Source organism: Apium graveolens, chromosome 11 (genome assembly GCF_009905375.1).
Source record: "Apium graveolens cultivar Ventura chromosome 11, ASM990537v1, whole genome shotgun sequence".
NCBI lineage: Eukaryota > Viridiplantae > Streptophyta > Magnoliopsida > Apiales > Apiaceae > Apium > Apium graveolens.
Genome location: NC_133657.1, coordinates 53,784,174 through 53,856,262, shown reverse-complemented (window position 1 = coordinate 53,856,262; position 72,089 = coordinate 53,784,174). Strand labels below are relative to the sequence as shown.

Genomic DNA, 72,089 nt, shown 5'->3' with positions numbered 1-72,089 from the left:
ATGAATAGCCTAGATAGACTACAGAAGTTCGAGAAATCTCCGGTGCAAGAGGTTGAAGAAGTTAGAAGAATAGTAATATGAGCAATAGTTCGAAGGTATTTACATTTATATTTTTAGTTGTTGTAAATAGTGGAAGGTTAGATTCTTGTTTCATACCATAACCTGTAAACGATCCGGATTCAAGGGGTTATTTATTTATTTCTTTACTTTATGTAATAAATGTTTAGTGACACCAAATCTTGACCCCGGATTTGGGGTGTTACAGATAGAAGCTGAATAGACACCAATTATATTGAGACCCTATATGTCTATAGAATTTGACAACATAAAGGTTTAAAGCACAAGTTATCTATCATGATTACATAGGGCAAATAAGATGGTTAAAATTACCTACGAATCATGCATAACAATAACACATGAACCTATGCTAGCATGGTAAGTTCTAAATCCTTAAATTCACTGTCACTTTATTAATGATTAACACGTTATCTAATAATTTCATGACTCACATAAGATGAATAAGCACAACCAATACTAGATTATCATACAATCACCACACATTAAGGCATCGAAACAATTTAACTAAAGAAATCCATAAGTAAATCCGCTAGAACCCCACGATAACGATTAGCCCATAATCGGATTCATCATCAACGTGGGTTCCGATGAAAGCATGGTATAATATATATAGTCTTTATACTGAATAAATAAAAAAACCAAGTACGAAACAAGAGTAAGGTTCACAAATAAGAAAACTAGCATCCAAGTTACAACTTAGAACAAAGATTCACAAGTAAAAACAAGATCTTCTTCGTCTTCGTTGAATCGTGCTAACACGGTCTTCATACGGCTCTCCTTGTGCTATGGTGCATCTCTCTCTTGAAAACGTCCTTTATTTGAGTATATATAGCAGCCCATGCAGGATAGAAGTCCTCCAGTTGTAAGTCGATTAGAATCAGGATTTTGTGATCCCGACCCGGCGCGGCCGCGCGCTTCATCAGCGCGGGCGAGCTGGCTTTCTGACAAATTGGTGCAGCCGTGCGCTAGACCAGCGCGGGCGCGCCGTGCTTCTGGAAAAACTTCTGATTTTCTTTAATTCCTGCTGCAATTGAGTTGGCTTCCCGAGCTTTATTCTTTAGACACCATCCTAACATCATATTAGCACCAAAATAATGCTAATTCACCTGATTCTTAGAATAATGCCTGAAATGTAAAAACACTGGAAAACACAATAAAACACCAACAACTTGAGTACAAATGCATCATTTCAAAGCTTAATAGAGTTTTATAAAGTGTCATAAATGCCACTCAACAGTGATGCAGTCTGGAAAAAGAACAAGGAGAAGCTAGATTCTAATCTGGTTGAAGGACTCTCGACAGATGTGGACTCGACGGATGATGAAAATTATCCGTCGAATAATCAAAAGGATTATCCGTCAAAAGACAATGGGCAACATCCGTTGAGTGTGAGCAAACCCGTTAGCAAACTAAGCTAGCTAAGTTGAATGAAAAATATGGATCAGTTTCTAAGAACTTTGTTCCAGGAGAAAAAAGTCAAGTGAATCAAAATAAAAGAATCAATGTAGGTCATCTGTCTATCAAGCAATTGAATGACATACTGGAGAAAATTGAAGTGAAGGCATAGTCAAAAAGGAAAAACAATAGAAATGGGAAAATAGGAATTAACAAACATAACAACTACACACCTGATAAATATGCACCTAGAAAAATCTGTGTTAAGTGTGGTAGTATTAATCATTTATCTGTTAATGGCAAACTTGCTATGCCTACTCAAATGCCTGCACCTCTATCATTTCCCAGCATGCCTACAATGCCTGTCAATGTTATGCCTGCACACAATTTGAATGCACAGTATGCTAACATGCCATTTGCACAAAATCTATATTATGCTGCATTTAGTATGCCACAAATGCCATTTAGCATGCCTTACTGGAATAACATGATTGCACAAAGTATTCCCTTTCATGTTAACCAATATGTGCATGATAATTCTGCAATGATGAATGGTTTCAAAGGTCCAACTCAAATGAAAAAGGATGAATCTGAAATACCCAAGTCAAATGAGGTCAAACCTAAGAAACCAAAGAAAAAGGCTAACAAGGTAGGACCCAAGAAAACTTGGGTACCAAAATTAACTTGATTTTGATGTGTGCAGGGAAACAGAAAGAATCTTTGGTATCTGGATAGTGGTTGCTCAAGGCACATGACTGGAGATTCCACCCTGCTCACTGAGTTCAAGGAAAGAGTTGACCCAAGTATTACTTTTGGAGATGACAACAAGGGTTATACTGTGGGATATGGCTTGATTTCAAAGGATAATATCCTCATTGAGGAAGTTGCCCTAGTGGATGATCTCAAGCACAATCTATTGAGTATCAGCCAACTTTGTGATAGGGGCAACTCAGTTACTTTTAATGCAGAAACCTGTGTTGTGACTAACAAGAAAAGAAACAAAGTGGTTCTCACTGGAGTGAAAAAAGGCAATGTGTATCTAGCTGACTTCAACTCAACAAATGCAGAATCTGTAACTTGTTTTCTCAGTAAAGCAAGTCAAGGTGAAAGTTGGCTATAGCACAAGAAGTTGTCCCATCTAACCTTCAAGACCATGAATGAGCTAGTCAAGAAAGAATTGGTTAGGGGTATTCCTCAAGTGGAGTTTTCAAAGGATGGATTGTGTGATGCCTTCCAGAAAGGAAAGAAGATTAAAGCATCATTCAAAAGGAAGCTTGAATCAAAAATTGAAGAACCTTTGTAATTGTTGCACATGGATTTGTTTGGACCAGTCAATATATTGTCCATCTCTAGAAAAAGATATTGCCTAGTAATTGTAGATGATTTCTCAAAGTTCTCTTGGATATATTTTCTAAAATCCAAAGATGAATCTAGTGAAATCATCATCAATCACATAAGGCAAGTCAACAATCATCCTGATTTCAAAATTAGAAGAATCAGGAGTGACAATGGAACTGAGTTCAAGAATTCTGTGATGAGATCATTTTGTGAAGAGAATGGTATCATGCATGAGTTTTCTGCAGCTAGACCTCCACAACAAATGGAGTGGTGGAAAGGAAAAACAGATCTCTTATTGAAGCTGCTAGGAGAATGCTAGAAGAATCAAAGTTACCAACATATTTTTGGGCTGAAGCTGTGAATACTGCATGCTACACTCAGAATATTTCCTTGGTCAATCAAGCAAGATGCATGACACCCTACCAATTGTTCAAGAATAGGAAGCCAACTCTAAATTTTCTTCATGTCTTTGGATGCAAATGCTATATTCTAAGGAATCAAACTGAACAACATGGAAAGTTTGATGCTAAAGCAGATGAAGGAATTTTTGTTGGATATGCTATTGGAAAAGCATTCAGAGTCTACAATCTTAGAACAAACAATGTCATGGAATATGTACATGTTGTGTTTGATGACAGTGATGATGATAGTGATCAAGAAATAGTGTCTAAGGATAATGCAGAAAAAGTTATCTCCAATGATGCACAAAATTCAGCATCAGTCAAGATACAGAATGCATCATCCGTCAGAAGACAATCAACTTCATCCGTTAGGATACAAAGTGCATCATCCGTCGAGAAACTGAGAGTCAAAACAAATCACTTAAAGAAAGAACTCCCTCTTCAAATCAAAGATCCTCAAACTCAGGGGGAGTTTCTTCTAATCAAAACTCAGTCACACATCAAGACAACAATGAGGCCTCTTCATCTAGAGCTAATCTACCCCAACAAAGAAAATGGACTAGGGATCACCCATTTGAACTGATCATTGGTGATGTATCCTCAAGAGTGCAAACATGGAAAGCAACTCAAGAGGAATGTCTGTATAGCAGCTTTCCATCTAAGGAAGAGCCTAAAAAGGTAGAAGAAGCTATGTTGGATCCTGATTGGGTTTTTGCTATGCAAGAGGAGCTAAACCAATTTGAGAGAAATAAGGTATGGAAGCTAGTACCCAAGCCTAAAGGAAAGAATCCAATTGACACCAAGTGGGTATTCAGAAACAAGATGGATGAAAATGGCATAGTTGTCAGGAACAAAGTGTTGTGTATATGTTGTGTACTTCATGATTTCATTAACAAAACACCTTGGTAGATTTTACTTAGTAAAATATGGTAGCACTCGATGGATAAGGATTATAGTCCCGACGGATAACTCATTATAGTCCCGACGGATGATGTTTTATTATCCATCGAGTGAGTAGCTTATGTAACAATAAGTTTGTAGCACATTTCTACATACACATTGTTTAGATTCTGTAGTAGTCCTCAAGTCATGTTGACTTTAACTAGATATGCAGAATAGGCTGATTAATTGTACATAGATGATGTCTTGTAATTCGGCATAAATGAAATAAAGTCAAGTGCCAAATTGCTACCCGACGGATAAACAACAATGCCATTCGACGGATGATCAACAAGACAAACCGACGGATGATCATGAACTCGACGGATGATCATGAACCCGAAGGATAAAGAATTCAAACATCTGTTGACAGTGACAACACAGTCACATGCGTCGAGTGTATGCAAATGGAATGTGGAAGCCTATTCAACTGGGTTTTAGAGAACAAAGAAGCATTGCCATTTCCATGCTATTATGAAGATATTCAAAGATGCTGGAATAGAGTAATGAAGTAGCATAGTATTAGACTTGATAGTTTTGTTTTATATTCTTGTCTTATTGCTTTATAATCTTGGTGATATATAACCAAGAAGTAGTAAATAGAATAACTAACTAAGCAACCAAGAGAGAAACATTTGTAAGCTGTATTCCTAGCATTTCTCTACAATCTTAGTTGTTGTCAATTTATAAGCAGTTATGAGCTAATTGCTACACAGAGTTCTCTTGATATATTATATATCTCTGGTGGATACATTCAAATCCACCAGAAAGTTTTTAAAGACTTGTGTTTTTAATTACTTGTGTTTTGATTCATTTCAAGTTATTATTCCGCACTCTGCAAATTAATTCACACTGATATATATATTTAAGTTAGAACAATTTTATTTGTGAAAAAGTTTCAAGAATTCTATTCAACCCCCCTTCTGTAATTCTTGTTGCGTTGTTAAGGGACTAACAATTGGTATCAGAGCAACCTCTTGATAAATAAAGAGTTTAAAGATCACAACAAAACAGCAAGATGAACAAGAAGGATGTTGGAGTCAAGATTCCTTTTCTGGATAAAGATAATTACCATCACTAGAAGGTAAAGATGCATCTTCATTTACTTTCTCAAGATGAGGCCTATGTAGATTGCATAGAAAGAGGCCCTCATGTACCAATGAGAGCTACAACTGGAAATGAGCCATCTGTCCCCAAGCCAGGGCATGAACGGTTTGATCTTGATATTGAACAAGTCAGGAAAGATAAGAAGGCCATGAATATCCTGTTTAATGGAGTTGATGGTGATATGTTTGACAACATCATCAATTGCAAAACTGCCAATGATGTTTGGGATACAATACAGATTATCTGTGGTGGCACTGAGCAAGTTAGATAAAATAAGATGCAGCTACTGATTCAGCAATATGAGCATTTTCATAGTGAAGAAAGTGAGTCTCTCACTAACATCTTTAGTAGGTTTTAAAAACTACTAAATGATCTGAAGCTGCATGGAAGGGTCTATCAGACAAAAGACTCCAATTTAAAGTTCTTTAGATCTCTTCCAAAGGAATGGAAACCTATGACAGTGTCATTGAGAAACTCTCAAGATTACAAGGAGTCTACTTTGGAGAGACTATATGGCATCCTGAAAACCTATGAGCTTGAAATAGAGCAAGATGAGAGGATGGAGAGAGGAAAGAAGAAAGGAGGATCCATTGCACTAGTTGCTGAGTTAGAAAAAGAGAGGGAGATGAAGATGGAAGCTATTGAATCAACTTCAAAGGTCTGTGAAAACAAGGGCAAGGGGCTGGCAGCAGAAAATGAAGATTCTTTGAGCCAAGATGACATGGAAGATATTGATGTATATCTAGCATTTCTTTCCAGAAGATTTTCCAAGCTCAAGTTCAAGATGAACTTCGGAGCAGCTAAGCCAAATAGAAACATGGTGGATAAAACAAAATTCAAGTGATTCAAATGTGGCTTGGTAGGGCACTTTGCCAGTGAGTGTAGAAAGTCAGATTCCAACAAAAAGAAGTTAGAGCCTGTGGATTATAAACAAAAATACTTTGAGCTGCTCAAACAAAAGGAAAGGGCTTTCATTACACAAGAAAATGACTGGGCTGCAGATGGTCTGGATGAGGATAAGGATGTCAGCTATGTCAATCTAGCCCTAATGGCCAAGTCTGATGAAATAGAGACAAGTTCTTCAAGTAATCAGGTAATCACCACTAACCTTGCACATTTATCTAAAGCTGAGTGTAATGATGCTATAAATGACATGTCTACAGAATTATATCATTTGCGTGTTACACTTAAGTCTCTCACTAACGAAAATGCTAAAATCAAAGAAAACCATTTGTTTTTGAGTGAGAGGAATAATGTGATAGAGTCTCAATTCATTGAATTTGAAAAATTAAGAATTGAGTGCAAAATTGATAAGGATGAATTAACTGAGTCCTGGAAGAAAGAAGAGATCTTGAAGAAGCAGCTTAAACGTGAACAGGAGGTGATTAAGGCATGGAAAACATCTAGAGATGTTAATGCTCAAATCACCAAAGTTCAAGGGATTGAGTCCTTTTGTGATGCAGCCTGGAAGAAGAACAAGGAGAAGCTGGAATCCATTTTGGTGGAAGGATTGCTAACAGATGTAGACTCGACGGATGATGAGGGTCATCCGTCGGATAACAAAAAGGGTTATCCATCGAGTGGCATAAATCCTCATCTGTCGACTATGAGCAAGCCTGTGAGTAAAGCTGTAATAACCCCAATTTTTTTTGGACTTTTTGTAACCCTTATAAATAGTGATTTTGCTGATTATGCTGAATAAGAAATGTTAGATATATTTGATAATGTCATGGCTAATATGATTTATGTTTAGTTTTCAGATCTTACTTAACAGGACAAATCAGTACTTAACTGGGAATCAGTACTTATACTGGAAGTCAGGACTTAAGGATATCAGTACTTATATTATCAGGAGATAATCATCAGAAGTTGGATATCAGAACTTAAGTGATGAAGGACGATTAGTTAGGGAAAGTAGCTGATTAAAGGAAAGAAGATCGAGATAAACATAAGAAGAGATATGCATGAAGAAGGAGTTCCGTGAAGAATGGAATACTTGGAAGAAAAGATATCTGATTGATATATTTTAGGAAGCAGAATTATATTCCATATCAATTAGCGATTATCTTGTAACTGTGTAGTATATAAACACAGACATAGGGTTTACACTATAAGTGTTATCATATTTGAGAAGATTATTCATTGTAACCCTAGCAGCTCTCGTGATATTTGTTCATCACTGAGAGGTAACAGTTCCATACTGTAACAGAGTTTATTGTTTCAATAAAGTTTGTTTTATGTTACTTAAGATATTAAAGTTCGATTTGATTGTATTATACACTGTATTCACCCCCTCTATAGTGTGTGTGACCTAACAAGTGGTATCAGAGCTTATCTGTTAACACACATACAGTTAAAGATCCAAACACAATCATGTCTGACACAGAAACTCCAACTAAGCCTACCAAAACTAAAGAACCTCCAAAGACACAAATTCAAAGTCGGTATGAAACCATCAGAGTTCCCATACTGAGACCATCTGAATATGCCATATGGAAGGTGAGGATGACCATGTTTCTGGAAGCTACAGATCCAGAATATCTTGAGACCATCTGAGGATTTCAAAGATTGTGAAAAGTATATATATATACTGAATATTTTGCGACTTGATCGCGTTAAGATAACAAACTTGGTTCATTTCTTTTTGACCAAGACTTTCATGAGTACTATGAGAATGCTCATATATTGTTAATTATTATGCATATTATTTCGGTGGGCTTGTTGCTCACCCTTGCTTTCTTCTTTCATCACACAACAACAGATAGAAAAGATGAACAGGACCAAGCTCCCAATTCGCAAGCGGTTAGGAAACGTTCCGCAATTTTCTGGAGGCGATGTCGCAGTAGCTGAGGTAGGAATTACCAATAGGCTAGACTTTCAACTATTGATGAATCAGACTTATGTATATTATGAATTGTAATAATGGCAAAGAAAATGTAAATTATTCAGAAACCTTTCTAGGTGTAATGGCATATAATTGTGGAATAAAATGACTCGTGTTATTTTTGGATATTCATCTCTGAGACTATAACTTGTGGTGTGTGTGTTTATTGTGGGGTCACAGTATGGAGTAGTTGATTGTTTATTAAGATTGGGTGTTATTAAGGGAAATGGAACTCGTGACAACCCGGATCCCCGACCCCGAATTTGGGGGTGTTACAAAAGCCAAGCTTGTCAAGTTAAATGAGAGATATGGATCAGTTTCCAAGAATTTTGTTCCAAGAGAATCTAGTCAAGTGAAGAAGGAGAAGAAGGCTAATGTTGGTCATATGACTGTCAAGCAATTGAGTGACAGACTTGAACAGATTGAGGTTAAAACAGAGGCTAAAAGGAAAAATAATAGAAATGGTAAAGTAGGGATTAACAAACACAATAACTACACACCTGGTAAATATGCTCCTAGAAAAATCTGTGTCAAGTGTGGTAGTGTAAATCATTTGTCTGTTAATTGCAAATCTACCATGCCTACTTCCATATTTGTGCCACCTCACTTTCCCAACATGAATGTCATGCCTCCTATACCTATGAATGCTATGTCTACACAGAATATGAATGCACAGTTTACTAATATGCCATTTGCACCTAATATTTATTATGCTACATTTAGTATGTCACAAATGCCATGTAGCATTCCTTACTGGAATAACATGTTCACTAATAGCATGCCATTCCCTGTTAATCATAATATGCATGATAATTCTACTATAATGAATGGTTTCAAAGGTTCAACTCAAATGATTAAGGATGAATCTGATATCCCCAAGTCAAATGAGATCAAACCTAAGAAACAGAAGAAGAAAGCTAACAAGGCAGGACCCAAGGAAACTTGGGTACCAAAATTAAATTGATTTGATTTTGATGTGTGCAGGGAAACAAAAAGAATCTATGGTACTTGGATAGTGGTTGTTCAAGACACATGACTGGTGATTCTACCCTGCTCACAGAGTTCAAAGAGAGAGTTGGCCCTAGTATTACTTTTGGAGATGACAGCAAGGGTTATACTGTGGAATATGGCTTGATTTCAAAAGACAATGTCATCATTGAGGAAGTTGCCTTAGTGGATGGTCTCAAGCATAATTTGCTGAGTATCATCCAGCTTTGTGATAAAGGCAACTCAGTAACCTTCAATTCAGAAGCCTGTGTTGTGACTAACAAGAGAAGCAACAAAGTGGTTCTCACTGGTGTGAGAAAAGGAAATGTGTACCTAGCTGACTTCAACTCATCAAATGCAGAATCTATTACTTATCTTTTCAGCAAAGCAAGTCATGATGAAAGTTCGTTATGGCACAAGAAGCTATCCCATTTAAATTTCAAGACCATGAATGAACTAGTAAAGAAAAAACTGGTTAGAGGTATACCTCAAGTGGAGTTTTCTAATGATGGATTGTGTGATGCCTGTCAAAAAGAAAAGCAGATCAAAGCATCATTCAGGAAGAAGCTTGATTCAACAATTGAAGAACCTTTGCAACTGCTACACATAGATTTGTTTGGACCAGTCAATGTGTTGTCCATTTCAAGGAAAAGATTTTGCATAGTAATTGTAGATGATTTCTCAAAGTTCTCTTGGACATATTTCCTAAAGTCTAAAGATGAGGCTAGTGAAATCATCATTAATCACATAAGGCAATTCAATAATCATCCTGATTTCAAAGTAAGTAGAATCAGGAGTGACAATAGAACTGAGTTCAAGAATTCTACCATGAGAGCATTTTGTGAAGAAAATGGATTTTTGCATGAGTTTTCAGCAGCAAGAACTCCACAACGGAATGGAGTAATGGAAAAGGAAGAACAGATCATTTATTGAAGCTGCCAGGACAATGCTTGAAGAATCTAAATTACCAACATATTTCTGGGCTGAAGCTGTAAATACTGCATGCTACACTCAGAATATTTCTCTGATTAATCAAGCAAAATGCATGACTCCCTATCAATTGTTCAAGAACAAGAAGCCAACTCTAAATTTTCTTCATGTCTTTGGCTGCAAATGTTATATCTTGAGAAATTAAACTGATCAGAATGGGAAGTTTAATGCTAAAGCAGATGAAGGAATTTTTGTTGGATATGCTGTTGGTAAAGCATATAGAGTCTACAATCTAAGAACCAACATTATTGTGGAATCAATACATGTAGTGTTTGATGATAAAAAGATTGAAGGACTGCAAGATGGAGACTACCATGAGAGCCTCAAATTTGACAATGTGGAGATGGTTAGTGATGACAGTGATGATAAAAGTGATCAAGAAACAGTATCAAAGGATAATGCAGAAAATTCTACTACCAATGAAGCACAAAATTCAACATCTGTCGAGTTGAATAATGCTTCATCCTTCGGGAGACAATCTGCCTTATCCGTCGGAAGGCAACCTGTTTCATCCGTCGGTACTCAAAATTCACTATCCGTCGGGTTATCAAAAGGAGCTGGGAGTCAGGATATATCACTTACAGAAAGCACCCCTTTCTCAAATCAAAGATCCATTAACTCAAGGGGGTTTCTAACAATCAAAACTCAATCACACATCAAGACAATAATGAGGCCTCTTCATCTAGAGCTAATCTACCTCAACAAAGAAAATGGATAAAAGATCACCCCTTTGAGCTCATCATTGGTGATGTATCTTCTAGAGTTCAAACAAGGAGAGCAACTCAAGAAGAATGTCTATACAACAGCTTTCTTTCAAAGGAAGAACCAAAGAAGGTAGAAGAAGTAACTCAAGAGGAATAAGATATGGAAGCTGGTGCCCAAGCCTAAAGGAAAGAATCCAATTGACACCAAATGGGTATTCAGAAACAAGATGGATGAAAATGGCATAGTAGTCAGGAACAAAGCTAGATTGGTTGCTAAGGGCTATTGTCAACAAGAAGGAATAGTTTTGATGAAACATTTGCTCCTGTTGCAAGACTTGAAGCCATTAGAATCTTCTTACCCTATGCAGCCCATGCCAATTTTAAAGTCTATCAAATGGATGTCAAAAGTGCCTTTCTGAATGGAGACTTGGAGGAGGAAGTCTATGTTAATCAGCCTCCTGGTTTTGAAGATCCAAATTTTCCAGAATATGTCTACTATCTTTTGAAAGCACTTTATGGACTAAAGCAAGCACCTAGAGCCTGGTATGACACTTTATCAAGGTTCCTTTTGGAAAATCACATCACAAGAGGTACTCTAGATAAAACTTTATTCTTTAGAAATGTTAATGGCTCTAGTATACTTGTTCAAATTTATGTAGATGACATTATTTTTGGCTCTACAGATGAAAAACTTTATAAAAAGTTTGCCAAATTGATGCATAGTAAGTATGAAATGAGTATGATGGGAGAACTAACTTACTTTCTTGGTTTGCAAGTTAAGCAAGTTAGTGATGGAATGTTCATTAGTCAAACTAAATACATTTATGATCTTTTAAAGAAGTTTGATCTAATGGATTGCACATCTGCAAAAACTCCTATGGCCACTGCAACTAAGCTTGAATTAAACACTACTGAAAAGTCTGTGGATATTTCAAGTTATAGGGGCATGGTTGGCTCACTTCTGTACTTAACAGCTAGTAGGCCAGATATAATGTTTGCTACATGTTTGCGTTCTAGATTTCAGGCTGATCCTAGAGAATCTCACTTAGTAGCTATTAAGAGAATTTTCAGATATCTCAAGGGAACACCAAAACTTTGCATTTGGTACCCTAGAGATTCTGGTTTTGATCTAACTGGTTATTCATATGCAGATTATGCAGGTTGTAGAATTGATAGAAAAAGTACAATAGGAACCTGTCAATTTCTAGGAAATAAGCTTGTGTCCTGGTTCAGTAAAAAGTAAAATTCAGTTTCTACCTCTACAGCTGAAGCTAAATATATTGTTGCTGGCAGTTGTTGTGCACAGATTATGTGGATGAAAACTAAATTGCAAGACTATGGTCTGCAAGTTGAGAGGATTCCTATTTTCTGTGATAACACAAGTGCAATTGCCATCACTGAAAATCCAGTACAACATTCAAGGACAAAGCACATAGACATCAAGTACCACTTCATAAGGGAACATGTAATGAATGGTACTGTGGAACTACATTTTGTTCCAAGTGAAAAGCAGCTTGCAGATATTTTTACCAAGCCACTGGATGAATCCACCTTCTCAAGGTTGGTAAGTGAGTTAGGTATGCTTAATTATTCTTAAATCTTTTCAGATAATTTGCAGGTTGTTATGCAGCCAGAAATTTAATTGATTTTTCAGTCTTAGATGGAATTTTGGCTAAGTCAAGATTTACATCTCGACGGATGATCTTTATCCATCGAGTTTGATCATCCGTCGGTATAATGCTTGTAAATAAAAATCAATTATTTTTTTGGAATATTTTATAACTCGACGGATAACAGTTTATCCTCATCCGTCGAATTATCTTAATCTTAGCCGTTAATTTCCTGAACATTATCCATCGAGTATACTTACACTTTCTAAGCATAACACGGCGGATAATTGATGGAATTTTTACAGTTTACTTTTAAACGGCTATTTTAGGCAATTTTCATTGGTTACTTTATTTTACTTTATTATTTTTTACAGTTATTTTTGAGATAGTATAAAAGCTTATTTCATTTCCATTGCTTTTCTTTTATCATTCTCAAACTATCTACTCTAAATTAGCTCTTTCTCAAAAGCATCTCTATCTCTGTAATTTCCACTCTCTAACAATGGCACCAGTAGTCAAGATCATGTCACAAACTGGATACATCTATGAGAAGAACAACTTCACGGCTCTAGTGACCAAGGGGATTCAACATTCAAGTGACTACCACAAAATGATGGATTTTGTGAAGAACTGCAAACTCAGCTATGCAATGCTAGAATCACCCACCATCTTCTGTAAGGTTGTTGAAGAGATGTGGACTACTGCTTCATACAACTCGACAGATAAGACCATCACTCTCACCATTAAAGATAAGGAATTCTGTATTAATAGTGATGTTATCAAAGAATATTTCAAGATTCCTGATAATACTGTGACCTCACCACACACAGACACTGATATAATTAATATGCTTAATTCCATGAACTATGCTCTCTCTACTTCTAAGTTAAGTGACATTAGGAGATTGGGTCTTAGAAAGGAATGGAGTTTCATGTGTGATGTAGTGACCAAGGTCTTTTCCAGGTAAAATTAGTAATTTTGATTCTGTCAATATTTCCATGCTTTACATGCTAGTTACAAATAAGTTCTTTAATTTCAGTGATCTTGTTTTGTTTGAGTTGGGTTTTAAATTAGGAGAGTTAAATAAGAGGGGCAAAAATGTTTATTATGCTAGATTTTTCATGATGTTAGCTAACCACCTCTCTGAGGAAATTGTACTTGAGAACCCAAATAACAAATTAGATTGTTGGGTTCAAGAGAAAAGAATTATTGTAGATTTGAACAGGGCAAATCATCATAGAGAAGTGCCACTCTTCTATTTCCCTGTAATGGAAGCACCTCAGGTAAGTGAGGTAAGTTCATTTGTCCCTACTATTCCAACCTCACAATTTACTTTGAATTCTAGTGTAGCAATGGCAACTGTGTCAATGACCCAACAGTTGCCTACCCAAGCTACTAAATCATTAAAAAATTTAAAATCCAAATCAAAGAAAGCCCCATCTGGCATCTCTCAAAAGATGTCAGTTGCAAAATCTACCAAAACCAAATAGGGGAGTGTGAAGGTGGGTAAGCTAGGTGAGGGACAGGGTGAACATAAAAGAAACCCTAAGAATAAGAATGGAGAGTTGAGTGGTTCCCAGCCTAGCCACACTGCAGTTTCCTAACAAACTGCAGTGATTAATAATGATAAAAGCTCATTTCTAGTTGCATCCTCCCAAAAGGATGTGGCTATTGAACAAAGCTCTCAGCCAAGAGCACAGGCCAAGAGGGTAAGGGACACTAGCTCACCCCAAACTTATGCCAGAAAGAAGAAATCTAAAACCTTTGGGGATGCACAGGGTTCACACACTGTGCAAACTGGTGCTAAAGACACAGTCACTGCACCTTCACAAATTCAGCTTGATGTGGCTCCAATAAATGTGGAGTCACAGCCAAAATCATTAGTTATAGAAGCACCTCAAACACCAAATTCTCCTACAAACTCTCTGGATGTGAACATGATCAACACATCAATTCCTGATTCCCCTTCTTTGACTTTGTTGGGGAAGCCAAAATTTATGGCAACTGAGCATCATCTTTTGGATGATTTGTTGGCTCACTTGCCAATTCTTTCAGGAACTGTTGAAACATCTGTGCCCAAAATCTCATCAATCAGCACAGAGTCCATAATAGTTTCAATTCCAAGTTCTTTCATTTCTACTCTCTCGATGGATATTGCTCATCCGTCGAGTAGTGATTGTATCCCGACGGATAAGCTTAACAGCATTTATCCGTCGGATAGTCAAAGTACTAACCCAATGGATATTCCTCATCCGTCGGGTGTCTCTGCACAACTTCAAATTTCATCTATTATCTCTAGTGCAGAAGACTTAGTGGTTTTACAGTCACTCTTAGGATTGAGGGACGAGAGTGTTATGAGTGAGAGTCTGGGTTGCTCTCAGGAAAAAGGAGAGAAAAAGAGTGAAAATATGTAATCCATTTCTTCAGGATTGGCAAAAGAGAGTGAGAGGAGTCCCACCTTAGATGGTGAAGGTGAGGGTATGAGGGTGGGAAGCCAGGGTGAGACCCTGATGCAACAAAAGAGAGAACAAGAGAGAAATGCAGGTACATGAGCTATAAGGATGGATGTCATTGCTAGTGAGTTAATGAATGTCCAGGATGCAGATAGGCAGGGACTATCTCAGCAATCTCAAGCTGTTATAGATTCCACCTCCCTTGATGCTGAGGCATTTACTCACCCTGTTCCATCTTATAAACTTCTAGCTAAACAGGGCAATGACAATGCAGAAAGGATGCTAAATTTGGTGCATACCACTCAGTCAATGCTAAGAGCTAAGGATGCCATCACAGCTTTACCCTCTACAGCTGGTGATGTTGATTATGAGACTGGTGGTTCAGCAGATTTCTTTGGATATGAAGGTAGAGATAGTGAAGAAGAGCCATTGGACATAGGGGAGAAGTAGGTTCCAGTTCAAGATCAGGCATGCCATCATGGGCATTTTCAAAACTTTGTGATGAACACTACTTCAAGACAACCCTAATCCAACTCATAAATCAGACAAATTCTGCTCTTCAAACCACTACAAATGCCAACACCAAGAAGCTCCTTCAAGCACATCTTTCTTCTCTGCAACTATAACAGATTCAAGGCTTCCAACATGCTAGAGATGTGAACACCATCAAGGGTGATATTGATGAGATGAAAAAGGCTATTTCTGACAAGATGGACTCTAAGCTTCCAGAAGCTACAATGCTTGACATCAAGAGACAACTCAGGAAAAATTCTGATCTTGCCACAAAGATAGATGCCTTAGATACAAGAATGTCAGCTATGGAAGCATCTCTAACAGCCATTCATCTTCTTCAAGCTCAACAAACAGACTTGCTTCAGAAACCGGTGGCTGCACAAACCTCCTCTACTCAACTTGATGATAACAAAAAGGGGGAGAAAGGACCAAGTGAGGGGGAGAAGCTTCAAATTCAAATCCGTTAAGTAATTGTGCCTGCAATTGCTTTTACCAAGCCACCAGTAACAGACAGTATTGATCGGATCAATGCAACATCAGCCAATTTAAGAGAAGCTGAAAAGGAGCAGTTGAAGCTAATCAACTGGGAGAAAATTGATGAGGACATACAAAAGAAGTTTGGGCTGGTCAAGGAACCAGTAAAGTCAGCCATTCATCACTCTTAAGTCAAGCAGATCTCTGTGAATGAAATGAGCATGAACTATCTGGAAAGAGGACAGCCATCCTGCATCAAATCTCCAAAGGCTGAAATTATTCTGAAGCCAAGGGTGAACTATCTAAAATCATCATTCAAGAACCCTTTGGATATAGTATATGAGACACCTAAGCCTGATGAGAAAAATCTTCTGTCAAGATCAATTGCCTTCTACAAGGATCCAGCTGATTCAGCTTTAAAAAGGAGAATTGCTAAAATTTTCAGGAATGGGAAAGAAATTTGTGTGGTGGCTGGACATCCTCAATTTGCTCAAGCAAAGAGAGAAGAAAAGGCAAGATTGAAGCAGGAAAAGAAGCAAGCTATTCTAAATGCCAAAAAGGCTAAGCAAAAGAAAGAGCAAGCTGCTATCTTGGCCAAGCTACAAGCTGGGAAACCAACACAACGGATTCCTGCTCAGCCATCTAAAATCACTGAATCTCAAGATCCAAGAAGCAAGCTGAATCACAACAGAAGAAATCTCAGAGATACAAGGAATTGGTCAAAAGAAGCAAAAGGAAATGAACTTTGTTGGTAAGGAATTGGAGGATCAGTTTCTCAAGGAATCCACTCCAACTACAACTCAAGCATCAAAACCCTCTGTGGTATTTGAAGACATCAAGGTGGTGGATCCTTACAGAAACATTCATGGTGAACCTATTGTGCCTAAGGATGAAACAATAGATTGGGAGAGCCTACCAATTCCTGACTTCAATCTGCCAATCGTTAACAAGCTAAAGAGAACAAAGTCAAGAGCAGTCAAGAAAGTGAAGTTGTCACCTCTCAAATCCAAATTTCTAGTCAAAGCTCAATCTAAAGTTAACAAGGGAGATTACATGTACTTGTGTGACATCAAGGAATTCTCTGATCTAAATCTCTATCTAGATGAACTAGAAGAAGTGAGAGGAATTGATGCATATATAAATCTACCTGAAAGGTTAGTTTTCAAGTACAAGGGAGGAAAGGAGATTCAATGGCCACTTCACAGGATCCTTCAAGAAAGCTAAGCTGTACTGATAAAGGTTTATTCATCTTTCAAGAAGAACTTTGGGTTCAATGTAACTGCAAGAAGACTGGTTCTAAAGAAGATTGAAGAAATGAGGAGTATTAGAGCTAAAGATGCACTCCCAAAGACTTTAATTATTCCTTACACGGGGAGAAGAGTGCATCTAAGGCCCTACTGGATGATGGAGTTCATGGATGACAAAGGAGTTAGAAGATTTTTCAGATTAGAAGACCAATTGAGCATCTCTAGCAATGACACTCTCTTGGAGATGCAAGAAAAGCTAAATCTCTCAGAATCTGATGAACTGGAATTCCACAGACAACTCCAAAATCAGATAGAAGAAAACTACAGAAAGCTTGGAAAGAGATCTAGACCTTCAAGGAACTAGATAAATCTGCTCAGGCTAGAGGAGCACCTTGAAAATGACTGGGAGCTAACTTTGTACATTTTGTTAAATGATGCACTTTACAGTTTTATCTACTTACTTTCAAAGTTGTATTTTTAGGGTGTTTTGTTATCATCAAGTTTCTCTTAATTTATGGCTACAATTCCAGTAGACATAAATTGGGGGAGATTGTTGTGTATATGTTGTGTACTTGATGATTTCATTAACAAAACACCTTGGTAGATTTTACTTAGTGAAAAATGTAGCACTCGACGGATAAGGATTATAGTCCCGACGGATAACTCAATATAGTCCCGACGGATAATGATTTATTATCCATCGAGTGAGTAGCTTATGTCACAATAAGTCTGTAGCACATTTCTGCATACACATTGTTTAGATTCTGTAGTAGTACTCAAGTCATGTTGACTTTAACTAGATATACAGAATAGGTTGATTAATTGTACATAGATGATATCTTGTAATTCTGCATAAATGAAATGAAGTCAAGTGCCAGATTGCTACCCGACGGATAAACAACAATGCCATTCGACGGATGATCAACAAGACAATACGACGGATGATCATGAACTCGACGGATGATCATGAACCCGACGGATAAAGAATTCAAATATCTGTTGATAGTGACAACACATTCATATGCGTCAAGTGTATGCAAATGGAATGTGGAAGCATATTCAACTGGGTTTTAGAGAACAAGGAAGCATTGCCATTTCCATGCTATTATGAAGATATTCAAAGATGCTGGAATAGAGTAATAAAGTAGCATAGTATTAGACTTGATAGTTTTGTTTTATTATCTTATCTTATTGCTTTGTAATCTTGGTGATATATAAACCAATAAGTAGCAAATAGAATAACTAACTAAGCAACCAAGAGAGAAACATTTGTAAGTTGTATTCTTAGCATTTTTCTACAATCTTAGTTGTTGTCAATTTGTAAGCAGCTGTGAGCTAATTTCTACACAGAGTTCTCTTGATATATTATATATCTCTGGTGGATACATTCAAATCCACCAGAAAGTTTTTAAAGACTTGTGTTTTTAATTACTTGTGTTTTGATTCATTTCAAGTTATTATTCCGCACTCTGCAAATCAATTCACACTGATATATATATATATATATATATATATATATATATATATTTAAGTTAGAACAATTTTATTTGTGAAAAAGTTTCAAGAATTCCATTCAACCCCCCTTCTGTAATTCTTGTTGCATTGTTAAGGGACTAACATCTAACCCCTTCAGCAATATCATCTCTCCATTCCAATATTTTAGAGAACTTGCTGAATAACAGGCCTATAGCCCGAGCCATACCCACACTCGGCGGCCTGGAAGCATATTCATAGAGAGGTTTTTGGCTAGATTTGACTAAACAAGAAGCCTGGTGCCATAGCTTAAAAGTGGGCTGAACTTCGAATCGGTTGTAGCAAACCAGGAACCAAGACATCCACTTAATCCCGTTAGGTGTTATTTGCATGAGGGACAATCTATAAACATATTTACATAAGTGCTTTATAAAAAGGTGGCAACGAGGATTCCACCCGGACCTCAAATGCTCAAGCAAGATAGGTACAAAGCCATATGTCAGTCTATGATAAATCCTCTCCCCGGAAAGGGGCCACCTCCACTCTACCCGAGAATCTAACTGATATACTGGCTAAACCGCCTGATCTGATGCATCATGATCCGGAACCGCATATTCGTCCTTTAAGGTGTATGGCTCCTTAAAAATGATCTTCCCGGCAAACGTCTGGTCGAACTCCGCCTCATCATATCGCCAAGGATGACTATCAGGCTCCTTATCATAACTTGAGCTAATACTCCTATAGTACCAGTCATTATCAACTCCTTCGCTCCTTGTTATAAAGTAGTTCGGGACATCTATCCAATAACCCTCCAGGGTGCAAGGAATCTTCCTTGGAGATAACTGATCAATCTGCAGTTTTCTCACAACATTGGACCTCGAAGTCGAAGCCTGTTTCCCCATCTCTACCCGGGTTGTATCAGAAGCAGATTTAGCCGAACAACTCTCAGAATCAGAAAGCCTCGGATAGTAAGAGAAATAGACTTTGGCGTGTACCTTAATCCGGACCCTAAATCTAAAAATCAAGAAGTCAGGTTAGACTTTATCCCTACCAAAGATTTATATTATAACTATCATGATTCGGACTAGGTTACTTTCAATTTTAGTTTTCACCTATTACTAGTCCGAGTCAGGGGACAATCCTATTCCTACAAGCCAAACAAAACAAACCTACTCAAAAAATACATTGATCCTAGTATAGGTTCGGACCCTGGTACAAAACCCTAATCACAGGAACACCTTACACACGAAAATCAAACACCAAACCATGATAAAATCACCTATATATACACATATTCTAATCAAGAATACAAAAAAAAATAAACAAAAATCCAAAATATCTAAACATCACTCAACCCTAAACGTAGCGATTAGTAGTAAAATCAAGAGAAAACCAATTCAAACATTATCAAAACAAGAATCATCAACAACTTACATATAGAAGATGAACAATTACAATGAATCACAAAGAAAATAAGAAATATCAGGCTCATTCAAAGATGAAGAAAGAGAGAGAGACAACAAACATAGGGGTATGAGAAAAACGGAGAAGGGGACTAGGAGCGAAACCGGCGAGAAACGATCGGAAAACCCTCTTCGACGTTCTGAAAATTGAAGAGGCGGAGAAAGGAGTAAAATATTCATAAAATTAAAAGTAAAGGAATAAGGGAGAGGAGGTTTTTATAAAGGAAGGCAGAACCCAAACGCCACATCTACGTGGCTAAATCTGGGCCATCAATTTTTTACTTTTTTACAAAAAGCATATACATGTAAATACATGTATAGACAGTAATTAGTAACTGTCATAATTACGGGGCGAGTTCCAAGAATAGACAACTGTCAAAATTCAAATAAAAGGAGGATCAAAATGGCAAGAATCGATTCAACTTCCGAGTCCCGATTCCGGACTGGGGGAAAATAAGCTCTATTTCTTCCTTGAAAGCAACCTAAGGTTCATTCTAGAGTCTGGATTGTTATATTTCAACACAACCCGGTATGGGGCAAGAAAGCTCAATCTCACATTTTTCTATAAGCCAACTACGATGAACCCAACAGTTCGGCTTTATCTACTTCAACACAACCCGGACTGGGGGAGGCAAGAAAGCTCAATTTCTTCTACAAAATCCATTCACAGGACATCCCATGAGTCCGGATTGGTCCACTACAACACAACCTGGACTGGGGGGGAAGAGAGATCTATTTTTTCTATGCAATCCATCCACAAGACATCCCATGGGTCCGGATTGGCCCAAAACAACATAACCCGGACTCGGGGGCAAGAAAAGATCGTTTTTTTCCCAAAAGCCAACTACAATATATCCCAACAGTCTGACTTTATTTACTTTAACACAACTTGTACTGCAGGGCAAAAAAATAAGATTTCTTCGTGAAAAATATTTTACTCTACTCCCCCATCTAGAAAATATGCATAAAAAAGTGATGGGCAAATGATAGGATATTAAATTCTTGACGGGCCCGGGTCTATGCCACCCAGTCTAGGTGTGGATTGGTCCAGTACCACCTAGGTTCAAATCCATCACAGCTCGGGATCAAGATTCCCCTGCGAACCGGGTCTTAAGAAGCACAGCACGTAGCATGTGAGGCACGAGCCCAAACGCGTGACAATGAGAGCTATTGATTACCAATCACAGGATCAACCAGGACATGTGTCAGAGGATCCTTGAAACATTTTAAGGCAGTACTTACCTAGCCACGTGTAAGGAATCCATACAAATCAGGCGTCCTCCGCCCCCATCAAGGAACATCCCTGATTGAAACGTATCAACCCATAAATTCCATCCTTGGTTATAAATAGTCCAACGGAGGAATATTTAGGGCTTAATGATTCTTCTACACACACTAATACACACGACCACCTTTCATTTCTATCTTCTTCCCCAAGCAAGTTCTTATTTTCACACAAGAGGCACCGCGGGACCCAAACCCTCCTCCGGTATTATTTTGCAGAAACTCAACCGCAACTACACCGCTAGAAGAATACAGAAGCAGCATTGGAAGGATCAGACCGTGAAACGGAATTATCAACGGCTTAGAAAGGAACACTACATTCATTTTTTATTAACTTGTGATATATTTATCATACTAATATTATGAATATCAATTAGAGCATATTCGAAATATCTATTTTTTAAAAATTACAGTGGTCGGCTGCAACCACTGCCAATACATTGATTACGCCCCTTGTGGTAGCTCTTCATTCTTTTTACGAGTTCTCTGTTTCGTCCTTCTGCCCATCAAGTTATCGGGATTTTTGTGAGGTAGCTCGGGTATTTCATTGACATCGACTACTCCCCACATCTTGTGCTTCCTGCTTAAGGAGAAGGTGAAATTCAAGAAGCTTTAGCATTTCAAAATGACCCACTGCCACCATGAACAGCCCCCGTACTATTCCCTGATATAACATTCTACTAGGTTCTTTCCATGGATTTTTTGCTTGGAAAAGCTCTACCAGATTTAAGGTTAGCTTTTCTTTCAAGTATAACCGATATACTTTGAAAAGATACTCCCAGCTCCCTTCGTCATCAAAATTAAGGTGATCCCGAAAGGTATCCAAATAAGACAATAGGCGTAATATCAAACTCTCGGTCCAAAAATACAGCTCATTGATAGATAAACCTATTGACCTTTAATATGTACCATCGATTATATCACCGATTTCAATTATTTAGGGCCGATGCAAATAATAATATATATTTTAAGTGTCAAAAGGTTATTAACCAAATATTATTTAGTAATAAATTTTTTAATATTTAGGATTTTAAATAGAAAACATATACTTAATACTACAATTGACCATGAAACTTATCAATAATTTTATGTTTTCAACAATGCATAATTTTGTGCCATACAAGAAACAGCTCTGATTTGGCAATCAGTACTTCAAATTAATAGTGAAGAAGTCGGAGCATAATACAAGAATGAGACCCCATTACAACCAGAACTCTTACAGTATCTACAGCCGAATTTGTTGCTAATTATGAATCATGCTTCATTAACTTCCTCAAAGATCCGTCTACTTGTATTGTAGCAATTTAAAAAGCAACATTATGTTACAGAGTTTCTCCTCAAATATAAACCCAACAGATAACCGAGTCCGCCATCAACTGAAGACAGTGCAACAATAAGCAGTGCTACAATAACAAGTGTTAAAGTAGCAGTCTTCAGCTGTACACAGATAGATTTGATAAATAATAACTTATCCGTAAACAAAAGCAATAAGAAATACAAGTGCGGAACTGATACGTTTCGAATTTGAAGATTAAAAGGTTAGCATAAAACCATTAGTGTCACAGGGAAGATAAAAAAAGCTTGTATATTGACTTTATCAAGCATGTTTAGCAGTAGGTCATTTGCCAAGACTGTTTGGGGGCTTGAGGCGTAGCTGTTTATCAGCTTGTGTTTGTTCTACTTTTCTTCACCACTTCAAGCATTTAAAATCTCACTTTATAGTTTATACAGTCAATTGAACAATTCATGCGGTCATGCCTAGGGCTGTAGATGAGATCAGGCGCTCGTAATATGACTCGGTGTTCGGTTCGATATAAGTTTGGGTTAAATTCAGCCATTTGTATAGGAGTGAACTTGGGCATATAATTTTAGGCTCAGTTCTGAACAAGTCGAGCTTAAGCACATCAAACCTAAGCAAAGTGGATTAGTATGCTCGTATATAAATATTCCGCAATGAATACATGTATCAAACATTCAAGTATTCCTTGCACTTGAATACATGTTTACAAACTTCAAATGTTTAAACTTGTTTATGTACGAGGTATTTTAATCTTATTATATCCTTTTCTATATGTTAACTTCAAGAATAGCATATGAGCTACCGGCAGAAACCTCGTCTATAAAATAGCTCATTAGATGAGCTAAGTTTGAGGCTTTGAGCACAATTTTATGCTCGGGCTGGGGCTGGGGCTGGTACTTGACTATTTTCTTATTAACCGAGCTTGAGAAGAGAAAAACTCGGCAGCTCGGCTCGGTTCAGTCACAACCCCAGTTACAACATGGCATGCCGCATGAGATCAACTTAAAGGCCAAAAACGAATAGCCAGGCAGGAGCCTGTGTTATTTTCTCGTAGACTACTTCTGAGTATTTTAAATATTCCCTTTTCCTGTGACAAACTATTCCATTGCTTTTAAACTTGTAATAACACCTCTTATCAATAATCAATATGATCTTTATCTTACCCTAAGCTTCCACTAATTAAATTATTAAGTTGTATGCATATTTAAAAAGTACGACATAACTTTGAACTCTAATGAAGGGTCCTGTTCCCCGGCAATCGTGTGTTGGTTAAACTTTAGTTAACATACTACTCCAGGGGCGTCGGATCTATATTTCAAGGGCCCAGATTTAAGAAATTTTTTTTAGGCTTCCGCGGATATTTTCCGCGGAAGGGCATTTCTCCTTTCTGCGGATATTATTAGCGGAAAGAAGAAATGCCCTTCCCAGAAAATATCCACGGAAGGCTAAAAAAAATTTCTTAGATCTGGGCCCCTGAAATAAGGGTTCCTGAAGCAGTGTGTTAGATATTGCTTATATAACACACGATTGTTAGAGATTAACACCCCTCTAATGAATAATCAAATACAATGACAAAATTCAACTGGTGTATAAACTATGAAATTCGGGTACGGAGTGCTGTACAGACAAATGCGAGTGTTAGACTTGGATTTTTGAAAATTGGGAACATGGGGACCTTGTCCTATTTTTGGACATCGGTAAGGCAACACGGCATAATTGTTTTTAAAAAAAATGAGTATATGGAAAAAGTTAGAAATAAAACTCAGATTATGTTATATATCCTGACAAAAAAAACAGATTATATACAATTAGTAAAGGACTTGGCAAATAGGTGTTTTCTTCCTTTTTCCCTTATTTTTCCTCTATTATAATTTTTTTCTTCTGGCATTCTAAGTATCTCAGGTGGCCTTTACGTTGGTCAGTGTCCACATTTAAATCAAACGAATCCTCTTGGGAATAATTATGTGTCAGACCCAGGTACGACGGTTGAAACTAAATAATTGGACTAACACTGTGTATGCAACATTTAAAAGTCCCACAAGCCAAAGCAGCACAGGTCAAACACTGACATGTGATCATGCACATTATAATCACATGGTTTAATCAGAAGCAATCAATATATTACCGTGCTCTGGAAACTTGGCCACTCTATGTATTTCAATTGACCAGGCTGCTCAGCCAGAAACGCAAGTAAAAACCGCAAACCTCTGAAAAATCATAATACCAAAGTCAATTAATAAAGTAATAGTGTTAATGTTTTACTTTAAACTAATTACATTTACATTTCCTAGTATTATATTTACAGTACCTTAAAAATTCCTTCAAGTTGGTTGACCAATAGGACTCTTTTCTGACACCATGGTCATAAGTAAATTCACGATGGTTACTTCTAACTGATTGCACATACCCGGTGCTACCACCCCCTCGAAAAGAATGATGCAACTTTACTCTCTGATAGATAGACAGTCAATCAACATCACTAGATATAATCACAAATCCTAATTATCAAATTCAAGGGGGTAAAAATTAAGAAAATTACTCTTTCTAAATTTTGTGGGAAATTAACAATTTTATGCCTGCTCCAAAAAGTAGGCTGAATCGGGTGTGCCCCTTGAATTTTGCAAATCAGCATCGGGTGCACTATACAATTAAGCATTCTAATAAGTATATACACATAAAAACTGAATATGTACATAAACCTTAACAGAGTACCTGCAAAACTGGTTAATAAACCAGAACTAACTGCCATCCTGCAGAATAAAAAACACAGAGGAAATAAATATAATTTTCAAATATATGAGATAAATAAGAGAGAATAGACAAACAAAATGAACATTTAATTCAAAATAAGTAAATTTGCATCATAAACTAATCGTTTTACAAGATGTTGCCAACCCAAATGGGTAAACATCTTAAACTGCAGAAATCTTATGGGGCAAATCATCAAACATGTGAGCTACATTAGTGAAATATATGTATATAAGCATATGTATCAACAGACACTCTTACGTATTAGTGATAAATTGGTACGAAGTAAAATAGTAGACATTAGCTGAACTAGGCTTAACAGCAGAACTCACTTGATTTTAACTTTTGGAGGCGAATTGGCTTGTCTCGGTACAGATAGCTCGTGCCTTGTACAAACAAGCACCGGCTATTTTAATCAGTAATATTATTTATACTTTTTTTAATTGACAGTATTATTTAAAATGATAAATCAATCGCATTTTAACCCTGCTATATATCGATTCAAAACAGACCCACAATTATTAATTGTTTTTGCAATAATATAATATTGAAAGATAATGATTTAGATGTTAGTTTCAGGATATTTTTCATAGAATTACGAGAACAACATGTAAAAAACTTAATTTTGAAAGTTATTTATCATCTTTTTTTTATATTGTTTCTAAATCAAGAAATCGAATATCTAGATATTTAATAAAATAAACAGACAAATCATAACTAACTTAGAAAACTTTTCTTAAATTTTACATCTAGATCTTTAAACTCATATTAATAGAAAAAAAATATGGTTAATATTTGAAAATTTATAAAAAATACTAAAAATATGGTGTCTTCTTTTTTTTTGTTATTATACTTTCTCTACAAAAATTTCAACAACACGACTCGCTTTTTCGCTCATTCTTCATTTACCATCACTCTCTATCATCTTTCACAATCATCATCATCTTGCATCATATATTTGATTTAACTCTCGTATATTTATCAAAGAAGTATATATTTATCAAATAAGCTATAAAAATTAATGCATGTTGTTATTTTGGTTACTTTTATAGCTTTTTTTTTATCAAAGGAAATTTTCATTAACTTGAAAATTCAGAAGATAACATCTCCAACAACAAAACTGGAGGAGATACAAAATGATTTTAGCCATTTAACAAACATGGGACTCTTGCCATCAAATGGGCAGCCTTATTTGCTTGCTTTTTAACATGAAGAACCGATAGGACAGCTCGATCCTTAAGTTTCTCCTTACACTCATCAATGATATGTCCAACTTCTAACTGTTATGCATCCGCAGCACCTCAGGCATGCACCACCAGTTGCGAATCTGTTTCGATGACAACATGCTGAACTCCAGTACTATTAATCCATTTAATTGCCTCGCAGACCCCTGTGGCCTCAGCTTCCATAACTGACACTTCACCTGGTAATTTCATATTCTTCCCACGAACAAACTGCCCTCTGTGATCTCGCATTACCATACCCACCGTGAACATACATTCACCAGCCTTCAAAGATGCATCCACGTCCAGTTTGTAAGCTCCTATATCAGGTGGTTGCCACCGTATTTGATCTTGGTCTTCTGTCTCAGGATGCTTAATGCTCGATCTTTCCTTACTTTTGTTCGCATCTCCCCACTCCTGCATCGTCTTAGCACTCACCTCCATGGTTACTGCAGGTGTTATGATTCTGCCTTCTCACACCCTTTTGTTTCTCGAGAACCAAATACCTGAAAGCACAGTAGCCACATTTAGGATAGTCTCTTCTTTCTCCTTGCTAATCAAATTCAACAACCAATTCGAAGTCAACTCAATCTCCTGCATATTGATATTAAATCCTGATATACTCCAGCACTCTACAGCAAACGAACACTCACAAAATAAATGCCTAAGATGTTCGATGTCGGTACCACACATTGGACATAATAATGTAGTCTCCACTCCTTTGCTTCTCAGTATCCATCTGACAGGAATAATGTTTCGATAGAAACGCCAAAGAAAAACTCTGGTTTTATGAGGCAACTGCAACTTCCACAATCTTTTCCAACCCTGCGATTCAATCATATTGTCTCTACTAGCATATCTTGTTTCCCAATACCTATACCCTGATTTCACTGAATAAACCCCTTTTATGCGAACCAGTCCAAGCCAACTTATCTTTAACTTCAATCTGCGGAATTCTCGTTTGAATAATCAACTTACTGTCATCAGAATGAAAATCTCGTTCCACCTTATGCACATCCCAGACTCTGCTATTAGGATGGAAGTAAGAACACACCTTTTCATTTCTCACAATATTCCGATGATCATCCTCAACTCGAAAGTCCACCTTACCTTTCAACCATGGGTCTTGATAAATGTAAATGTCCTTTCCATCACCTAGCACCCACCTAAACCCATCTTTCAACCTCTCTTTAGCCTCCCATATACCCTTCCAGATAAAGCTAAGATCGACACCTCTGCTAGCCTGCAGGATGTGCTTATCTGGGTAATATCGTTCCTTAAACATGCGAGCAACCAGCGTATCAGAATTGCGACTGAAATTCCAGACATGTTTTCGTAGGAGAGCCAGATTAAATCCATGAAGGTCCCTAAAACCCAACCCACATTTGCTCTTAGCCACTGCCAACCTGTTCCAAGCTATCAACCTCATTCCTCGACTGTTATTGCCACTAGAACCCCACCAGTATCCGTTCATCAGCCTTTCAATTTCAGTACATAAAGATTTTGGAAGTAAAAAGCAAGACATGCTATAAGAAGGAATTGTCTGAGACACATTCTTCACCATGACCAGTTTCCCTACTTTAGATAACATTTGATTACTCCAGTCTTGCGTTTTCCTCCAAACTCTATCTTTGACGAAGCCAAACACTGCTTTCTTTGATCTGCCAATAAGAGATGGGAGACCGAGATACTTACTATCCCCCAGTTCATTGTGAACCCCCAGAATGTCTCTAACCTCTTGTTGCTTATCCCTTCTGACATTGGCACTAAAAAACACACCTGATTTTTGATAGTTCACCACCTGACCTGATTCATTCCCATACTCATTCAGGAGGTTCTTAATCACTTCTGCTTCTTCTCTATTAGCTTTGAAAAACAAAAAACTGTCATCCGCGAAAAGCAAGTGGGTAACCTGAGGAGCATTCAAGCAAATCTTGCACCCACTGATAAGACCATTGTTGGCAGCTCTTGACAGTGCTTGAGAGAGACCATCCACATAAAATAAGAAAAGGTAGGGAGATAGAGGATCTCCTTGCCTCAATCCACGCTTCGGAATGATTGGCCCAATCAAACTCCCGTTAAAAGCTATCGAATAGCTTATTGTCGAAACACACAGCATCATACATCTTATCCAAGTACTATTAAATCCCATCATCTGCATTCTTCTCTTCAGATAACTCCAGTCAACTCGGTCATATGCTTTTGAAATATCCAATTTCAGAGCCACCTCCCCTTCTGCACCTCTATTTTTCCTTTTCATAAAATGTAGAATTTCGAAGGCAGCTAAAACATTATCAGATATGTTCCTTCCGGGAATAAATGCTGATTGATTTTTAGATATCACGCCAGGTAGAATGACTTTAAGTCTATTAGCAAGGACTTTCGCTAATAACTTATATAGAACATTACATAACGCTATGGGACGAAGCTCCGACATACGTTCTATGTTCTTTTTTTTTGGAATAAGGACCACTATTGTATCATTCAAATTTGCTGGGAATGCACATTCAGATAACCACTCCTTGCAGCAATCAAATACTTCCTTACCCAACAAATCCCAAAAATGTTGGAAAAACGCTGGACTTAAACCATCAGGCCCAGCACTTTTGTCCGGATGCATTTGCTTCAACGCTACTGTAAACTCCGTGAAATTAATATCAGCCGTAAGCCTGGCACTTTGCTCATCAGAAATAACACTAACTTCTGCATTGTCAGGTTGCGCAGTACCACTATTCCCTCCATCAAACACATTTCTGAAATACTCAAGCACCACCCTGCCCATGTCTTCATGACTGTCCACTATTTCATTTTCACTAGTTACCAGATGTGTGATGTGATTTAATTTTTTTCTTTTTGAGGCTGCTGCATGGAAAAACTTGGAATTAGTGTTCCCTTCAGTCAACCAAAACGCCTTGGCTCTTTATTTCCAGTAAAGTTCCTCATGCATCAAGATATCTTCTAGCTTTTGTCTTTCCTTGAAATACAGCTTCACTCCCTCCTCATCACTTCTATCGACAAGACTGCATAGAATTACTTTCTGTTTTTTTACTTTGTCTCAAAATTTGTGGAAGAAAGTTCTACCTCATCTCACCATAAAAGAAGAAACAGATAATAACTTCGGCAGTAAATGAATTTTTGGAATATCTTCCCAATAATGAACCACTTCTTCTTTAAAGCTAGGCTCATGAAGCCACGTATTCTCGAATTTAAATCTGAATTGCTTCCTAGAGAACTCAGTATTGACAAGTTCTAACAAGATGGGATCATGATCAGACTTGATAGTATGAATAACAGAGAGCTTACATAGGGGAAACTTCCTCCACCAATTAGCATCTGCAAAAGCTCTGTCAAGTCTCTCCCGAACCCAGTTCAGTTTACCCTTGCTTTTCTCCCAGCTGTAATCTCCTCCTTTCAAGTCTACCTCTAAGAGCCCACATTCATCTATTATAGCTTTAAACCCGTCTAGCAACAACTGGGGATGGGGGTGAGGTCCCATTTTATCCGAAGCACATAGCATATCATTGAAATCCCCAACAATGCACCATGGGATATTATCACTCCTCACCAGCCATCTCAGAAAACACCAAGCATCATGTCTTTTTTCTCTTTCTGGGTACCCGTAGTAGCAAGTTAACCTCCAAGATACCCTCGACCCCTCCATAATGTGAACATCAATATGGTTATTCGAAGAATCAACCACATTGCACCCTACCGACCGTTTCCACATAATAGCTAAACCTCCTCATCTCCCTACTTTATCTACTGCAAAATAATCAAAGAAACCAAACTTATAAGCTAACTCCTTAATAACTTCCTTATCACTCAAGGTCTCTAACAAGAACACAAAATCAGGGTTAGAAGATTTTAATAAATCTCCAAAAATACGAACTGCACAGAGGCTCCCCATACCTCTGCAGTTCCAGCTTAAGTAATTCATAATGGGCGGCTAGCTTGCACCACAAGCGTAGCCAAATCAGATTTGCTAGAAATTGTATAATCAGTCTCAGAAAATACAGTTTCTGTGAGGTGTCCCCTTATGTTGCCCTGCTCATTGCTTATTAAATTATCATCCGTGTCCATTGTAGTCTTAGACACTAGCCCTGTACGTTTCCTTTTCCTCTCCTCACCATCCAGCCCAATATCCTCCTCTTTATAAAGCCCATTTGTTATAGCCACAAATGTTTGAGGCCCAATAACATTTGAATTCCCTCATTGCGTTATCATGAGTGACTCTTTTGAATTCTCCCCCCCCCCTTTGCTCCTAACTTCACGCCTCAATCCTCCATCACTATCCTGATATCCTGATTCTCCGCTCGGAAAAATATGGCAGTTATTTCCCCTACCAACTCTCTCTGCCCAACCCGCATCATCCTCCTCCCTCAACCACTTACTGCCGCCTTGCCCCGCTCCTCACCATGGAAGTGCACGGAGCCACGAGCCCCATTCTTGATCATGACTTTCACACCTATTATCTAGAGATTTACGACAGAATCTCTCATTATGTGTCACTAAGCCACACGCAAAACAGAAGTCCCCCGGTCTTTCATATTTGCATGTTACTACAAACTCCGATCCATTTTTCCTTTTGATCTTCTTCTTTCTTTTGAGTGGTTATCTGACATCCAATCTTATTCTTATTCGCATACATTCTCTCCATATACTGCTGTTATTCTTAAGATCGTAAGAAATAAATTCCCCAAAGAAATTACCCTGTTGTTTCCCAACTGCTTCAGCCATAAACCCATTCGGTAGCCCATGAATCTGAATCCATATGTTCAACCACCACAGAGGAACTTTCAGGGGGTCTTCTCCTGTCGGGATCGATTCCACTAAAAGCATTGCATTATCAAAATTCCAAGGTCCACCATTCAGCACCCATGCCTTATCCTCCCTATGATAAAACTGAAATAAGTATATCCCCTGTTCCAGTTCTTTGATATTGATGCCCATCGTGTGTTTCCAGATATCCGCAATCCTGACTTTCATGGCTCTAGTATTGATGTTCTTCTCCGTCAAAAACCTTCCTATAAGACATAGATCATATTTGTTAACCTCCTCTTCTACATCTCCTTCAAACACCAAGTCTTCATTCTCCTCGTCCTCCACACTAAGATCTGCTAGTTGCTCATTGATGTTCTGGTAGCGTGCCATCGAATCCAACTCACACAAATCTGAAAAGTTCAGATATGGAGAGAAAAACCAACTCTCACATTAACCGGAGAGAAACAAAAAAAAAATCGCTGATGTATCTTCCCCCCTTACACTTTTATAGCTACAATCAATTGATTATAATTAGTTTGGTCTGCTATTCATTTTACTTTTTGGTTGATTGATGAATCTTGAAATTGCTTTTTGGTTAATTTAATTCATCTGTTTCAGTAGGTATCAACAGTTTGACATAATGTTATCACGTTATTTATTCAGATTTATTAGATACTAGATTGAAATTGATTTCATTTATAAAATATGCAACCAAGAGTAACTAAAAAAAATGCAATAAATTTAATTGATTAAACTTCAAAATCAACATTCAAAAAAATTAAAATGAAGTTATATATTGATTTATAAAGTTGCGGAACGTATTTTTTAAAACACATATTTTTTAATTAACTTTTAAAACTACTAATTTTTTTTGGAAAAAGATGTATAAGAAAGGTATTTTTTAAAAAAACCCCTCAAATTGATAATTTTAGGTGTATAGTTCTTTTTAATTCAGTAATAAATTATACGTTATTTTGTGAATTTCGCGCGAGTGCGAGTTGTATAATCGTCAAAATTTGATTCTAGAACTCAATATAAAATTAAACTAAGATCAAATGAATTCTGATAAAAAAAATTGTTAAGCAATTTTATTCATTTTATGTGTTTCAAATTTATTTTAATTATTTTTTCCGCAAGTCTTTCAAAGGACTGGTAGATCTTGAAATCAATAGATGTTAATTTATCGATCCAAAACGAAATTCTATATTTCATGATCTAAAAATATATGTATATATTTCAAATATAATTGAATACTTAACGCAAATTTGTACATATTTTTTCACTTGAGTTTTGGGATAACTTTAGTGTGATAATAATTTTTAAATAATCGTTAAATTAGAGATAATTCTATAAGTTTCGCATGAGCTGTAAATTTATCAAACTCCAATTTTTAACTAAATATAGAGGTGAAATAAAACCAAATATGACCCAATATTTTTTCTAATTAAAATATATAGAAACTTCCCAACATATAAAAATATGTAACATATAAATATGTTAAATTAAGTAACTATTAAATAAATTAGAGTTATTAGCTAAACATAATTAGTGTTACTGGATAAGAATGGTAAATAGGGATACATTTAATCTGATTGATCTATTTTTTAGGTGTGACACTTATTGGTTAAAATTGAAAAGAAATATGTTATTTATTAACTCAATGATGTAGTTAACCCAGGTATTATAAAGAAGGATTACCTCATTTATCACTTGTAAATATATTTATTCTAAATTCATATTGATATTTTTAATCCTAATAAATTAATAATATTTAAAAACAATAAATATTTAATATTCTAATTATTGCAATAATATTACTATTATTCTTATTATTATGTAATCGAAAGGAATACATAAGCTTCAATAAAGGCAAAGCAAAAAATATATTTCAATAAATAGTAAATTTCATTTTTCTTAACGCAAGGATATTGTCAACTAGATTATATCACGTAGATTAGTTATATCTATTTTATGTATAATACAACAATAATCATAAATACTCTAATTAATATCCATGAAATATTCATTTTTATCATTAGTACTCATTCATTTTTACATAATTAATACAAGTTAATTCATATAACTTTTTTGACCTCAATTAAAGCATCATATACATATTTTATAAACGAAAATTTAATGTAATTAATGTAGATGTTAACCCTTACATTAAGATTCATATAATGTTATCTTATCATTGATTTTTACATCAATGATATACATATTGTCACTAACAATCAACTTAGGTTAATTTGTAGAAGGTTGAATACAAATTAAAATTTTCAAGTTAATTCTTATTGGGGAGATGAAACATGAACATAGATGTTTTGAATTTTCAGGTGGTTTGTTTTTCGACTTGCCACATGAGGTTTATTTGAAGAAATAATCTGTTACAGTTACAAATGCAATCTCATAGCTGCGGTTTACGGTGTTTCACTCAGAGGAAGATATCTCTCTCTAAAGCTCTCTGAGAATGTAAAGCATATTTCTTAAGTGAAACATCTACTTCTACTTAGTTTATATATCACCAAGTTACAATGCTTGCTAGACAATGCATAATATAGTATTCGATGTCCAGCAAGCTTGATTCTTCATTCTCTTTCTCGTAACGCTTGACAAATGAGGCTGGATTGTATCCTGATATATTGCTTTGAATATCCCTCCAATATGTCTTGCATGAAAATGGAATGTTTCTTCTTCTTCTTCAACATCCAAAATCATATGTAAAGTTTGTTTTGACTTCTTATTTTCTTTTTCTGATATTCCTATCAACCCATGTGCTGTGATAGTACTAGGTTTTGACCATTATCACGTCACTATCAGTAGCTGTATATATTCTTAGCCACTGATAATCAGAATTCCTTATCCATTGGAAGTCTCTTGCTGCGACTTTCCCTGGCCATTGATAGTTACATGCTTAGCAGTTGATGGGCAGATCTCGATAGCAGTTGATGTTATTCCCTCATTTAGCAGTCGAAGGCTCACTTCACTTAATCTGAATTATATGTCATCAAATATATACACTTAGCCACCCTATTCTATATTATCCATTGAGTCAACATGACTTCTGAACGAATAACTGCATTACTGTCTATTTATAGGAGTCTCGTAGAAAATATAACATAAACTCTATCAATTGATGGGCTACTTCTTCAATAACTATCCTTTAGGATGGTTAGTTATAAAAGGCTACAAATTGCCTTAACATAATTATGTAATGTGATTTGTCTTTCATCGCGATTTAGGTTTGATTCCTGACAATCTCCTCCAATTTATGACTGATAGAATAACAGCCATAAATAAAGCCTTGATGATAACAAAATATGTAATAACCTCAATTTATAAAATTTTTGTAATCCTTATGAATAATAACTTTTTGCTGATTGTGCTGATTAAGGAAAATGTTCAGACCACACTATAGAGGGGTACTGTTATGGAAATTATGAGATCATATTAGTATTCTACAAAGTAAATAAGTGTATGTAAAGGTTGTCAGCATTCGAATTCAAACGCTTTGATTTTTCCCGAAAATCCACCAGATACCGAAAGAATTAAGTACAAGGCAATGCGATCAAAAGGAATTAAAATTAAGGATAATGACAGAGGATCATTAAAGGAATATAAATTATTAAAAAAGGTTTAGCGGAACACTAACGATAAGATCCCGAATATAATCCCTCAAACGAGCAACGAGAACGAGAATTAAGCGAACCATAAAATAATTGAGTGAACAAAGATCAAGCATGCGAATAACAAGGAGATTCATCAAGCAATTAAGTACTAGTCAAGAGGATTATTGCAAGGTGATGTCATCAAGCCATAAGAGTTGAACAAGTGGCAAGGAAATGATGCAAGCATGATGATGTAAGTATTGGAAGAGATATCTTTGCAAGATTGATTATGGACCAAGTGTTTTAAACACTTTATTACCCAAAGTTAATCCTTAACCAACCATTCATCACACAAATACCAAGACAACCAAGCAAGAAGCATTATCTCCCCCTTTTCATCACACTTTGCTCTCGGCTTTCAAGGAAAAAGCAAGAAGAAGAAATCCAAAGTCCAAGCTCCACTGAAGCATAAATCTCAAGGTTTATTTCTATGGATTCCAAATTTGTAAACTTAGCTATGGTAAAATTTTAAGATCTTGATTCCAAGGGATTCATAGCTTAATAATTCACCAAAGTTTAGGGTAAATAGTATTTTTATATTATAACTTTGTGTTTCTTGATTTTATTTCCAAGATCAAGGTAGTATAAGGATAGATCAAGGTTCTTTGAAACTCCCTAGTAACTTTCCACCCTCAAAGCAAGGTATAAAGCTTCTGAACCTTTAGTACTAAATTTGTTTTCTTGAGTTTTGAGATGGTTTGGATGGATGAGTAGTAATTTGAATGATAAGCATGATTTGAGCTTTTATTGTTAAGTAGTTTAATTGATTTGGGAGATGATATGATATTTGATTGGATTGAAATTCTTGATCTTATTTTGACTGAAATAAGTATCCTAGATATGGATCTTGAGTTGTTGTTGATTGGTAGTTGGTTTGATGTGAATTTGTATAGTAAAAAATTGGAAATCGCTAAAGTATAGCCGTCGTAATGCCCGTTTTCCTAGAAACTGTTTTTGTTTTTAACCTTAGGAGCCGAGAACCCACTGCGATGAACTCGCTATTTCCATTCTTAGATATTTCTTGATTTAAGCTTCATTTTAATATATGGTTCGCTTTAATCCGATTTACGGTTTAGGAAAAATGACCTTTTTAAGTAACGTTGTTTCGCGAACGAACCCCTAACCCTCGAGTAATTTTGAGACCATGTTTAAGGCCCCTAAAAGACTAATCGGAACACGAAACAATTATTTAAAGTTTATTAGGAAGTTAGTAAAGTCCTCGCAAAAGAGTCGCCTCAAAATGTTTAACGGTTAATATTATAAAAATGGTGGAGCTAAGAGTACTCGTGCGACTAATGTAAATTCTTAAGCGTAGAAGTGAACGTTAGTATATGCTTGATTAAAATTTAGTTTCTTAAGCGACCTAGGATTAATTCCGGCTTATGTTGTTGTTCATAGGTTACCGGACCCAGTATAAACTTAAGTCTACTCCAGAACACTCATGCAATTTTTTTACCCGTATTACTGTTGTTGTGATGATATATATGTATATGCGTTATCTTTAGATAATTGCATGAGTATTGTTAGAAAAAATTTGCGATATACATGTGTGTGTGTGTGTGTGTATATATGCATGCATGTTTTGAAATTGTGATATTTCACCGTCAAATACAATTGCTTTAAAGTAAGAGTTTATGAACTGCATAATACATATACTAGTGACAACTATATTTTGCGTATACCCTTAGTATAAGGCTTACGAGTTTGAACATTGTACCTTAAACCGGGAGGCGATGTCCCCGAGTATATTATATAGTTTTCAAAATTATTAATCGAATAAAGCTATTCGATAATTTTAAATTATTAATGAATATTATTTCGAATATTCATTTAAGATTTTTTATTTATGATTAAATATTATTAATAAATTTATCATTTTGATTATTCGATTAAAGTTTTGACTTATAGATATTTTATTATTTATTAAATGAATATTAGTTTCGAATATTCATTTAAGGATTTAATTTAAATAATTTTGTTAAATTATATTCTTTAATCAATGATTATTTAAGGAATATTATTTAAATATTCTTTTGATATTTTGAAATAAGTTTGATAAACGATTTATTTTATTTAAATCATCCTTACCTAAAAATGTTTTCAAAAAATATTTACAAACTTTGTCAAATGATTTCAAAAGTATAAAGTTGATCTCAAATCCGTTTTTAAATTTAATCTATCCTTTCGAGGGGGATTTAAATACTTGCTCAAAATGTAAGTGATTCGGCTCAGTGATTTATTTTATTATCGCAATAGGGTTACTGAATTGATAAAGAAAGTTTTGGTTAGTTGGCCATATTCGGGAAGTAGTTGTATATATAATATTGTACCTATCAACGAGCTATGATATGCTCTGGGAATGTCGATTAATTTCGAATACCAATTATAAGCATAGGGTTCTTCAAGAAAGTGAAATGGTTTGGCATTTTGTGTGCCGGAGTGAGTGTAAGAGCCTGCGAGGCAGTCCGTCAAAGTGTAAGAGGCTGTGGGACAGTCCATCAAAGCGTAGGAGGCTGTGGGACAGTCCGACATAATGCCCTCATGCGACCAGGGTGATGACTCAAAAGGAATTCGTCCTTCTACTATTAGATAATTATAGAGAGTGATATATTTCCTGATCAGCAAAGGTATCACATTATTCATGTGGTTTCCTTCTTCCAAATGTATTTGAACAAAACCTTGTGTTTACTTTCACACAGATGTTCTAAAGAGTTTCTCCTCAAAATGAGTTATATACAAGTTTTACCTTGTAACTTCATCAATATATGACGAACTTTCGAAACTGATTATACCTTGAACAACAGTAGTTTTCAAATAAGTTTTATGATATATATATAAGTGTTGGGTTTCGAGCACATAAACGCAACGGAAACAGTAATTAAAAACGTAAAAAATTAGAATTTTTGAAACCCACCACAGGATCCATGTGAAAAACATATATTTAATCCATGGATCAGATTGTTTACCTTAAGAAGCTGTACCAATTGGTTGACTAATGGAGATCCAAAGCTTGTTCAATCACCACGCATCCCGCTCTCGCGATCTACGCTCTATCGGTATCCACACGAATGCTTGAACTCAAGGATTGAATGTGTACTAGCACAAACTTATTTCTTCTTGCTCTCTCCATCTTCTCCCTTGGTGGTTAGGGTTTTAGTAAAAGTCTTGCTTGCAAAATCAGCCACACAAGAGATATTATATAGAGAGTAGAAAAACGAATTCTAACTCTTAACTAACTAGAAGTTATTATTAATTCGAAATTCATATTTGTATTATAATTAAGTCTCACTTAATTATTTAACAAATAAAATTTTATAATTAATATTAGTAAATTCGAATATCAATATTTATCTAATTAATTAAGTCATACTTAATTAATATTATAAATAATTTGAATTACTTTAATATAATTTAAATCCAATTTAAATTAAATAATCCTTCAAGAATTCTTAGTGTGTGATCCTATAGGTTATTATTACATTGGCAATGAATTCTTAGTGTGTGACCCTATAATAATGACCCTGTAGGTCATTATTATTGTCTCTTAATAATAATACTCGATTAGGGACCTTTAGGAATATTGATACTATTCTCATAATCTCATTTCTAAGTCACGTACTTAGAGATATAGAATTGCATATCATATTCCAAGGACATTTATTAATCCAACATTTATATCACAGTAAATTAAGAATTAATAAATTATAAAGAGAATAATCGATAGAACATAAACATTAATAATCCTAATGTCCTAAACTAAAACATCATAGTATTGTCTCCAGGGCACAAACACTAACAATCTCCTACTTGCACTAGAGTCAATCACCCATATATCTAATACTCATGGAACTAGTATGACCATCGTACTTCTTCTGCGACAAAGCCTTAGTCAGTGGGTCTGCGACACTATCATTACTATGCACTTTACATTTATATCTCCTTAATCATTAATCTCATTAATAAGGCGATATTGCCTAAGGACATGCCTAAACAGTCTCCATGGCTGTTTCAATAAAATATCAATATATTCGGCTTCCATAGAATCATCAATATTCTTGTTGTGAACTATTCAAGCTAACATCAATTATATTTAGACAAAATATAAAACAGACATAAACTCGTAATCATCCTTGTCTGTCCAAAAATTAGGTTCAGAAACTAGTATCAGTGTAACCCTTTACAACCAGTTCCCTATCTTCTCCATACACCAAAAATAAATCTTTAGTCCTCTTTATGTATTTAAGAATATTCTTGAAAACTATCAAGTGACCATCACCTGGATTAGACTAGTATCTGATCGTCATGCTCAAAGTATACGAAACATCAGGATAAATACATATCATTGTACACATTATAGATCTAATTGCTGACGCATCTGGAACTTTCTCAAACACCCTTATCATCTAATGATTTAGGGGGCAATTATCTTTTGAGATCACTATCTCGTGGGATATCGAAACATATCCTTTTTTTGTCTATTGCATCATAAAATGATGTAATACTTTATCAATATATGTACTCCGACTAGGTTGATTAATCTTTTCAATCCATCTCTATAGATCTTGATCCCTAATATATAGGTAGCATCGCCTAAGTCTTTCACCGAGAAACTATTTCTCAACCAAGTCATAACAGCCTGTAGAGAAAGTATGACATTCCTTATTTGTTATATGTCATCTATATATAATACTAGGAATGTCACATAGCTCCCACTAACCTTCTTGCAAACACATGGTTCATCTTTATTTTAAATAAAGCCAAACTCTTTGACCGTTTCATCAAAATGAATATTCATTCTCCTTGAGGCTTGCTTCAATCTCTAAATAGATAGAAGCAACTTACAAACTATCTTAGCAAACTTTGGATCGACAAAACCCTCAGGTTGTATTATATATACATCATCTTCAAGGCTCCCATATAAGAAAGCAGTTTTGACATCCATTTGCCAAATCTCATAGTCAAAGTAAGCAACTATTGCTAACAAAATCCTGATGGACTTGACCATAGTAACCGATGAAAAAGTCTCATCATAGTCTATACCATGAATTTGTTTGAAACTTGTTTCCACTAGTCGCGTCTTATAAGTCTGTACTTTACCATCCATGTCAGTTTTCTTCTTGAAAACCCACCTGCACCCTATAGGTTTTACCCCTTCGAGTGGATCAACTAAAGTCAGTACTTTATTTTGATACCTGGATTCCATCTCGGATTTCATGGCCTCTAGCCATCTCTTGGAGTCTGAACTGTTCATAGCATCTTGGTAGGTGAGAGGCTTATCATTATCCATAAGCATCACATCACCATCTTGAGTCAAAAGAAATTCATAATTTCTCCCGGGCTCATGGTGAATCCTACTAGATTTACGAATAACCTGTGTTTCTTGGACAGGATTACTTTCAACATTTTGATGTACATCCTGATCTTATTCCAACTCTGGTTCAATATTATCATGTAGTTCTCGATCTTCATCGAGATGTATTATCCTCCCACTGATTTTCTTATAAAGTAGTTCTCCCTCAAGAAATACAGCGGCCCGAGCAACAAACACTTTGTTCCCGAAAGGATTATAAAAACTATACCCTAGTCTCACTTGGGTATCCCATAAAATAGCATCTATCTAATTTTGGTCCAAGCTTGTCAGGGGCTAAACGTTTTACAAACGCTTCACGTCCCCAAATTTTCATAAATGACATGATTTGACATTTATCACTCTATATCTCATACGAAGTATTTTGAACCGCTTTAGTCGGAACTTGGTTAAGTGTACATGCAGTCGTTTCTAGAGCATAACCCTAGAAACTGACTGGAAGATCCGCTTGACTCATCATCGATCGCACTATGTCCAACAAGGTACAATTTCTCCTCTCAAAATCTCTATTCCATGGAGGTATTCCAGAAGGAGTAAGTAATGATACACTATCACATTCCTTCAAGAAACTCTTGAAATTGAGGGTTAAGTATTCTCCTCCACGATCTGATCGTAAAACTTTTATACTTTTCCCTTGTTTTCTTTTCTACTTCAACCTTATATTCTTTGAACATTTCAAAAGAATTGGATTTGTTCTTTATAAGAACCACATATCCATATTTACTGAAATCATCAGTAAATGTTATGAAGTAGTATAAGCCCCCTTTGCCATCATACCCATTCGACCATATACATCATTATGTATATGTCATAATCGTTGAGTGGCCCTCTCACCTGATCAGGTAAAAGAAGCTTTAGTCATTTTGCCAATGAGACAAAGTTCGCATCTTCCGTATGATTCAAAATCAAACTTATCCAAGTATTCATCTATATGTAACTCAGAAATACGTTTCTCATTAATATGGCTTAACTACAATGCTAGAGGTAATGTTTGATTTGAGTCAACTTAGAACATATAAATTGTTAACTAATTGTGCAACATTATAAGTCTTATCATTGGAATAGAATAAACAACTATTATTTATTTAATTAAAATGAAAACCTTTCTTATCCTGACAAGAAATTGACTTAATGTATCCGCTAAAGGCAGGCACGTAAAAACAATTTTATCAAGTTCTCAATCTCGCCCTATGGGCAAAATTAGGTATCGAGTTCATTCAACTAGAGCAACAACTTTTGCTCCAATTCTAACCCTATACCTGAAGCTTGACCATTGCTAGTCTTCTTCTTTAGATCTTCCAAATAAGTTCGACAATTTAACTTCCATTCATCCAGTTATTAACACAGAAATGACAATCATCTCCTTTAGCAACACCACTATTAGGCTTCAAAAGCCCTTTGGGATTGGACTTTGGTTTGACACCGAATAAGATCAAATCTTCACCTTGCCTGTCCACTTTCCTTTCCTATTTGCAATCCATGTGTACATCATCAATATGGACGTAATTCATGCATTTACCGTGTTATTTTCAGCAGTTATAAATATGCTTAACAACTCAGTGAGTGTTCTGTCTATCTCATTCCTTTTGTTCTTAACGAACCGAGAATAGAAGTTGTTCAAAGATCGTTTGATCAAATAAAGCTGAGTCTCTAAACCATTCTTGAAACCCAAAATATCAGGGTACATATGCCTATCACCTTTAGAACATGTGGTCCAACCGGATATGATTCTTCCATTAATGTAAAAGTATGGTTCCTTATAATTGTCAAATCTTTCTGACGAGCCTATCTTTCAAACATCCTTTGAAGGTGCTCAATCATATCATAAGCATCATTATGCTCTTGTTTCTTCTAAAGCTCAGCACTCATAATTACAAGCATGACACATGAAACATCAGTTGTATAATCAATTTTCTTCTGGTAAGCATTTTGTTCAGCACATGTTTCATCCTCATCTAGAAGAAATAAGGGAGGGGTTTGAGTGACATCCTTGAACCTGAGGACAATCCTCAAGTTCCCATGTCAATTGAGGAAATTATTTCATGATAGCTTGTCCTTCTCGAGGACTATTACATAGAGAAGTTATTTGTGTTATTTGTCATTTGATATCTACAATATTAAAGTGCATAAAATGACTTAGTCTACAGATGATCATTAAATTATGTTCAAGTGATTATTCATATATATATTCACAATATATATCTCCCACTATTTTTATCAAATCAATAGCCCTAACTATTAATTCGGAAAAAATATCTTCTATATCCTTTCTAGTGAGCCAAGATCCATATTTCACAATGCGGTAGGTCAGCTTTTGCTTTTCTCCTAAAACATGATTATTTAGGTAGACAACATTTGTCAATTATATCAACTATATAACTCTTGAATAGCTTGGTGGAACAACATTTGTTCATATTTATCTAAAAAATCTCGCCAAACTCTATGCCTCTAAGTTCACAATCCTATTATGGTAACTTAGTTAAGTCAAACCCAATAGTCAAAAAGTATCAATATATTTTAACACATCCTCCACGATAGATGAGAGTACTTCGCTTTGGCGAACCCACTCCTGGTCGATCTAGGGGTTAACGCATTGAACTCATTGGAAGGCATCTGATCAACTTAATATTAACTTTAGGGTTTTGTTAATTTTAAAATGATCATGATCCCATCATAAAGAGATTCCCAATTTTTCCTTGAATAAAATACTTCAAATCAATATTCGTCAATGGTTTGATTTCCAGGTAGTGAGGGAGTCACAACGGTCTCGCTTAAAACTCACAACCTTACAAGTTCAATGAACTCGCTTTTGACAAAATCGCCCCATGTTAGAAACAAAGAAAATTTGTATTTTATTTCGTGTTTCATAAACACGAGAATCTCATAATCATTTGTTCATTTTAAAATCTTGAATCGTTACAGATTTTATCTTGTTTAGCAAACATGGCATGAGTGTTGTATCTAATACATGCATCCTTAATCTAATTAAGCATGCATCTTTATAAACTACTATACACATACATTCATCATATGCACATATATATGTAAAGTGCAATAAATAAACGTGGTTGGTTATGGCTTCATCCTATGTGATCTTTATCAAGCTAATGACAAAGATCTAGGTCAATCTAAGGAGGAAAATAAATACAGGCTAACTATTACATGTCTTCTTTCTTGTATTGCTTCCTTGGATGGCCTCCGTTTCAGATTATCCTTGATCTTTAAATCTTCATGTCTTCATGTACATTACAAGAATGAAATATGAAAACTAATCTAATGAACTTACAAGAAGAACTCAAGTTACATTCGAGATTTAATAATTACAAGATTAAATGACATGCAAGCCGTATTTGTAAAACCAAAACCATTAACCCAAGATCATAAGCCATAACCATCCATCATCACTACAAGAAAAAAGTCCATAGACATCAGTTTTTGGCCGATGTCTATGCTGTTTCGCAACCGATGTTGATGTCGGTGATGTCTATTCTAGACATCGGCCATAACCCGATGTCTTTACTAGCTTAGACATCGTTTCTGGAAAAAAAACTGATGTCCATGCATTGTTTTTTTACAAAAAATATTAGAAATAAATAATTTAATAAATAAATTACACTTATTACAACAGATTAAACATATAATGAGCTATGTTTTTTACAACATAGACATCATATATTTTCTTTTAGGTGATGTAAAATCAGATATTAAACATCAATTTATTCAGTAAAAGGCGATGTCTATAGTTGCACATAGACATCAATTATATCCCAAACAAAGTGATGTCTATGTTCAATTTACACTTGAATATATTTATCTTTGACATCAGTTTTTTTATCAAAAATGATGTACATTAACTTTTTTGACATCAGTTTTTCTTCTTTAAAAGTGATGTATAATTATTTTTGAGATATCAGTATTTATTCATTAAAAGTGATGTACAATTATTTTTTGACATCAGTATTAATTCATTAAAATACGTATTTGCATCTCAGTATTTCAGCACTATTTTTATTTTTGAAGTTAAATGCTGCAATTGGAAGATCTGAGAATTAATATATATTTGAAATTCTACACTGCCAGTGCAAACTACAAAGATTATTTGATGAAATATTTAAATGATTTTCAGCAAGATCAGATCAACCAAATCAAGAGTCACACTAGTTCCCCCTGTTATGATACAAAGTTGTGCGCACTAGTAAGCTGGTTTTGCAACAACTTTACTTTGATGCTTGAGGACTTTGTAATAGAGCAGCTATATCCAGTCCATGACTCCCACTCCGTTGTAGTCCCTCCACAATTGATAAAAGTGAGTAATCTGCGGGTTTCACAATAGCTCTTTGTCTCAGAATATGGAGGTGATCTTGATTTGGAAGCAACTCGACATCATAGTTGAAGAGTAAGATTGTTGTTGCACTTACACTGAGGTTTTCGGGAGCAGGGAATATCTTTCTTTAAGCACCAAGCAACTCTACAAAATAAACTAAGCTAGTTCATGGCGTGCTTATAAAAAACTAGTAGATATCATGTCTATAGAAACTTACGAATTGTTTTTTAAAGATGACATGCTGGATACAAGATTCCTGTAAAAGATACAAAAGGAATTTAAAGAAATATTGATATTTAGTTTATAGAGTATATGAAGCAGGAAGAAACCTACACATTAGATGGCTGGCAGTTATATTCAGCTGTCCGTGAAAAATTATTGTAAGATACATCACTGCAGCCAATACAATTATGAAATTTGTGAATACGATAAACATGGAACTTAATAATGATCCATCCTGGCATGTGGTTTCTCTAAATCTAGATGATATATTGAAATGAAAGCTGTGTAAAGAACTAACAAATTTTCTTTGCTACCAGAAATCCAACTTGGTATCTCTCCAGTCAATGAATTGTGATTCAGATACCTACATTCGATTACAAGTTGGTGTCACACTTCTGAGTACATTAGTTTGCAAATTACATAGAGGCTAAATTAAACAGGTGTAGGAAAGAAGATAAATTATGCAAGTCCAGCTATCCGAGTTAGTTGCATGTGTTCCTGGAAGGTAATAATTTCTTATAAGAAGTATTTGAAACAAATTCACATACAGATATTGTATACTAAGGTCGTTTAAGAGCGCCATTGAATCTGGTATTTGAACTTCGACGAGAAATCCAGAAGTACCCTCATAATTTACAATGTTCTTCTTTATATGCATAGACAGAACAGTGTAACTAAATTATTATAAGGAGAGTCTCTGAATGTGCTAATGAATTCTACATAGTAATACTTAAAAATATAGGTCTCTATTGTGTGCTTGTATCGACTAATGCATCTGTGAAAACATATATAGTACATTGTAATTCCTCACACGCGCATGCACAGACATACATTGTGAGGAACTCCATTACCAGAAATTAGTACCGGATTGAGCAATAATAAAAGTTAGCTTACAGGGTTTTTAGTTGACCAAGTACTCTAAAGTATTCTGGAAGTGCACCATTGATCAAGCAATTTCTTAATATCCTGCAAAAAAAAGAAATGTTAACTAATTTTTTCAGGGAAACACATCTGCATCAGACAAAATTTATGTATGACTTACAGCACATGCAAGGATTGCATATCTTTTAAATCTGGGATAGTCGAATTTCTTCCAGTCAGATCAGATATCCTCCTATCAATAGAAAGCACAGAAGTAATCAACTGATCTCAAAAGTCCAAACCAAAAATCAACTACAATGATAGAAAGTCATGAAGGTATTAAACATTGGCTAGATATTTGAGCAGTTCTTACACTTCTATTATATTTCTCAGACGGGAGATGCTCAATGGAATTGGACCCTCCAGTCCTGTTCCCTGCAAGTCCCTGCACAAAATTTGAAGTTTATTGAGAGGTATATGTAACCGTAGTTTCTAGAATATGTACTAACAACCAAGTAGAACCAAACTGAAGCATAATCGACCAAAATTACTCACAGTCTTGTCATATTTGTCCAGTTTCCAATGAAATCGGGTATCTTCCCCGAGAAATCATTCCCATCTATCCTACTGCAAGGAGTAGATAATTTTAAGACTCTGTTAAACTTAGAAATATACAGTATAGATGAAGTAGTACTTACAAATCCTCTAGATTCCTCAGGTTGCCAAATATTTCTGGTATTGTTACATTTAATTTATTTGCAGAAACAACGCTGTGAAGATTGTTTGCAAGATTTCCATCAATAGATAAATAATGATAGAAGTGTTAAAGCATTATGTAATTATGTTTTAATTATGATAAAAATGTGAACACATTATGTAATAGATAAAAGCCCTCCATGAAGAACCCTTTAGGCATGCAATTGTAATTCTTACAATCTCCTCAAGCCAATCAAACTTCCAAAGTTTCGAGGAATAGGCCCTTCAAGTAGATTATCTTCCAAAAACCTGAAAAGTTCAACTCAGATTAAGTCAACCAAAGGTTATACTTGAAATCCAAGTCATATAGATCACATTTTCACTTACAGCTCCTGAAGAGTAGCGATGTTGGCTAGTTCCTGAGGAATCGAACCTTGGATACGATTCCCCAAAAGGGATCTGCAGAAAGGAGAGTTCTAATTTACTACAGCTCTAAGAGGTCATGCTAGGAAGCTTAATTTAAAGATATGTTTAGTTCACTACACTGCACAAAAAAATGCAGACAAAAAATTAGCAAGTATCACAACAAAACCATACAGAAAGACAACGCGAAGCTGACCAAAAGCTCTGGGAATGGTTCCTCCGAGGACTCAGAGGCATGAACCTCGAGTGAGAAGAAGGCCCAGATGAGAAATTCACATGATCACCAAACCTATTCATTGGGGAGCTTAATCATGTATTAGTCTTATTATAAGATCTGAAGTTTCCCACATCATTCATCCCCGTGAATCCTGTTAATAAGCATCAAGTTTTTAGCAGTTCTTAACAACATGTTATTTTATGACACATACAAGACTCAACCAAAACTAAACCATGTCATAGTATTCAACAAAATTTTTGTTTTGTCAACTACAGAGCATGGCACATACATCTGTTTCAACTTTCCACAAAATTAAAACAATCTGAGCTATTTCGAACATAAATATGTGATAAATCATTAATCAGTGACGACCTTTTGCAGGAAAGATCCAGCAGATGAGCACAAACAAGCTTTTAGATGTTCATTCCTCTAGATCCAAACTAAAAGGCAAGTAAAAGGTCATAATATAAAACCAAAATAAACAAAAAGATCATAGATTGGATCAGTTTTCTTTCACATGTACTTTAACTATCACATACATATGTAGTTCCTTATTTATGCAACCAATCAAAATTATTCTAGTAAATCTAAAGCTCATCATCAGATATAAAATTTGAAGCAACAGATAAATAACAAGAGGCAGTGATGTACCAATACTAATATCATCTCCGGCAACGTCAATTCTATTAAACATATTCAAATAAGTAAATTAGGGTTACAATTTCAAAAAAAACCAAAATTAAAAATTCAGGGTTTCGATTTTAAAAAACCCCAATTGAAAACTACTCACCGAGAAGACCCTATTTCAAAATAACATAGTAAATTCACTTACCGATTCGAGTTTCTAAAATGATAACCAAGTAGAGAAGATCCTAATTCAAGCTTATCCTCTTATGAGCTTAGCATAGAAAAATGGAGAGAGATGGTGGAGATGATGGTGGTGAGTGGTGGAGATGATGGTGGTGAGCAGAGCGGCGGTGATGTTGGTGAGTGGGGGTGGTGAGTGGTGGAGATGATGATGGTGGGGTGAGAGAGTCGGGGCGAGAGAGTCGGATGAGAGAGAGAGAGAGCTTCTGTGTGTTCATTTTTTTTAGTTTTTAGTTTTTCAAGTTATGTGTCTCGTGGGGAAAAACAAAAAGGGGGGGGAGAATATTTGCTAAGGGGGGGAATTTATTTGGCTAAGGCGGAAACAAAAATAAAGTGGGCGGGGAGTGAATTTTTTTTTGGAACTTCAGACATCAGTTTTAAAATAACCGATGTTTTAAAACAACATAGACATCATAAAAACACGGGGTGATGTTATAAATTCTTTTAACATCAGTGGCAAACCTAACTGATGTCTAATGTGTGATGTTTATTGACAGTTTTCTTGTAGTGCATGCACAATTAACACAAAATAACATGTTAAAACACGTAATATGATCTTAACATATCATACCCATCATGATCTAATCATAAAAACCAAATATTGAAAAAAATCAAAAAATTCAAAATTAAATCTGATAGCATTAAATCGCATATTACAGGGCCTAAACGACGTCAATTCAGTCGATGATAGATTTAGCTATAAGTTACGTTCAGACGCTCGATTATATATGAAATAGCGTATTCGTTCGCCAAAATCGGATACCAGACACAGATTTCAGCAAATCCACTGCATCCGATTCAGAATCGTATCAAATACAATTCTTATAATAAAAACAAACACAAAACATGTATATATCAGTATATATACAGATTATATAATCATCATATGATTATACAACTCTCATAAATATCATATATTCAAAACGTATATATATCTACACATATATGAACATAACAACATGTAAAACATACAAAATCACATACATAACAGTCATGGAATATTGTATACATGTTATCATAATAAAACCCGTAAACACATAAACGAATTTAATACTTTTCGCAAGTAGCTCTGATGCCATTGTTGGGTTTCGAGCACATAAACGCAACGGAAACAATAATTAAAAACGTAAAAAATCAGAATTTTTGAAACCCACCGCAGGATCCATGCGAAAAACATATATTTAATTCGTAGATCAGATTGTTTCCCTTAATAAGCTTTACCAATTGGTTGACTTATGGAGATCCAAAGCTTCTTCAATCACCACGCATCCCGCTCTCGCGATCTACGCTCTATCGGTATCTACACGAATGCTTGAACTCAAGGATTGAATGTGTACTAGCACAAACTCGTTTCTTCTTGCTCTCTCCATCTTCTCCCTTGGTGGCTAGGATTTTAGCAAAATTCTTGCTTGCAAAATCAGCCACACAAGAGATATTATATAGAGAGTAGAAAAACGAATTATAACTCTTAACTAACTAGGAGTTATTATTAATTCAAAATTCCTATTTGTATTATAATTAAGTCTCACTTAATTATTTAAAAAATAAATTTTATGATTAATATTAGTAAATTCGAGTATCAATATTTATCTAACTAATTAAGTCATTCTTAATTAATATTATAAATAATTTGAATTACTTTAATATAATTTAAATCCAATTTAAATTAAATAATCCTTCAAGCATTCTTAGTGTGTGACCCTATAGGTTATTATTACATTGGCAACGAAGTTTAAATCTAATTTAAAATCGTAAATAATTAGTGGCATCTAGTAATACATCACTGCTACCCAAGTAATATTAATTGAATCGGTGATCGATTAAACCTTTCGTGAATAATGTACAATATAATATAATCCCTTTAACCAAATATTATAGATTAAACTAGAGGCATGTAATGTGTCATTCTCATCATAGTTTAATCCAAGTTTCCTTGATCAATGAGTAGACTATCATATCAAATCAACATTTGAGCGTGGCCACGCATTTCATAGTCTAGCTCACATAAGAGACCAATAATATCACTCCTAAACTAGGAGGGTTAAATCCCATCTAGATTATTCATATTTCTCATACGATTCATAATATACCCAATGTCCACTTTTATCATTACCCGGTCAAGGATAACTTTTAATGAAATCAATGTATATTAATTCTTGTATAGAAATATAATGACTTCAGGTCTAAGGACCATTACATCATTATCATTGTGAGAATTACTTATGACATAACAGACATGAAGAATCTCACATTGGGTCTGTCCAGCACCATGTACATATACATATGCATGTGTATTTGACTTTAGTATCACTATACCTATGATCAATGAGATGTGATCATCAGTTAATAAACACTCCGGTCTTAATGCATTATTATTGTCCCCTAAGAGTAATACTCGACCAGGGACCTTTAGGAATATTGATACTATTCTCATAATCTCATTTCTAAGTCATGTACTTAGAGATATAAAATTACATATCATATTTCAAGGACATTTATTAATTTAGCATTTATATCGCAGTAAATTAAGAATTAATAAATTATAAAGAGAATAATCGATAGAACATAAACATTAAATAATCCTAATATCTTAAACAAAAACATCATAGTATTGTCTTTAAGGCACAAACACTAACAAAAAGTATTTTAGAGTATCTTATAACTTCATTATTTTAAACTTATATATAGTATATGATTATCTTATGCATAAAAGATTTTCAGAAAAACCATCGATAAAGATACTTTGCATTATTAATCATATTATACATGTTATTTTGGTGAGCTATTTTGCTCACCCTCTCTTCATTTCTTCATCACACAATAACAGTTAGGAAGGATGGTCAGACTCAAGCAGACTCACCGCTAGAGTGTGGGAAACGTCTCACGTCTACCCGTTGATATCTTAGCTGCCATTGCTGCAGAGGTAGAACTATCTGTAGTTTAGGCATTCAGCTTTTGGGAATCAAATTATATATAAATATAACTTGTGTTGGATATTGGTAAAGAACTGTAAACCTATTAAGTAATCATTTTAGGTTTGTAATAACTTTTGACTTATAGATTCCAAGGACTATTACTTATTTCAATTTCATCCATGAGACTATAACATGTTGGGGAGTGTATTATTATGGGGTCACAACATGCAGTTATTTATTTTTAATTTAAGTTTAGTGATATTAATGGAAAGAAAGACCGTGACAACCCGGATTTCTGACCCCGGATCTGGGGTGTTACATAAATGGTATCAGAGTTAAGCGTTATAAACCTAAGAGATGATACAACGATATAATAATTAATTCAAAAAGATAATAAGAACTCTTGTCAAGTTCATAGTCTAGCTACCTAAAGTAGCGCTGACAGTTAAAACCCTTACAGGAACTCTTACAAGTATCATGATATAGTAACTTAGCTCTCTTAATGTGTAGGAGCACGAGGTCGAGGATTTAGAGATGTATTAGTAGGAGCACGACATTTCTACATGCTGAAGATCAGGTTGAGCTTGATAAGGATGTTGATGAGGAGGAGGACCCCTCGAAGGATACCGAGCCGCTTATTTATGAGGAGATTGATGAGGAGGAACCCATGGAGGATACTGAGCCACTTGCTGATGTAGATGATGAGGAGGACCCCTTGGAGGAGGCCGAGCCAGTTGTTTAAGATATTTATGATGATGAGGACCCGGAGGAGGTCCCAGTTGCTGAGGAGCCGGTTGATGTTGTTGTGGAGTACACTGGTACCTACCTACCCCAACTCCATGTGGTTAGAGCCCCTACTCCTCCACCACTACCACTAATCCCTTATGACGATGGCTCTGATACTCTTACTCCTGAGCTCCTGTAGACTGAGGATGCGCCCTCAACGGAGCCAGATTCCCCACCCCTCGATCATGAGACAACCCTTGTTGGTTCAGGGTTTTATACATGACAGACTGAGTTCACGATTGGCCATTGCTGAGGCCAGGTTGGATGTGGCCAGGAGAGAGTTAGAGGCGGAGAGAGCTAGTAGGCGGGCACCGGTTCATGAGATGAGAGCTATCATACCTCAATCTGTGAGGAAAGAGTTGACCAGAATCGAGCTTATAGCTCGCTTGAGGATTTGAGCATTTCATGAAGACATGTGCGATAGAGTGTCCCGAAGGCAGGCTGAGTATATTATCCGTCGTACGATGGAGAGAGTGTGGGAGTTAACCAGCTCTCGTGTTTGATTCGGGATCAGTGATGTAGTAGTCTAGTCGTATAGTTGCTAGAGGCCATAGTAGAATGCCAATTTTCTGGGATAGTTAACTTGTATATAGTTATCCTTTTCTCTGACTAGACAGTATGACTTATGTATTTCACTTTTGGGAAGATGACTGTAGCACCGTTGTACTTTGACCATACCGGACTATGTATTTCTCGCATTATGTATATACTTGTTTGCTTTCAGTTTAGTTTAGTTCTTTAGTGACATGGTCACTATTTTATCCTTATAATTTTCTGCACTACTTGCGATTAGAACTGTCTTATTTATTTAGAACTGTGAAATACGTTCTTCATATTGTAGCGACTATGAGTGGTACAATCTTATATGTATGATTGTGACCTAATGTTTCATTTTTCAAAAATTTGAAGAAATATGCCACAAAGAAGATTAGGAACTAGGGCGAACCCGGGGTTTGAGGACCAGGGAAGCCACAACCAAGAGGGAAGGAACCAGGAACACAATGAAGAGGAAGACGAAGATTATGTTGAAAAAGATGACTCCCATTATGGAGCAGAGGAGAAAACGTTTGATATTGGAGAATTTGAAGTAGAGGCTGAAGAAGGGGAAACTGAGGTTGAGCAACAGAGAGAGAACCTATGCATGATCCCATGGGGAAGTTCATGCAACTACTGAGGAAAAACCTGGAACGTCAACTGAACCCACCACCTCAAGGAAATAACCATGATGTGGCAAACTCATTCAGGTCTTTTATGTCCCTTAAGCCCCCTGAGTTCCACGGATCAGCTGACGCAGTTGAAGCAAGAGCATGGCTTAAGGAAATGGAGAAATCCTTTGAGATTCTGAGTATTGATGAGGCACATAAGACTGTATTTGCTACTTACCTTCTGAAAGGAGAGGCTAACTATTGGTGGGAGGCCAAGAAAAATATGGAGACCGATGTCATCATAACCTGGGAGAGGTTTAGTCAATTATTTCTGGGAAAGTATTTTCCAAGGTTTATGGAGAATCAGATGGAGCTCAAGTTTCTGAAGCTAAAGTAGAATAACTTATCAGTAGAATATTATGAAGCTAAATTTATAGAGTTATCAAGGTTTATGCCAGAGTTTGTAAACATCGGGGAGAAGAAATCTAGGAGGTTTCAACAAGGGTTGAAGTAGTGGCAATCCTTGAGCTTACGGACTATGCCACTCTGGTGCAAAAGGCAATAACTGATGAGGCAGGAGGTGAACAGATACAGAAGGAAAGATAGTAGGGAAAGATGAAAAGAAAGAGCATGAGTGTGAATGTGAGCCAGAGCGGCCCGAAATCAGGAGTGTCCTATTCTAATCAATCTTGACCCTATTAACAACATGTAACACTTGTGGAAGGATGCATTCCGGGGTGTAGGGTGAAAACAATCACTTGTTTTAAGTGTGGTCGGGAAAGGCACTATTTTAACAATTGTACTTCACCAATCCCCGCTGTCAGCAAGGACATCACTTGTTTCCAGTATGGACGCCCGGGTCAGTGAAGGAAGGATCACCCAATGAACAAACCAGCGGCTTCAGGAGCGAGCAGGGCTGCCTCCAATAAGCCATCTATTGCAAGGACTTTTAATATGATAGTTAAGGATGCTATGGAAGACTCGAATGTGATAGCAGGTACCCTTTCTCTTAATACAGCCAGTGCAAATATTTTATTTAATTCTGGAGTGAACAAATCTTTTATATCGAGGGACTTTGCACAAAAATTAAGATTTAAAGCTAAACCCTAAAAAGAATCTTTACAAGTAGAAATAGCCAACCATGAGGTTATCCCTGTTAACCAGATTCACACCTTCTGCGAGTTAGGCATATGTGAACAATATTTTAGCGTTGATCTGATTCTTTTAAAATTAGAAATATTTGACATAATTATGGGAATGGACTGGCTATCTAAAAATGATGCTCATATAGACTATAAAGGGAAAAAAGTTAAGTTAAATATCCCGGGAAAGAAAGATGTCATATTCAGAGGAAAGTGACAGACGCAGAAATTTTTGACCATGGCCCATGCCAAACGGATGTTACGAAAAGGAAATGAGGCTTACTTAGCCTATATGGTGGACACCTAGAGAGAGGTGCCCAACTTGTAGGATATCCTGGTAGTCAACGAGTTTGAATATGTATTCCCACAAGATCTTCCAGGGCTACCATCTGATAGAGTTATTGAATTTGCTATTAAGCTGGCCCTAGGGGCCGCACCAGTTTCGAAGGCACCATACGGGCTGGCTCGTTAAAAATGAAGGAATTATCTACCCAATTGTAAAAACTATTGAAGAAGGGTATAATACGACCCAGTGTGTCCCCTTTGGGACCACCAATATTGTTCGTTAAGAAAAATGATGGGAGTGTGAGGCTGGACATTGACTACCGAGAGTTAAACAAGCTAACCATAAATAGTAGGTACTCATTACCCCAAATAGATGATTTGTTCGACGAGCTGAAGGATGTTGTCTACTTTTCAAAGATCAACCTAAGAACTGGATATCATCAACTAAAGATAAACCCGAAGATATTCCAAAGACTGCGTTCTGTACTAGGTATGTACACTATGAGTTCCTAGTAATGTCCTTTGGATTAACCAACACCCCATCGGCTTTCATGAATTTAATGAATAGAGTGTTCAAAAAGTATTTGGACAAGTGTGTGATAGTTTTTATTGATGATATTTTAATCTACTCAAGGACCGAGGAAGAGCATGTCGAGCATTTGGGGATAGCTCTAGGAATACTCAGGGAGGAACAATTATATGTAAAATTCTCGAAGTGCGAGTTCTGGCGGAATAAAGTACAGTTTTTAGGACATGTGATCAATAAGGAAGAAGTATTGGTCGGCCCCTCCAAGATGGAGGCGGTCTCAAATTGGGAAAGGCCAACCACACCCACATAGGTAAGAAGTTTCATAGGATTGGCCGGCTACTATCGTAGGTTTGTTCAAGATTTTGCGAAGATCACAGCCCCTTCAACCCGACTTACTCGTAAGACTGAGAAGTTCGAATGGACAGAGAATTGTGAGAACAGCTTCCAGGAATTGAAGAAACTATTGGTGATGGCCCCTGTGTTAGCATTGCCAGATGGAAAAGGAGATTTTGTGATTTTTAGTGACACTTCGCACAAGGGATTAGGGTGCGTGCACGGCACGACAAGGTAATCACGTACACATCAAGACAACTGAAGGAATACGAAATTCGATATCCTACCCATGATCTTGAGCTCGCGGCAATAGTTTTTACCTTAAATATTTGGAGGCACTCCTTGTATAAAGAGAAGTGCGAGATCTTCATAGACCATTAGAGCATCAAGTACATTTTCACGCAGAAAGAGCTCAACATGCGCCATAGGGGGTGGCTAGAGCTAATCAAGGATTATGATTGCGAGATTCTTTATCATCCAGGGAACTCCAATATGGTAGTTGACGCCCTTAATAGGAAATAGAGACTCAAGATGATAATGACTTCGGAAGAGTTGATAAGAAATTTCGAGAAAATTGAGATAGAAGTGAGGGTAACCGGAGCCGGTACCGAAAAACTATTTGAGATTGCAATGCAGCCCGAGTTATTGGAAAAGATCAGATTATGCCAAGAAAGAATAATGAGTGAAGGAAGAGAGTCAATGACCAGAAAAGAAATTAATACCTTGAAAGATGATAAGGGAATAATGAGGTATTCCTACAGGATTTGGGTCCCCAATGTTCAAGAGGTGAAAGATGAGATCTTGGATGAAATCCAGAGTTCAAGGTATTCCATTCACCGAGGAGCACCAAGATGTATAGGGATTTGAAGAATATTATTGGTGGCCCAACATGAAAAGGCATGTAGCAGAATGGGTAAGAAAATATTTGACTTGCCAGAGAGTGAAGGCAAAACACCAGAGACCCGGTGGACTTTTGTGACCCCCGGAGATTCCCGAATGGAAATGGGAACAAATAACCATGGATTCTATTGTAAGATTGCGAAGGACCAAAGCCAGTTATGATGCCATATGGGTAACGTTAGGGATTCAAGTAATAAAATGCAACAGAAAACAAAAAAAAATTGAATCCCTACCGCAGGATCTATGTATAATGACTGGATAAATATGGAGAATAGAATTATGTACCTTAATAAAGCTTTTCGTATGATAGTAATGGAAGTTCTGATCTTAATGAATCACATCATCCGTCCTTGCAAAGGTCTTCTCTCCAAGATATCCACATGAACGTACGATCGTCCAACAATCACCGTAGCCGGTACTAGCCGATTTGGTTGCCTTTTTCTATCTCTCTTTCTCTCTAGCCTCTCTAAGATGTAGAGCTAGTAGGGTGTTTCTCAGAAACGTAATATTACTAGTAACCCTAAAATTATACATCCTAATGTATATATATGGGAGAGAGGATTAAGGCCTTAACCTTAACCTAACGGGCTTTTAAAAATAACCCATTCTGATTTTTTGGGTTTTTATTACTATTAAATTTGAATTCTAATATATATATATATATATAATTAATCAAGTCTCACTTAATTAATTTAATAATTAAATTTAAATTAAAAATAATAAAATATTTAAACTCATAATTTAAATAACACTCCATTTTATACGTTCTTTGTGTGTGACCCTTTAGATTATTATTATGTTGGCAATAATTTTATTTTCTAACAATAAAATTATAAATAATGAGTGGTATCTAGTAATACATCATTACTACCCAAGTAATAATAATAATTGGTGATTCAATTATAACTTTTGTGAATAATGTACAATGTAATATAAACCCTTAAGCCTTATATTATAGATCAAACTCGAGGCATGCATTGTATCATCGTCTGTTAATGTTTAATCCTTGTTTCCTTGATCAAAGAGTAAACTATTAAACAAATCTTATTTGAGCACGGCCATGCATTTTATAGTCTTACTCAATCAAGAGGCCATTAATATCACTCCTTAATATAGGAGGGCTAAATCCCATCTAGATCGTTCACATTTCTCATATGATTCATAATATACCCAATGTCTACTTTTATGATTACCCAGTCAAGGATAACTTTCAATAGTATCAAAGTATATTAATTCTCGTATAGAAATATAATGACTCCAGGTCTAAGGACCAATACATCATTATCACTGTGAGATTAACTTATGACACTATAAATATGTAGTATCTCACAACGGATCAATCCAGCACCATGTATCTAATACGTGTGCCTGTGTTTTTGACTTTAGTATCACTATACCTATGATCAATGAGATGTGATCATCAGTCAATAAACACAGTAGTCTTAATGTATTATTATCATCCCTTTACAACAATACTTGACTGCGGACCTTTAGGAATATCAATACTATTCTCATAATCTCATTTCTAAGTCACGTACTTAGAGATATAGATTTACATATCATATTCCAAGGGCATTTCTTAATCTAACATTTTACCGCAGAAAAATAAAGATATAATAAATCACAAAAGAATAATCCATAAAATCGTAATTAATAATCCAAATATCTCATAACATAAACATAAAAGTGTTATCTCTAGGGAACAAACACTAACAATCTCCCACTTGCACTAGAGCCAATCACCCATGTATCTAATACCCATAGAACTAGTATGACCTTCGTGCTTTTGCTGCGACTAAGCCTTAGTCAGTGGGTCTGCAACATTATCATAAGTATGCACTTTACATATATGTATATCTCCTCTTTCGTTAATCTCTCGAAGAAGGTGATATCTCCTAAGTATATGCTTTGCCCAGGAATGGGACCTTGGTTCTTTATCTTGCACGATGGCTCCATTATTATCACATTAAAGATCAACTGGATCTATGATCGACGGAACCACACCAAGTCCCGTTATAAATTTCTGTATCCAAACAGCCTCCTTGGCTGCTCCACTGGCAGCAATATACTAAACTTCCATTGTAGAATCAGCTACTGTCTCTTGCTTTGTACTCTTCTAGCTAATAGCACCACTAGTAAGGAAAAACACAAAACCTGACTAAGATACTGAATCGTCTCTGTCTGTTTGGAAGCTAGCATCAGTGTAACCCTTTACAACTAGCTTCCCATTTCCTCCATACACCAAGAATGAATCTTTACTCCTCTTTAAGTACTTAAAAATATTCTTGACAATTGTCCAGTGACCCTCACCTGGATTAGACCGGTATCTGCTTGTCATGCTAAAGGCACACGAAACATCAAGACGAGTACATATCTTCACATACATTATGTGAATTTCTAAAACATATGAAACTTTGCTCATACGGTCGTTATCATCTAATGATTTAGGGCAATTATCTTTTGAGATCAATATCCCATGAGACATTGGGACATATCATTTTTTTGCCTTTTGCATCCCAAAACGATGCGATACTTTATCAATGTATGTACTCTGACTTAGGCTGATTAATTTCCTTAATCTATCTATGTAGATCTTGATCCCTAATATATAGGTAGCATCACCCAAGTCCTCCATCGAGAAACTATTTCCCAACCAAGTCTTAACAGCCTATAGAGAAGGTATGTTATTCCTTATTAGTAATATGTCATCTACATATAGTACTAGGAATGCCACATGACTCCCACTAACCTTCTTGTAAATACATGTTCATCTTCGTTTTGAATAAATCCAAATTCTTTGACTGTTTCATCAAAACGACGATTTCATCTCCTTGAGGCTTGCTTCAATCCATAAATATATCGAAGCAACTTACAGACCATCTTAGCAAACTTGGGATCGACAAAACCCTCAGGTTGTATCATGTATGCATCCTCTTTAAGGGTCCCATTTAAGAAAGCGGTCTTTACATCCATTTGCCAAATCTCATAGTCGTAGTAAATAGCTATTTCTAGCAAAATCCTGATGGACTTGACCATAGCAACTGGTGAAAAAGTCGCATCATAGTCTATACCATGAATTTGTTTGAAACCTTTTGCCACTAGTCGTGCCTTATAGGTCTATACTTTACCATCCATGTCAGTTTTATTTTTGAAAACCCACTTGCACCCTATAGGTTTTACCCCTTCAGGTGGATCAACTAAAGTCCATACTTTATTTTTTAAATGGATTCAATCTCGGATTCCATGGCCTCTAACCATCTCTCGGAGTCTGGATTGTTCATAGCTTCTTGGTAGGTAAGAGGCTCATCATTGTCTATGAGCATCACATCATCATCTTGAGTCAAGAGAAATCTATAATATCTCTCAAGCTCATGACGAGCCCTACTAGATCTATGAACAACCTGTGTTTCCGGAGCAGGAATATCTTGATGTACATCCTGCCCACTTTTCAACTATGGTTCAATATTATTTTGTACAAGTTGATCTTTATCGAGATCTATAATCCTCCCATTACTTTTCTTGGAAAGTAACTCTCTTTCAAGAAATACAGTGGTTCGAGCAACAAACACTTTGTTCTCGATAGGATTATAGAAACTATACCCTTTAGTTTCTTCAAGATATCCTATAAAATAACATTTATCCAATTTTGGTCCTAGCTTGTCAGACACCAAGCATTTCATAAATGCTTCGTATCCCCATACTTTCATAAACGACATGCTGTGACGTTTCTCAGTCCATATATCATACGGAGTCTTTTGAACCGATTTCGTTGGAACTCGGTTTAGTGTATATGCATCCATTTCTAGAGCATAACTCCTGAAACTTATTGGAAGATCTGCTAGACTCATCATCGATCACACCATGTCCAACAAGGTATGATTTCTCCTCTCAGAAACTCCATTCCATTGAAGTGTTCCATGAGGAGTAAGTTGTGATACGATACCACACTACTTCAAGAAACCTTTAAACGTGAGGCTTAAGTATTCTCCTCCACGATCTGATCGTAGAACTTTTATACTTTCCCCTATTTTTTTTCCACTTCGGCCTTGTATTCTTTGAACCTTTAAAAAAAATCGGATTTGTTCTTCAAACGGTACACATATCCATATCTACTGAAATCATCAATAAAAGTAATGAAGTAGTAAAAACCACTTCTTGCCATCATACGCATTGGACCACATACATAACTATATATAAGTCCTAATCGTTCGGTGGCCCTTTCACCTTGTCCAATAAAAGGAACTTTAGCCATTTTTCCAATGAGACAAGATTTGCATTCTTCATACGATTCAAAATTAATCTTATCCAACTAACCATCTTGATGTAATTTGGAAATGCGTTTCTCATTTATGTGGCCTAAACGACAATGCTAGAGGTATGTTTCATTTGAGTATTTCATCTTAATATGTTTATTATCATTATTTATGTTATAGACAAGAGTATCTAAATCAAGAATATATAAACCATTAAACAAACGTGCAACCCCATAGGTAACATTATTCAATGAAAAGGAACAACTATTGTTCTGAATCAAAATCGAAAAACCTTTCTTGTCCAAACAAGAAATCGAAATAATGTTTCTGCAAATCATAGGCACGTAAAAATAATTATCTAGTTCTAAAACAAGCTCAGTGGGCAACGATAAATGATAAGTCCCTACAGCTAAAGCAACAACCTTTGCTCCATTGCCAACTCGTAGGTTGACTTCTTCATTTGCCAATGTCCTATTTCCCTGCAGATCCTACATATTTATACAAATATGAGAACCATATCCAGTATCTAATACCTGAATCAGAAGCGGCAACATCAGCCTTCTTCTTCTTCAAATCCTCTAAATAAGCATGACAGTTCCTCTTCCATTGACCTGGTTTCTTGCAATAGTGACAATCACCAGCCTTTTGAACACCACGTTTAGGCTTCAAATCCTTGGTCGGATCAGGTTTCAGATTGACATTAGATTTAGATCCCATATTCCTCTTGCCTTTCCATTGGCCTTCCCCTAATTCACCATCAATATGGGAACACCTTCTGAATGTTGGTTCTAGCAGTTTTCAACATTGCCAACAATTCAGTGGGGTTCTTATCTATCTCATTCATATTGTAATTCATCATAAATTGAGAATAGCTTATGTTTAAAGATTGCAAAATCAGATCAATATGGTGCTCTATAGCAATCAGGGCACCCAATTTGGCAAGGTACTCAATATACCCCATCACCCTTAGAACATGCGTCCAACCGGATCACGTTCTCCCTTCTTACATGCATTCAATAACTTGAAAGTATCAAACCTCTCCTGACGAGCCTGTCCTTCAAACATACGTTTAAGGTTGTAAAGCATAATATAATATAACATGTAATCGAGGAATTATAACTCAACATAAAAACAGAAACAGATAAACAATATTAAATTATGAAGCACAGGAACCCTAGAGATGAAGACATGATACATACAATGAATCAGAAGATGCAAATGACCCTCTAAGTCCACACTCAGGTCATGGGAAGAAGTTTATTAACATGTTCAAGCCTCCATGAAGAATAAGACATCAAAGGACTTGTAGAAGTATTTACATGGTTTGATTTAAAGTATTGGAAGATTAGGGGTTCAGTGTCTGAAGCTAGAAGTAACTTTCAAATATGTATTAGTTCTGCAATGCACAAAGAATTGAATTATATCAACTTATGTTAGTTGTTTGTGAACCATACCAGTGCACTAAACATCAACAATAAAGAAGAGATTTAATTTGGAAATAGAATGAAAATTGCAGTTGATACAGCTATTGAAGACAAGGAAAACTTTCTAAGGAAAATACATATCACAGATTATGCAATGTCGCAGGTTGTGCAATATCGCAGGTTGTGCAATGTCGTAGTTTGTGCAATGTCGCAGGTTGTACAATGTCGCAGGTTATGCAATGTCGCAGGTTGGTGTCGCAGCTTGTGCAATGTCACAGGTAGGTGTCACTGATTGTGCTATGTCGCAGCTTGTGATGTATGTCACAGGTTGGACCCTTAGTTGTAGCTTGCATTTGTTAGTCACAGTTTGCAAGTTACTTGTCTCCAGTTAGCAGTTTGAGTTATTTCAAGATTACAATGCAAAAAATCAAATGAATTGAGTGGTTTAAGTGATGCCACCTGTCCAAAGGAATTTGAAGACTACAAAGCAACAAAATGAAGCAGTATTCATTTAGTTATCTTCTTCAGCAATTACATTCAGTTTACGAGAGCTCCATTAAAGTTTCACATTTATTATCCTTGTAAACATATTATTATGCTGCTAAATTTATTGTAGCTAATCAATACATTGATTAGATTGTAGAAACCTCAAGGTTTATATTAATAAAATAATATATTCCTCAAATTGTTTTGTGTTCATTTTGATTCCGTACTTTTAACAAGGAGACTGTTTGGGCATGTGCTTAGGCTTAGGCGATATCACCTTCTTAATGAGATAATGATCAAGGAAATATATATGTAAAGTGCATAGTAATGATAATGTTGCAGACCCACTGACTAAGGCTTTGTCGCAGCAGAAGCACGATGGTCATACTAGTTTCAAGAGTATTAGATACATGGGTGATTGGCTCTGGTGCCAGTGGGAGATTTTTAGTGTTTGTGCCCAAGAGATAACACTATAATGTTTCAGTTTAAGATATTTAGATTATTAGTGTTTATGTTTATCGATTATTCTATTTATAACTTATTATGTCTTAGTTTACTGTGATATAAATGTTAGATTAATAACTTTTCTTGGAATATGATATGAATACTATATCTCTAAGTATGTGACTTTGAATTGAGATTATGAGAATAGTACAATATTCCTAAAGGTTCCTAGTCGAGTATTATTATTAAGGGATAATAACAATGCATTAAGACTGGTGTGTTTATTGACTGATGATCATATCTCATTGGTCATAGGTATAATGATACTAAAGTAAAAAACACAGAAAGATGTAAATGTACATGGTGCTGGGCAGACCAATGTGAGATTCTACATGTCTGTTATATCATATGTAATTCTCACTTTGCTAATGATGTAATGGTCCTTGAAATTAAAATCATTATATTTTTTATACGAGAATTAATGTACTTTGATTACATTAAAAGTTGCCTTTGATCGGGTAATGATAAAAGTGTATTTCGGATATATTATGAATCGTATGAGAAAAATATGAATGATCTGGAAAGTATTTAACCCTCCTAATTTTAGGAGTGATATTATAGGCCTCTTGTGTGAGCTAGACTATGAAAGGATGGTCTGGTCTGGTCACTTTGCCCAAATAGTGTTATCTCTAGGGCACAAACACTAACAATCTCCCACTTGCACTAGAGCCAATCACCCATGTATATAATACCCATGGAACTAGAATGACCATCGTGCTTCGGCTGCGACAAAGCCTTAGTCAGAGGGTCTGTAATATTATCATCAGTATACACTTTACTTATATGCATATCTCCTCTCTCATTAATCTCTCGAAGAAGGTGATATCTTCTAAGTATATGTTTTTCCCTCGAATGGGCCCTTGGTTCTTTAGCCTGCGCAATAGCTCCATTTTTATCGCAATAGAGATCAACTGGATCTACGATCGATGGAACCACACCAAGTCCCGTTATGAATTTTCGCATCCATACAGCCTCTTTGGCTGCTTCACTAGCAGTAATATACTCAGTTTCCATTATAGAATCAGCTACTGTCTCTTTCTTTGAAATCTTCCAGCTTACAACATCTCCATTAAGGCAAAACACAAAACCTGACTGTGATACTAAATAATCTCTGTCTGTCTGGAAGCTAGCATCAGTCATCTCCTCCATACACCAAAAATGAATCTTTAGTCTTCTTTAAGTACTTAAGAATATTCTTGACAGCTGTCCAGTGACCCTCACCTGGATTAGACTGGTATCTGCTCGTCATGCTCAAGGCATACAAAATATCAGGACGAGTACATATATTGACACACCCCAACTTAAATAGCAAATTAAATATAACTATTACAACATTTAATAATAAATAAACATACCCAAATCCAAGATCTTACAATTTAGGGTTTCGAACAGCCCAACACTACCATCTATTACAACTGATTTTAAATACCGAGTCCTCACACAAACTACTATCATTTATTCTACCTGAGCTCGAACATAGGCATCAGCATCACAAGTCTTACGGGCAGTCTGCTTGAATCTAACCATAGCTGCTAGCTGTAATATCAAGATAAAGCAAGGAGTGAGCCAAATGCTCAACAAGTGCTAAACAATACGATACAAAACATAAATCGAGATATATATTAAAGAATGTCAATGGGAGGACATGACCAATGATAATGAGAGATAAAACTTTGGGTGATGGCATCATTTTGTTGGTATAAAAAAACATATCTTAATCAAAATTATTTTATGACGCTAAGGATTACAACCGGTGATCAACCGCGAAGTAATCCCGAACCTCGCTGGGTTCTAAAACATTAATGGGAATCCCTAGGCAACTTTTAAGCCTATTATAAGTGTGGAAATGACTCGCGTCTCAGTCCAGATCCACTATTCAAAGAAAACATTTATCCCCCTTTGGGACTGAAAACCCACATTTTATTTATTTCAAAAACTGATGCCGATTTATAACAAAATCTCTTTTACAATAAACATTTTTTTATCAAGGGATTATAGATCAACTCGAAACACGGGAAATATGGTACTAAATCTCAGGGCCATGATTCACAAAACTATACTCTATTAAAGTAACAGAATGGTTTTCATATATCAAAGATTGGACAAGGGGATTTAGTGAGGCTATTGGATATTATAAAGGGTAATGCCAAATTGGGCTTTAAGCAATGGTTTCTCATCAAGGTTCAAGTGCTGGATCATCAAGAAGATAAGCTTCATGAATACTAAGGGTGTTAAGGTATGCAGAAATGATCTTTAACTCAGGATATATCAGAATTGTCAAGCTTCGGGATAAGAAAGAGGGGTATCAATCAATGAGGAATCACTTTGATAAGTATCTGGCTATTAGGGTTCAAGGTAATGTTCTATAGGGGTTCAAGTATCAGGATGAGATATCAATACTTAGGAATCATCAGCATGTTAATCAAGAGAATCAACCAAGGGTTATAACTACCCTTTCTTTTATTCTGGCATTCGAATTACTTTAATATACTATCATGATAAGACCACTTTGCAATACGTACTCGAGGGTTCATGAAATTTTTATATAATTCAAAGATAAACATAAGTTACGCTTGATTTAATATATCAAATGACACAGGATAGTTGCAGCAATGTATGAACTATTAGCAGTAAATATGAAGGACAAGTTGAATCACTTGCCTTGAGAAAGGCTGGTCTGGTCTGACTGGTAGGAGCAACTGGAGCTTCACTCGACCTTTATGGCAAGTTTTCCTTCGTCTCGAGATCCTACATAAATAATAATAATCCTCATTATAATATATTCTCACCAACTTAACATATTTACAACCCGAATTTAAACACGGATGGCACTTAGGCCTATATGCACTTAATTTATATTCACCTTTAATTTATAATTGCACACACATAGCCACATAATCACATATCATATATTAATACCAAATAACACCATATACACCATAATGCAACACTAGGCTTGGATGATCTCGATCCCCCAACTTAAGTCACTTGGTCGCTAAACTAGACAAAGTCTTCTAATTTTGGTTTCCTAACTCGATGTGCCTTTACTAAACTATCCAAGACCTATTGACCCTCACTTGTGCCTTTTATTCTACTGACCTTATACTATCTTTCAACTATGGTGGTTAACCAAGACCTTACTCCTAAGTGTTCTAAAACTATGTGATGAGTGAAAGTGTTCACTGGTGCAAATTTCAGAATGATATCTATGGTTTCTTGAGTGCATTTGACACCCTTAAACTATAGGTTTTCCTTCAAACCTCTTACACAAGACTCTCCTGACCTAAGGGCATCTCCCAAACTTGATGTGGCTCAAGGGCCTGGCTTGGGCCTTCTTGGGCCTAAGCTCAAAGTTCATGGTTCCCCTGTTTTCCTGGGCAGAAAACACCATAACTTGAATTAACTTGTGACACATGGTTCTAACTCATATCCTATTAACTATGGTTGGAAAAACTTCTCTGACACTTCCTCTAACCAAGGCCCAACAGGGCCTAATGAGGGCCTACCCATGACATGGTCAAATCTCCCTATTTCTAAGTTGCAACAAAACTGTCCCCTGCTGGACAGATTTTGTTATTCTACTTGTGCACCTAACCAAATGACATGCAAACCTCCAATTACACCTAAAACCTTTTATATACTCCCAATAATAACTTTTGGTGGCTTGGGCCTCAAAGTGCACATCAATGACATGGTCAAAACTCACTCTAAACCTCAGGGTACTAAACTGATTTTCAGCATAAATTATAACTCTCCTTTCTCCAAGGTTTTGACTTGACAAACTCAACCACCAATAACCCAATACCCAAACCAAGACTTAAACATGGTGATCTACTAAACTAACTCCCTTATACTCAAAATAATCTTGGTGGAGATCATCCTTACCTAAGGTGCAATCATGGAAAAACAAAAGAAACCACATTTCACAACTCACAAATCATCAAGTTTTTGAAACAACAAGTTATGCATTTTATAAAAGATATACACGACTTATTACCATGCATCAAGAAGCATTAATCAATATTAACACATTATTCCTACTGAAATTAAAGCTTACTAATAAAATCTTTCCAAATGATCAAAATCTTATAACATTCTAAGTGAAATCCACATGCATGCATGTCTTCGAGTTTTGCAAGCCAAACAACATGTTTTCTAAATATGTTTTACCAATAAATTTACATGCAAGCCTAGCATGAGCTATATCTAGATGATCACTTAGCATGCAAGGAGTTTCATCAAATTTTTACTACAAAATTCAAGCCATTATCATATAAACATGCAAAAATTGAACAAAGCAACAAGAATGGTCTCAAGAACCATTCATTCGGCTCCCCTATGGTCATGGCCGAATGAAATGGAAGGGAATGACCATTTAACATCAAGAGTTTCCTTCTCAAGACTTGGCACTTCACCATTCCTTGTAGTCCTCTCAAAAACAACCTTAAACTCACAAGAATCAAGGTTGTACTTTGAGTTTCTACTAAAACCTTAACATGCAACCTTAAAACTTAAACTTTCTACTCAAAACTCTTTGAAATATATGTGATCATGGTATGGGAAGTAACATTTACTTGTGTAGGAGGTGGGAACTTGATTAAGAAAGAAAGAAAATGGGGAGGGGGGTGGTTTTGGCTGAAAAGCCGAGAGTGAGGGGGTAGGAGCCGAGAGTGAGAGAGAGGAGGGAGAGAAGAAAGAGTGTGGTGTGGGTAATATGTGAAATGATCATGTCTTTTACTTGTTTTATGGTTTTTGTTTTGACAAATGTGAGTGGGAATAGGAATTGACATGACTACCCTTCCACTTATACTTGGATCATTTTGCATGCAAGGGTAAAGGAGGAATTTGGCTAGAAAAATAAGAGTTAGTGGGGTGGTAATTGTCTCTTTAGCCCTTTTAGATTGAATAGAAAGGATTTGCATGCAAGGACAACTATGTAATTTGCTAATTATAACAATTAACATTTATAAAGATTTATTTTTGTAAAATAAAACACAAGTTCAAAACTTATAAAATTTATACCATAAAATAATTTGGATTTTTAGAAATTTTATAAAACTACTTTTGAAATTTGTGAACAAAATAACTTTTAAAGAGAAATTTATTCAAGGTTTAAAATATTCCTTATAAATCCAAAATGAAAGAAATAAATAAACTTTTGCTTTGAAAATTCATATACCACATACCGAAAATTTAAGACACAGAGTTCTCATTCACACAAGCATACAATAGTTGCATATATTGGCATTCGGCTTTTAAAGTTGTACTAAATTTACAATTAATATTACACAGAAATGCCGGGTGTAACATCCTCTCCCCCTTAAGGGATTTTATCCCCAGAATCTAAGAGAACAGATGAGGATACCGGGAACGCATATCAGACTCTAACTCCCAAGTCGATTCTTCGACCTTAGGGTTCCTCCAAAGTACTTTTACTAACTTTACTGACTTATTTTTAAGACTCTTCTCTTGCCAGTCGAGTATTTTGACCGGTTGCTCCACAAATGACAGGTCTGCCTGAATTTCTAATGGTTCATATTCTATTACATGGCTAGCGGCAGGATTGTACTTCTTAAGCAATGACACATGGAACACATTATGCACATGCTGATACTGAGGTGGTAAGGCCAACTCGTAGGCCACCTTCCCTACTTGACTCAAAATTTCAAAAGGACCTATGTATCTAGGTGCTAACTTCCCTTTCTTGCCAAATCTAGACAACCCTTTTCTAGGTGACACCTTCAACAAAACAGCTTCGCCAATTTGTAATTGAACATCCTTACGTGCCGGATCCGCATACTTCCTCTGTCTATCTTGAGCAGCAAGTAGCATTTTCTGAATTAACTTGACTGAGTCATGCAATTGTTGTACCAATTCCGAGCCGAGAATCCTTCCTTCTCCTACTTCATCCCAACTTGTTGGTGATCTACATTTTCGCCCGTACAAAGCTTCGTATGGTGGCATGCCGATACTGGAATTATAGCTATTGTTGTAAGAGAATTCAATCAACAGCAAGTGGTCATCCCAACTTCCTGCAAAATCGATTGCACAACTGCGCAACATGTCTTCGATTATTTGAATTGTCCTTTCGCTTTGTCCATCAGTCTGCGGGTGGTACGCCGTGCTCATATTCAATTTCGTGCCAAGACATTCTTGAAATTGCTTCCAAAATCTCGAGTTAAATCGGGGATCTCTGTCTGAAACTATTGATACAGGTACTCCAAGCCTTAGTACGATTTCGCGCACATATAGATGAACCAATGTGTCTAATGACGACTTCTCGTTAATTGGAAGGAAATACGCTGACTTTGTAAGATGGTCAACTATAACCCATATAGCGTCATGCCCGGATTTCGTTCGCGGTAGTCCTACTATAAAGTCCATAGCGATATTTTCCGATTTCCATTCTGGAATCTTTAGGGGCTGAATTAATCCGCTTGGTCATTGATGTTCTGCCTTCACTTTCTGACAAGTATAACACTTCGCAACCCATTCCGCTACGTCTTGCTTCATATTTGTGTTACGACCGGTATCTTCGTGTAATATTATTTATGGATTCGGTATAATATTAAAGCCGAATGAAAATATATTCAATGATTGTACATTTGTGTGAGTGCAAATTTCTGCATTATAAATTTGCTTTATGTAGTATATGATTTTTCAAAGCAAGAGTTTATTTAATTTCTTTATTTTTGATTTATAAGGAATATTCTAAGCCTTGGAAAAAATTTCTTTTAAAAGGTATTTTGTTCACAAATTTTGAAAATGATTTTATAAAGTCTCTAAAAATCCAAGTTATTTTATGGTATAAATTTTATAATTTTTGAACTTGTATTTTATTTTATAAAAATAAATCATTATAAATTTTAGTTGTCATATTTAGCAAATTACAAGAAAGCCCTTGCATGCAAACCACCCTCTCATTCTTTTCAAGGACAAAGAGGACAATTCCAACCCCACTAACTCTTATTTCTCTAGCCAATTTCCTTCTTTACCCTTGCATGCAAAATGCACCAAGTATAAGTAGAGGGATAGACTTGTCAATTCTACTTTCCACTCAAATTTTGTCAAATCAAATACCATAAAAACAAGCAAATGTCATGATCATTCTCATACTCCACCCACACCTCACTCTCTCCTCCCTCCCTTCTCCCTCCTCTCGGCTCTCCCCTCTCACTCTCGGCTAAAAGCCGAAACCCCCTCCCCATTTTTTTTCTTCAATCCTCAACCAAGCTTCCACTCTTTAAACAAGTAAATGTTACTTCCCATACCATGATCACTCATATTTCAAAGAGTTTTGAGTAGAAAGTTTAAGTTTAAAGGTTGCATGTAAAAGTTTTAGTGAAACTCAAAATACAACCTTGATTCTTGTGAGTTTAGGGTTGTTTTTGAGAGGACTACAAGGAATGGATAAGTGTCAAGTCTTGAGAAGGAAACTCTTGATGATTAAATGGTCATTCCCATCCATTTCATTCGGCCATGACCATATGGGAGCCGAATGAATGGTCCTTGAGATCATTCTTGTTGTTTTGTTCAATTTTTGCATATTTATGTGATAATGACTTGAATTTTGTGGTGAAAATTTGATAAAACTCCTTGCATGCTAAGTGATCATCTAGGTATATCTTATGCTAGGCTTGCATGTCAATTTTATGATAGAACATATGTAGAAAATGTGTTGTTTTGGATTAAAAAACCCGAAGGCATGCATGCATGCGGATTTCTCTTAGAATGTTGTAAGATTTTGATCATTTGGAAAGATTTTGTTAGTGAGCCTTAATTTCAGTAGGAATAATGTGTTAATATTGATTTATGCTTCTTGTTGCATGGTAATAATTCAAGGTTATCTTTTATAAAATGCATATCTTGTGGTTTCAAAAACTTAATGATTGGTGAGTTGAGAAATGTGATCTCTTTTGTTTTGCCATAATTATACCTTAGGTAAGGATGATCTCACCAAACGTTATTTTGAGAATAAGGGAGTTAGTTCAGTAGATTACCATGTATAAGTCTTGGTTTAAGTATTGAGTTGTTGTTAGTTGAGTTTGTCAAGTCAAAACCTTGGAAAATGAGAGTTATAGTTTCTGCAGAAAAATCAGTTTAGCACCCTGAGGTTTAGAGTAAGTTTTGACCATGTCATTGATGTGCACTTTGAGGCCCAAGCTACCAGAAGTTAGTATTGGGAATATATAAAAGGTTTTAGGAGTTGGTTGGAGGTTGCATGTCTTTTGGTTAGGTGCACAAGTAGAATAACAAAATATGTCCAGCAGGGGACAGTTTTGTTGCAACTTAGAAATAGGAAGATTTGACCATGTCATGGATAGGCCCTCATTAGGCCCTATTGGGCCTTAGTTAGAGGGAGTGTCAGAGAAGTTTTTCCAACCGTAGTTCATAGGATATGAGTTAGAACCATGTGTCACAAGTTAATTCAAGTCAGGACGTTTTCTGCCCAGAAAAGCAGGGGAACCTTGGACTTTTAGCTTAGGCCCAAGAAGGCCCAAGCCAGGCCCTTGAGCCAAATCAAGTTTGTGAGATGTCCTTAGGTCAGGAGAGTCTTGTGTAAAAGTTTTGAAGGAAAACTTGTAGTTTAAGAGTGTCTAATGCACTCAAGAAACTATAGTTGTCATTCTGAAATTTGCACCAGTGAGCGTTTTCACTTATCACATAGTTTTAGAATACTTAAAAGTGAGTATTAGGTCAACCACCATAGTTGTAAGATGGTATAAGGTCAGTAGAGCTAAAGGCACAAGTGAGGGTCAATAGGTTTTGGATAATTTAGGAAAGGCACATCGAGTTAGGAAGCCAAAATTAGAAGACCTTGTCTAGTTTAGCGACCAAGTGACTTAAGATGTGAGTCGAGATCATCCAAGCCTAGTGTTGCATTATGGTATATATGGTGTTATTTGGTGTTAATATATGATATGTGAATATTTGGCTATGTGTGTACTTTTGTAATTTAAAAGTGAATATAAAATTAAGTTCGTATAGGCCTAAGTGCTATCCGTGTTTAATTTCAAGTTGTAAATAGGTTAAGATGGTAAGAATATATTATAATGAGGATTATTATTATTATGTAGGATCTCGAGATGAGGGAAAACTTGCCATAAAGGTCGGGTGAAGCTCTAGTTGCTCCTACCATTCAGACCAGACCAGCCTTTCTCAAGGCAAGTGATTCAACTTGACCTTCGTATTTACTATAAACAGTTCATATATATATTGATGCAATTATCCTGAGTCATTTGATATGTTTTAAACCAAGCGTATCTTTCGTTTATCTTTGAATTATATAGAAATGCCATGAACCCTCGAGTATGTATTGCAAGTAGTTCAAAAGCCTCTTCATGATAGTTAAATGCCATGATAAAATGA

The 72,089-nt window shown here is 35.9% G+C and overlaps 3 protein-coding genes and 2 long non-coding RNA genes across 5 annotated transcripts; all 5 read right to left on the bottom strand.

The window, feature by feature from the left end:
• Nucleotides 1–22,401: 22,401 nt before the first annotated feature.
• LOC141695264 (uncharacterized) lies at nt 22,402–25,725 on the bottom strand. Its single transcript, XM_074499521.1, has 6 exons — nt 25,650–25,725; nt 25,353–25,390; nt 25,180–25,280; nt 24,949–25,091; nt 24,766–24,847; nt 22,402–22,777 (listed from the first exon to the last, which is right to left on the bottom strand). Exons 2-6 carry the CDS (start codon nt 25,387–25,389, stop codon nt 22,658–22,660), a joined length of 483 nt encoding a protein of 160 aa, XP_074355622.1. The 5' UTR covers nt 25,390; nt 25,650–25,725; the 3' UTR covers nt 22,402–22,657.
• A 964-nt stretch (nt 25,726–26,689) lies between these two features.
• Nucleotides 26,690–27,055, bottom strand: LOC141695504 (uncharacterized). Its single transcript, XM_074499744.1, has one exon. It carries the CDS (start codon nt 27,053–27,055, stop codon nt 26,690–26,692), a length of 366 nt encoding a protein of 121 aa, XP_074355845.1.
• A 2,638-nt stretch (nt 27,056–29,693) lies between these two features.
• Nucleotides 29,694–30,338, bottom strand: LOC141695503 (uncharacterized). Its single transcript, XM_074499743.1, has one exon. It carries the CDS (start codon nt 30,336–30,338, stop codon nt 29,694–29,696), a length of 645 nt encoding a protein of 214 aa, XP_074355844.1.
• A 15,543-nt stretch (nt 30,339–45,881) lies between these two features.
• LOC141697361 (uncharacterized) lies at nt 45,882–46,442 on the bottom strand. The gene is made up of 3 exons (XR_012564676.1): nt 46,371–46,442; nt 45,997–46,068; nt 45,882–45,920 (listed from the first exon to the last, which is right to left on the bottom strand). It is a non-coding gene; the product is annotated as an uncharacterized LOC141697361 (long non-coding RNA).
• A 121-nt stretch (nt 46,443–46,563) lies between these two features.
• On the bottom strand, nt 46,564–47,290 carry LOC141696730 (uncharacterized). Its single transcript, XR_012564476.1, has 4 exons — nt 47,109–47,290; nt 46,899–46,970; nt 46,749–46,820; nt 46,564–46,585 (listed from the first exon to the last, which is right to left on the bottom strand). It is a non-coding gene; the product is annotated as an uncharacterized LOC141696730 (long non-coding RNA).
• Between the last annotated feature and the right edge of the window lie 24,799 nt (nt 47,291–72,089).

Coding starts and splice junctions, on each gene's coding strand:
- LOC141695264 (XM_074499521.1), bottom strand. CDS start 25,389: ATGGCAGTTAGTTCTGGTTTATTAACCAGTTTTGCAG. Junction 25,092..25,179: donor TCCCACAAAATTTAGAAAGA/GTAATTTTCTTA, acceptor TCTATCTATCAG/AGAGTAAAGTTGCATCATTC. Junction 24,848..24,948: donor AACTTGAAGGAATTTTTAAG/GTACTGTAAATA, acceptor ATGATTTTTCAG/AGGTTTGCGGTTTTTACTTG.
- LOC141695504 (XM_074499744.1), bottom strand. CDS start 27,055: ATGGAGGTGAGTGCTAAGACGATGCAGGAGTGGGGAGATGCGAACAAA.
- LOC141695503 (XM_074499743.1), bottom strand. CDS start 30,338: ATGTGGAAACGGTCGGTAGGGTGCAATGTGGTTGATTCTTCGAATAAC.